Source organism: Rhinopithecus bieti, unplaced genomic scaffold (assembly GCF_001698545.2).
Source record: "Rhinopithecus bieti isolate Rb0 unplaced genomic scaffold, ASM169854v2 scaffold_1853, whole genome shotgun sequence".
NCBI lineage: Eukaryota > Metazoa > Chordata > Mammalia > Primates > Cercopithecidae > Rhinopithecus > Rhinopithecus bieti.
In genome coordinates, this window is record NW_016804151.1 from 4,235,169 (window position 1) to 4,306,879 (window position 71,711).

At 45.1% G+C, this 71,711-nt stretch overlaps 2 protein-coding genes across 3 annotated transcripts in view; one reads left to right on the plus strand and one right to left on the minus strand.

Annotated features, from left to right (window-relative positions):
- The window catches only part of TNN (tenascin N), a 117,001-nt gene extending 101,929 nt beyond the window's left edge, over window positions 1-15,072 (plus strand). The window contains exons 18-21 of the mRNA XM_017866961.1: window positions 3,060-3,156; window positions 4,034-4,201; window positions 11,604-11,767; window positions 14,200-15,072. Coding sequence (XP_017722450.1) covers window positions 3,060-3,156; window positions 4,034-4,201; window positions 11,604-11,767; window positions 14,200-14,340 — 570 coding nt within the window. The 3' untranslated portion in view covers window positions 14,341-15,072. The remainder of the gene's footprint in view (window positions 1-3,059; window positions 3,157-4,033; window positions 4,202-11,603; window positions 11,768-14,199) is intronic.
- A 9,540-nt stretch (window positions 15,073-24,612) lies between these two features.
- KIAA0040 (KIAA0040 ortholog) lies at window positions 24,613-59,319 on the minus strand. 2 transcript variants are annotated; one of them, XM_017866963.1, is made up of 3 exons: window positions 59,075-59,319; window positions 33,564-33,735; window positions 24,613-28,184 (listed from the first exon to the last, which is right to left on the minus strand). In XM_017866963.1, exon 3 carries the CDS (start codon window positions 28,049-28,051, stop codon window positions 27,755-27,757), a length of 297 nt encoding a protein of 98 aa, XP_017722452.1. In that variant the 5' UTR covers window positions 28,052-28,184; window positions 33,564-33,735; window positions 59,075-59,319; the 3' UTR covers window positions 24,613-27,754. The 2 variants fall into 2 exon arrangements, with proteins under 2 accessions (XP_017722452.1, XP_017722453.1); XM_017866964.1 differs by lacking the exon at window positions 59,075-59,319 and adding an exon at window positions 58,862-59,043.
- Between the last annotated feature and the right edge of the window lie 12,392 nt (window positions 59,320-71,711).

Below are 71,711 nucleotides of genomic sequence, written 5' to 3' on the forward strand. Positions count from 1 at the left end.
TGGATGGGTGCTTTGGAAGGAGTTAAATATAAATTCCCATGTGGAGCTTTCAGCATTGCTGCAGGGTAACCTACTCTCTCCTCCCTCCCTTTCTCTTTCCGGAGAAAAATATAAAGAATGCACAAATGTCAGGCAGTTTACCTTATAAATTCAAGATAATGTGTTTTACTTCAGGGCACATGCTGTGAAGTCTAGTGGAAAGGAGGGAGATTAGATTTTGTGTTGGGGCTTCTGCATCTGAATGAATGCAAAGAAAAATAGGCAGAGAGAGAAATGCAATTCCAGTCTTTGGTTAGTGGGAATCGTTCCTGAGGTTAGCTAGGATGGCGTTCAGCTTGGTTCTCAAGGTCATGTGGAATTACATGTGTTATCAATTTCAATAGTGTACACAGGTGTGTGTAGGTACTTTTCAGATTTACTTCCTATAAAAGAATCCAATTTACTGTGACTGGAACAGTGCCTTCCTTCTCCAAACAGAGGAATTTTTGAAAAGAAAGCAGTCCACACTTTGGTGAATGGCACCCAACTCTGCCTCCATTTTCTTGCTTCTCACTCATTCTTTGGTCCGTTTCAGTTTGGCTTCTGTCCATATCTCACACTGACACAGCCCTAGGTAAAATCACCAGTGATTTCTGTGCCACTAAATTCTAGGGATGGTTTTGACCTCCTGTTCCTTGACCTCTCATCAGTACTTTACACTACTGACCACACCTTTCTCTTTGTGGCTTTTGTGATTCCATATTTTTCTAGTTTCTTTTTCTCCACTTCTGTTGCCCCTTCTTCTCTTTCCTTGATGGATTTGTCCTTCTTCGTTATACATATTGGATGTCCTCAAGGCTTGATTCTAGGCCACTTTATCTTTTCAGTTCCCATTTTCTTCCTACGTGGTCTCATCTTTTCCCATGACTTCATTTTACCCTCCTCTGGGTCCCATGCTTCTCTGCACTAACTAGGATAGAATGGGCTATGCTGCAGTAACAAACCAACTCTAAATTCCAGCAATTGAACAAACACAATGTATTTTCCTCATGTGTGCAATGTGTTGTGCAGGTTTGGCAGCCAGTTACAAGTGTGACTCATGGATTCAGGCTGTTTCCATCTCATAGTTCTGCTGTTTCAGTGTGTGGCCTTTCCCATGGCCCTGTGGTGCATGGCAGTAGAAGAGAGAGTGTGGAGAACCCACCCACACAGAAAAGGCTCCCACCGACAGCCTTTTGGCTGCAAACAGTCACATGGCTCCAACTTGAATGCAGGGGAAGCTGTAAATGGACATCCTCCTGTGTTCCTGGGAAGAAGAAAGTGAACTGGGACTCGGTGAACTCCTAGCATTGCCTGAGACACACTCTACCTTAATAAGTCTAGCCTAGACCTCTCTTTAGAACTCCAGCCCTTACATCCAATTGCTCTGTGATATTTTCATTCACCAGCATACCTCAGAAATAACTCACACTTACCACATCCCCAAATGAGCTCATGACCCACTCATAAAACCTGTACTCGGCCGGGCACGGTGGCTCACACTTTCACTTTGGGAGGCCGAGGTGTGTGGATCATGAAGTCAGGAGTTCAAGACCAGCCTGGCCAATATGGTGAAACCCTGTCACTACTAAGAATATAAAAAGTTGCTGGGTATGATGGCATGTGCCTGTAATCCCAGCTACTCGGGAGGCTGAGGCAGGAGAGTCACTTGAACCTGGGAGGTGGAGGTTGCAGTGAGCCAAGATCATACCACTACACTCCAGCCTGGGCAGTGAAGTGAGACTCCGTCTCAAAAAACAAACAACAACAACAACAACAACAAAAACCCCAAAAGCTACAGCCTGTCCTCTCTGAATCCCCTGTCTCAGTGAATAGCTGAGGGAAGAGTCATCTGCAAGCCCAAACTATAAGAAACTTATCTTACCTTGACTTCCTCCTCTTTCAGTTCCACATTCTGTCACCAGCCCTGTCAACTTTACCTTCTATCCACTTCCGTCTATCCTCAGGGCATCCCTCATCCAAGCTACTGTCCCCCTTCATCTGCACTCTACAGTGGTCTCCTAACTAGTCATCTCACTTCCACTCTTACCCCTGACCAGTCCATTCCATACACCACAGCTAGAGATGAATCTGATCGGATCTCATTTCCTGCTTAAAACTCTGCAATAATTTCCATCGTTCTTACCTGGACCAATGTCTTCAACAATCTCTTTTAAAAGCTTACCAGGACTGACTCTTGCCATCTTCTCAGCCTCCGTTTCCATCCCTTCCTCAGCCCCCAGCAGCCCCAACATTGCTCCCCGTGCTCTTGCCTGACCACTCCTACTCATCCTGCAGCTCAGCCATGTCCTGAGGGTGGTTTCTTGGCTCCTTGGTCAGGTGCCCCCTGTTTTACGCTCTTGCAGTTCTGTTGCATCTTTCCCTCATAGCCCTTATTACAATTTTAACTGCATTTTAAAATTATTTAATTTAGTAATTGTATTTACTGAACTATTAGCTCCAGGAGGGAAAGGACCGTTTCTGATTTATTCACTTTGCACGCTATCTTGCATATTGCCTAGTGCATAGTAGATGATCAGTAAATACTTGTTGTGTGAACTTTTTTCTCCATAAGTATTAATTGCTGTGCTAAGAATCAGGCGAATTAAAAAATAATTCCTACTCTCAAACTATTTGAGAAAAGGGGAAAAAAGATGCTATAAATGTGATGTGCCCCAATTGAGTCAAATGGGTGTTGAAAGTTACATGTGAGAATTGGCTGAGGTCTGGAATGTCTTGCCCTAGGCAATCCACACTAGCAACTGAATCACACAAATAATGGAAAGAACTGAAATTTCTTGAGGGCAGGAAGCTTCTCTGCTTTTGCTCTACACGCCTTAGTACCTGACATACTACTGTACATATAAATAATGCTTATTAATATAGTGAATCTACTGACATATAAATAAAAAGCCTCTCTAAAAAGAAAGGCATGCTAGCTGGAGGAAGGCAGTGTATGAGCAAGTTCTTGGTTTTCTCTTGTCTCCCAGCACGTATATCTGTTTGGAGGGTCGGAGTGAAGTGTTCATCTCCCTTCTCAGGTCTTCCAGAGGCGGAACACTGGGCAGCTGGATTTCTTCAAGCGATGGAGGACCTATGTGGAAGGCTTTGGGGACCCCACGAAGGAGTTCTGGCTTGGTATGATCTCAGAATCCAGGAGGCTGGGGCTGTAGGGGGTGATTTCTCCCAGGACAAGCTAGCTAGGAGGCTTAGGGAAGCTCACCACCTTCACAGAGAGGCCCCAGTGGCAGGGAGACAGAGGACTGTGCCGAGCAGGGTCTTGGTGGGCGTGTTGATGGGAAGGCTCTCCTGCACTCTGAACTTGCTGAAAGGTAGGGTGGTCACAGGGGTTTTATGCTGATTTAAGCGCTGCAGGACCTGCCTGCAGCCTGAAGATCTTAGAAGGCACAGTAGTAGAAAAAAAGTTCAGGGATTGGGATGCTGGGTCATTACTGGAAGGTCACTGTAGCAGTCTCTAAAATTCTGTTGGTGTGGCCAGGCATTATGGGCAATGTTTTCCCCCTTTTCCCTCTGCTCTCCTCTGGAGCAGATGTTCACAGAGAGGGAAATAGCCAAAAGCATGAATTGGGAAATTAGGAATGAAAAAGTCATGATTCAGATACCCAGTGTCTAATAGAGTAGATGATGTTGTGGTTTGTTCAGTATAAAATCTCTTAGGGGATCTTAGGATGAGTCGTTGACCCGCCCTCCTACTTGGTGAGATAAATGGATGATAAATACAACTGCTTCTGTTTTAGAGGGATGGAGCCAATGGAGGCAGATTCCTTCTGGGGTTACCCTGACCCCTCACTGCTTCCTTCCATAGAACATGGTCTCCACACTCCTTAGCGTGACTATGAGTCCCCGAAAGAGAAAGTGCTGAGACTGCCCCTTATTAGCAGAGAAGGTAAAGACTAAAGTGACTTTAGGTCCTGAAAGCCTCAGACGCACATGTTGAGTACTCAGTCGCACACATGGGTGGATTGGGTGTTGGAATTCCGTTTTTTATTTTTAGGACTTGACAAGCTACACAACCTCACCACCGGCACTCCAACGCGGTATGAGGTGAGAGTGGATTTACAGACTGCCAATGAATCCGCCTATGCTATATATGATTTCTTCCAAGTGGCCTCCAGCAAGGAGCGGTATAAGCTGACAGTTGGGAAATACAGAGGCACAGCAGGTGAGAAAAAATGTTTTCTTACTGCAAAGGTCTCTTGCTGTCTGTTGTATAAGGGTTGGTTTGCTGTATGCCACTGATCTGGGGGGTGGAATATTATTCTGTGGAGGTGAATTGTTCTCATTGACAGTGGAGGCCCTACTCTCTGCAGGGGGTCAGGAGTGAGCAAGCAGTTAAAGCAATCCTTGACCACCATAAAATTGGAAATTGTGTATGTTATATGTCACAACCCCCTCCCCCCCCGCCCAATAAAAACCCTCCTCTTGTGCTCCTCTTATTCAGGCTGTTGTACATTAGCTGATGAGCCCATATTCTGAACAATTTATTGATGCTTGTCAGTCTTTCATTCAGCTTTAGCAGTGTGGCTGTCATCTTTGCACAGTAGTGTGTGTGTGTGTGTGTGTGTGTGTGTGTGTGTGATTATTTGAGCCTTTGGTGGCACTTTGCTATAAAAACAGAACAATGAAAGTGATGATTCAAATAATAAGTATGGGTCTCATTAACTTAATTCAATTGTGACAACACAGAAATGAGCAGTTCAGTGGAAAGTAGGGGAACTTTTATCCTCTAGTAGCTGCTCACTGGGGCTAAGCCAGTTGCTGGTGTGTTTGGTTGTGAAGAAAAAGAACAAAATTAAGCAACATGACTGAAATGCTGGAATGATACCAGTAAATTAAATATTTTGTGTAAGAGGGGGAGGTGTGGTTATTGTTTTAATACTAATATTTTAAAAGCTGTATTTATGGTTTTTAAACCCTAACAAGTAAGCCTGTGTTTTGACATTTGCATGTTTTTGACTTTGGTGTATTTATAGAGGAATGTGTTACCAGCCAGATTGACTGACTGTATAAGACATGGCGGTCTCTCTCCTTAGACTTAAATGTATATAGGTGAAAACAAAAGAAAGTAACTTTTGCAGACAGTCACATAAGGGTTAAGAAACATAAAGAGCTACAGGAGTGTGGAGAAGGTGGGCACACGGAGGATGAAACAACTGGAGGGAGTTGGATCTGCAAAACGGGGGTAACTTGAGTGGGAGGAAAGAGAGGGCTCTCCAGGCCTGGGGGCTTCGGGGTGAGTGGGAACTGAGTGGAGGAAAGAATGCTGGAGTTTATCTCACAGCCTTGCTGGACTTCTCAAGATTGTCTACTCAAGGAGCCCTGATGGCAGAAGACCGTGAACAGAACTTCTGAGTGTCTGGGGCCATGATCTGGGGTGGCCAACTGTGAATGCAAACCTTTCTTTGAGATCTTATAATTTCATTTAAACAATAGTCAAATGAATTTTGCATTTGTTCTTACTTCCCAGGGCCTATCTCAGAGCCTGGTACAGAGTAGGAGAGTTAAAAAATGAAATTGCTAGCAGGACTTTTCTATATACATAATCTTACGGATGTTTAGTATCTTACATAATAGTCCCTGAGACCCAAATAGGTTCCATAGGGGTGAATGAAAGTGTGAGTTTGGTGACATGGTGACATGGGAGGAGACAAAGAGGGAGGGGTAGGCACCTACCAGAGTATGAGGCATTTTGGCTACAGACATGAGGAAACTGTTCCAGGATTCTGAGTAGGGGTTGGGTGAGAAAAAGCATGCAAAGAATTATTTCAGGGAAAAGACAATCCTTGAAAAACAAGCATTGCAGCTAGAAGATCCCTGCTGCCTTTGGATACTGTCACTTCTTTCCTCAGTAGTCCTAGGTCTCCATGGGCTGGAGACAGGCTGTGCTACATGCACTTGAAGCATAACATAGTCATGTGTTGCTTAACGATAGGGATACATTCTGAGAACTGCATTGATAGGCATTTCATCATTGTGCAAACATGGAATTCACTTACACAGACCTAGATGGCAGAGCCTGCTATAGCCCTAGGTATATGGTGTAGCCTATTGCTACTAGGCTACAAACCTGTATGGCTTGTTACTAAATATTGTAGGCAATTGTAACACCATGGTAAATACTTATGGATCTAAATATATGTAAACATAGAAAAGGCACAGTGAGAATATGGTATAAAAGATAAAAAATGGTCAGTCTGTACAGAGTACTTACCATGAATGGAGCTTGCAGGACTGGAAGCTGCTCTGGGTGAGTCAGTGAGTGGTGAGCGAATGTGAAGGCCCAGGACATGACTGTACACTCCTGTAGAATTTAGAAACAGTGCCCATAGGCTACACTAAATGTATTTAAAAATATTCTTTCTTCGTTAGTAAAAACTAACCTTAGCTTATTGTAACTGTTTTACTTTATAAACTTTAACATGTTTTCAATTTTTTGACTCTTTTGGAGTAACACTTCGCTTAAAACACAAGCACATTGTACAGCTGTACAAAAATATTTTATTTCTTTATGTTCGTATTCTGTAAGTTTTTTTTCTATTTAAACATTTTTTATTTTATATTTTACTTTTAAACCTTTGTGTTAAAAACTAAAACACAAACACACACATTAGCCTAGGCCTGCACAGGGTCAGGATCATCAATATCACTGTTTTCCACCTCCACATCTTGTCCCACTGGAAGGTCTTCAGGGGCAATAGCACACATGGAGCTGTCATCTCCTGTGATAACAATGCCTTCTTCTGGAATACGTCCCAAAGGACCTGTCTGAGGCTGTTTTACAGGATTTTTTTTTTTGATAAGTAGTCATACACTCTAAAATAACAATAAAAAGTGTAGTATTATTCACATAAACCAGTAACATAATTGTTTTATCATTATCAAGTATTATTTACTGTACATAATTATATGTGCAAGACTTTTGTATGACTGGTAGGTTTGTTTACACCAACATCACCACAAACACATGAGTGATGCATTGGTCTGTGACCTTACGACAGCTGTGATGTCACTGGGTAATTTTCAGGTTTATTGCGATCTTATGGGACCACTGTCGTATATGCAGCCCCTTGTTAACTGAAATGTTCTTATGCAGGGCATGACTGTATAAAACATGAAAGTCAGGTATAGAAAAAGACAGTTATAATACAATTGGGAAACATAGATGGACATTCATATGATTATGAGGATATTAACTGAATGAGAGGGGATTTAAAGATGCTCTTTTGTATGACTAAGCACACTGCCCATATCCTCCCACCCCATCTCTAAATGAGATCAGACTATGTTCCTGACAGCTTATTCCAGGTTCTTCCAACCCTCTGGTATAACAGAGTATACACATTCCAGTCTGTCCCAGAACCCTTGGGCCTCTTCAGTCAGCATGGAGTCCATCTGATCATTTCTTTGGTTTCCAGTACCCTGTTGTCTGCCCTTCATCATGGCCATCAGTTAGCCTCAGCTTTTCCTTCTCAGGTTAAAGAAGTCTACATAAGCTCCGAGTGTGGGACCCTCCCTGTACAAAATATGAAGTTGGGTGTTTTTCTTTGGCCCCTGTGCTCCACATCTCTCCCTGAAACCCAGTGCCCTCCCTGGCCTCCTGGTCATGAGCCTCACTCAGGCCTGTCCTCCAGGCTGCACATTTCCTTTCCCTTGGCCATTACCATTTGCTTTTTCTGAAGCCTGTGCTAAAATGATCCAGCAAATGAACTGATGGCAATGGGAAAGAGACTGAAAGGGAGTCAACATGTTTGGGAATTGTTTTAATTCTCCTCCCAGGTAATCTGTTTGCATGTTACCTGCAGTGAGGGGATAATTCCTGTTCTAAGGTTGTTCAGGCCAACAGTGCCAGCCAGTAGAGGATGTATTTTTTAATAGAATTTATTTTTTAATAGGAGACTTTCACACAGCATTTAGGCAGCGATCTAATCTTCCCATGTGTACTGTCATTCCCGCTTTTAAATTCTGAATTACAATGGTAGCATTAGTGAAGTCTTAACATTCCTTATGTACGCTGATCGTCTGTGAGGAGGGTTTCAGAATTTAGAAAGCTCCTGGCTACTCATGTCTTGAGTGCTGAGGCACTGTTTAGAGGACATGGCGTTCAAATGGAAGGTGAACATTTTGATACCTCCCTGCACGCACCAGCTCTCCCCAGCCTCTATCATCATTTTAGCTCTGATTAGAACTGACATGCATGCAGCCTGGCAGGAATGTGTGGCTTAAGGCTGAGACTGTCCAGGTGGGCCCTCAACTTTTGACTTCCACTCAAGTCTTATCAGAAAGCCCATTTTCCCTTCATGAAGCAAATTCCAGCAAGGTAATGATGTGTAAATTTAGTTCCTGATTCTGAGTCTTTGAGTGGGGGCGGGGAGCATCTTATGAGCTCCACCTTTAAGATGCTATTCATCTATTTAGAAATCATAATGAAAACATAAAGAGCTAGGCATTCAGAATGGTGCAGAATGAATTCTAGGGCTAACCAATTATTTACAGCTGATTTCAAGTCCCACCTGCATGGGCCACAGTGGGAGCACAACCAGGGATGGGTCCCACCCTGGGGGCACTTGGAAATGTGACTGGGGAGCTCTGGAAACATTTAGTGGGTTGGGGCCAGGGATGGATTTTTAAATGCTGGCACTTGAAAAATAATAATAAAAAAAATGGGTACATGGACAAAAGGGAAAGCTAGAAATGGCACAAATCATTTGTAATCATCCTTTCTTAATCCTGAAATAAAAGACATTCAAGGTTCAGACACACAGTACTGTGTCTGTGTGTGACTGACAGAGGATGTGATGTTAATGGCTTCTTCTGATCTTTGAAGATGCAGCTGCCTGGGCCATCTTTCCCATCCTGGTGAATCCTAGAGGGGGAGAGTGGGTCTCAGAGGGACATCTTGATGAGATGGATGGTGACCAGCTTGATCCCCTCTGAGTTTGGGTGCAGACCCTTCATGGGCCTGCCACGAACCCCTCCAGTCCTCGTTCTCACTCTCTACACTCTGAACATTAGGATGGCTTCAGTTTCTAAAAGGTAGAAAATCCTTCTGCAGAAAAAGATCTCCCACATTTGGGTGAACACTTGCTTTACATTTCTTTATCCCAGTGCCCAGATTTAGATAATCACAAACATGTCTTTAAGAGAGCCTCCGCACAGATTCTTAGAAAGCGGCCCTGGGAACCTTCTATGTAAATTGGGTAAGCTGTGCTCATTTAAAGAAGGTTACTAAGGGAGACACTGCACATTATTTCAAGCTGTGGGTAACTTTCTGTAGGAAGTCTGGAGGGAGGAGGAAATGTGTATGACTAGCATGACAATATAACTTTCTTGGACTGGAGAAAACTACTGGAGACAGACCCATCTGCTGTGTCTGCGTGGAAGTGGCCTCTGTGGCCTGGGAATTCTCATGCTTTTTCTGGGTGAGGTATAAGTGAGCTGCTGGTGAGATTGCAGACTTGGAGGGGCAAATTAGGACCTTCCCTTTTAACATATACTACCAACTCTGCATATTCACCCAACTCACTGCAAAAACGTTTTTGAGAGCAAGGACCTCCTCATTTTTGTGTTCACAGAGCCAAGCATGTGCTGCTCCATAGCAGGTGTTCAGAAAATGTTCCCTAAAATCAAATGAGTGAAGTTGTAGAACAGAGGTTCTCACACTGTACTGCGTCAGATCATCTGAAGGGCTTATCAAGGTATAGATTGCCAGGGCCCACCCTGTAGTTTCCTGTTCTGTAGGTCTGGGCTGGGGCCAAATAATTTGCATTTTTCTTTTCTTTTCTCCTTTTTTTTTTTTTTTTTCTTTTTTTGAGATGGAGTCTCGCTCTGTCACCCAGGCCAGAGTGTGGTGGCATGGTCTCGGCTCACTGCAACCTCCACCTCCCGGGTTCAAGTGATTCTTCTGCCTCAGCCTCCAGAGTAGCTGGGACTACAGGCGTGCACCACCACACCCGGCTAATTTTTGTATTTTTAGTAGAGACAGCGTTTCACCATATTGGCCAGGCTGGTCTCCAACTCCTGACCTTGGGATGGGCCTGCCTCGGCCTTGCAGGGATTACAAAGTGCTGGGATTACAGGTGTGAGTCACTGTGCCTGGCCAATTTGCATTTCTAACAAGTTCCCAGGGGATGTGGACGCTGCTGGTCTGGGAACCCCACTTGAACAACCGTTGATAGATGAAGCCCCCCAATGAAACAAGGAAGCCATAGGTGGATTGGTGTGTCAGAAAGAACCCTGGACATGGAATCTCAGGACAGAGATTTGAGTCCCAGCTCTGCTGTTTGTGGACTGTGGGACCTTAATAAGTTCCTAGAGTCAAACCTTTTTGAATTTGTTTCCTCATGGGACCAAGAGCTGCCCTGCCCACCTCACGGGTTTGCTGTGAGAGTGAAATGAGAATGCACATGTGAAGAAGACTGCGAAACTCAGAGCTGAGATACAAATATAAGAATCCTTATTGCAGGAACAAAGCTTGATGAAGCTTGTGATTGATGTGGGCCCTTATTGCCTTTTATGAGCAGGAAAAGGAAGTTTATAAAAGGATGACAGATATGATAGGGAAACAGGAGACACACAAGCAAAATAATTAAAGCAGTTTTCCGGATGGGATGTAATGAAGGACTGAATTGTACATGTGTCTCCAGAAGGGCTCTGGAAGTTCAGGGATGTTTGTGTGTAGGGGTGTGTGTGTGTGTGTGCGTGTGTTTGTGTGTGTGTTAGGAGGGTGCATGGGAGGACCAACAAGGAGAATCTTCCTTACAAGTGGGCCTGAGCTAGGCTTTGAAGGATGGTTAGGATTTGGACAGATGAGGGCAGAGAGAAATCCCCTGGAAGGTGGGCTGGTCCATACTGGAGGGTGCGTGGTGGAGACTGTGGGATGCAAGATTGTGCACAGGGCACAGCCAACCTACAGGCCTGCAAGGCACGGAAGAGGAATTCACCTCCTTGTGGTACGAAGTAGACTGTTAGGCCTGAGGTGATGAAAATGGACGTCTAAACTCCAGAGGGGCTGGCAGGCAAGAAGCCAGAGAGAAGGCTGTTTTGTTAACACAGACCCAGGATGAGAGAAGGCCGAGGGTGGGTGTCATGGGAGCAGAGACGTAGGGGTGTATGTGAGTGATCTGCAGGAGGGAGGGCTTGAGAAAGGGTATGAAGGGATTGTCAAACATGGCTCCAGGTTCCAGGTCTGGGTGGTGGGGAGAAGAGTGGACCCAAGGCAGAGGGGGGAGAGTGGAGAGTGGTGCTCTTGTGTGTGGCGTGGTCAGGGACTTGGGGAGAGTTGTTATGTTTGGATGTTTGATCTGACTGTGGAGCTTCCAAGTAAAAACGCTATGAGGACTGTTGGAGAAACAGGCCTGAAGTTGGGGTACAGGCCAGGAAAAAGAGCCTGTTCACATGTGTCATGTTCCCATTTGGGCTGTTTTGAGAGAGCAATGACTACCTGTGACGTGACTGGCTGCATCCTTGGCATTTTCATGCCTAGATATCTTCCTGCTGGGTCCTCTTTTGATCATCTCCTTGGTGGCTAACCCTGGGCTCTCACCTCTGTCTCTTCTCTTCTGCAGGGGATGCTCTTACTTACCACAATGGATGGAAGTTTACAACTTTTGACAGAGACAACGATATTGCACTCAGCAACTGTGCCCTGACACATCATGGTGGCTGGTGGTATAAGAACTGCCACTTGGCCAACCCCAATGGCAGATATGGGGAGACCAAGCACAGTGAGGTAGGTGACAGGTGAATGTCTTTTCTGTCCCAGGGTGTGCCCACATTCAGCTTCCAAAGGGACACCCTCCAGGCCAGTCTGGCAGCCCCTCTCCTTCTGAAGCTTCCAGTCAAAGCAGTAGAGCTTCTCCTCCAGGCTCCATGGCCTTGAGGTTGTGGCCTCCCCTTCCTGATGGCCACGGCCCTCTTGTTTTGCATTCCCAGTGCTGCACACTTGCCTAGGGGCAGGTGCAGAGAAAGCTTGGGCTGCCCACTGCCATGTAATGACAGATGATGTGCTCCACACACTGTCTCATTTCACTAGTTCACACATGGACACTGTCAGCTCCGGCTGCTCTAGCAAAATACCACAGACCAGGTGGCTTCAACAATAGACATTTATTTCTCACAGTTCTGGAGGCTGGGAAGTCCAAGATCAGGGTGCTGGCAGATTTGGTTCTTGTTGGTGGACCTTGCTGGCTTGTGGATGGTTGACTGTGGCTGTGCGTCCTCATATGGTGGACAGAAAGGAGCTCTGATCTCTGCTTCATATAGGGGCATGTGTACCATCATGGGGGCTCCACCTCATGGTCTCATGTAAACCTTATTACCTCCCAGAGGCCCCCTCTACATACCATCATGTTGGTAGGGGGTGATTAGGGCTTTACTACATGAATTTTGAAGAGATGTAAACATTCAGTTTATAACAAACACTGCCTACTTTTTTCTAGTTTTTCTCCTAGTTGAACAAGAGCTATTTCTTTTGGCCGAGCACGGTGGTTCATGCCTGTAATCCCAGCACTCTGGGAGGCTAAGGTGGGCTGATTGCTTGAGCTCAGGAATTTGAGACCAGCCTGGGTATCTTCATGAAACCCCATCTCTACAAAAGGTATAGAAATTAGCTGGGCATCATGGTGTGCACTTGTAGTCCCAGCTTCTAGGGAGGCTGAGATGGGAAGATCACTTGAGCCTGGGAGGTTGAGACTGCAGTGAGACATGATGAAGCCACTGCACTCCAGCCCAGGTGGCAGAACAAGACCCTGTCTCAAAAAAAAAAAAAAAAAAAACTGTTTGTCTCAAGTTTATCACCACGTGTTTATCACCACGAAAACAGTATTTTGTGCCTTAGGTCAGACCTACTCTTGGGTTCACTTCACCCAAAGCCTGCCCAGAACATTGAGCTAGACCAGTCTCTCCACATTGGAAGTGTATACCCAGGGCCCAGGGGTCCAGGAGGGGTCCTCTCCCCACATTGCTCTGAAACTGTCCCACCTGCTATTTCTCAAGCCTCCTCTGCTCCAGTGCATCATCCTGACTCTTTGACAGCTGCGGGGCACTTCCTGCCTGCTCCCTCACAGTTTCTTGAAAATTGCATCTTTGTCTCTGCTCATCATTAATCCTCTCCCCTCCACAAACCCTGAGTCCCCATCCTAGGTTTCTAATTTCCCATCCACAGCCCTGATCCTAAGCCTCCAGGAAGCCACCTCTTCAGAACTCACCTTGTACCAATATTACTGTAAATATTAGCACATCCAAAGTCCAGGTACATTTTGATTACTTTGGCTCTGACCAGGCTGCAGGGACTTCCAATCTTTATGTGATTTTTCAAAGGGAAGAAGAAATTTGCCCCCAGGGAAGCTGGGGAAGGTTGGCCCATGAATCATGGTGGCAGCGTGTGGGCTGACTCAGGGAAGCCTGGGATAGGAGATCAAATATTGGAAATGAGCAACCAGGATGCCCTGAACCATCCCATATTTGCTAATAAAAGACATTCATCTGGTTAATGCGCTTTTCACAGTCTGCAAGGCATTTAGCTTCTTGTTTATTATTTACCTCACAAATTAAAATACATAAAATTGGTCACTTGGGCTTTTTATTGGCCAGGTTGCAAGGTTATTAAGTGAATTAAATATTATTGCACTCACCAGTCAAAAGACGTAAAATGAAATTTAGTGTTCAGCAGGCTATTTGTTACTCCAGAGCTAGTATCTAAACAGCCTAAATTGAAAATGATTTTACACAATTGGCCAATTAATATGTTTATTTTTGCCTTTAATTTTTTGGAAAGGAAAAGGGAGAAGCAAAGATAATTTGCCCGTTGCCGGCCCGGTTGACCCCTGTGTTGTCTCTGTGGCTGCTCTGGCCTCACCCACCTCCTGGGCTCACACCCCCTTGCTCCCACCGTAGAGACCGCCAGCTTCCAAATCGTCCAAGTCCTCAGCCAGTCTAACCCCAGCTGCCCAGCAGAGGGCGCATGTGTTTGGCTCCTGCCCTCCCTTCCCTTATCATCCCTGTCTCTTTCCCCTGAGCAGAGAGGGAGTGGTTTCACTGGTAAATAATTAATTCCTTTGTACCATAACCCACCCTGCCCTCCTCCCAAGAGCCTCTTCTTGATGTGGCTTTATTTATTTATTTATTTATTTATTTACTTATTTATTTATTTATTTTATGTAGGGGGTGAACTGGGAACCTTGGAAAGGACATGAATTCTCCATTCCTTACGTGGAGTTGAAAATCCGCCCTCATGGCTACAGCAAGGAGCCTGTCCTGGGCAGAAAGAAGCGGACGCTGGGAGGAAGTCTGCGAACGTTCTGATGGCCCATGTGAGCAGTCCTCGCCGGAGACACCACCAGCTATGGGAGCTTGGGACGGGGTGGGTAGTCGTGACTGGAGTCTGGGAGTGCTCAGAGCCTCTGGGTTCTGGGATCGCCCGATAACCCAGAGAACAAATCATGTCACCAAGCTTCAAGCCATGGAGGTTCCTTCCCTCTCACCTGCACTTTTGCCCGTCTTTATGAGGGTCTTGAAAATCAAAACAGTAGTTACACAGTATGCGTAGGAAAGACAGTACTGGAACGGCAAGGTTTCTCAGCTTATCTTCGGCAACAAATATACTGGATTAGGGCAAGAGAAGGAATCACCCAGCACTTCACCAATTGGAAATCTCTGGAAATTTACATCTATGTATTTAAAGCTCTGCTAATGCAAATCTTTTCCCTGGAAAGAAGCATAGAGGAGGGGTTCTCATGACCCAGGGGTTGGGGCTGAGGCAACCGGACGTTTGTCAACTCCTTTCCCACTGGGTTTTTAGGAAAACAGTGTGAACCTCCCCCTTTTAATTTCTGGTGTTATGAGGAAGAATAAAGGGAATAAAAGGGGCTAAGATGGGCTCACGTTTAGCTAAGTTCTGACTAGTATCCAGCATGCTGGAGACCAAAGCTGCCGCCTTACTGCTATTTTTAAACGCCCTCTTTTCAGTCATTTGCATAATTGCACCCATCGAACTGCATATGTTGTGAATAAATTCTCACTCATTTCAACTTTGAATAATTTGACTCTCTTGATAATTGGTTCCTCCCAAAGACTCTTCTGCAACTCCCGTTCATGCCTACCAGGCTTCAGACTCTCTCTTTTCCCCGCCCCACACTATTGGAGCCCTGGGTTTTCTGGGAGTGCTCAGCACCGTGAGTCTTACTGTTTGATCAAGCAGTTGGCAAGATCAGATCCTTTTTGCTTATTTTCTATCATTTTGGAGGGTTTTCTGTAGCAAAGTAAGTGATCAATGAAGTAACTTAAATTCCTATTGAAGAAAAAAATAATAAACCCCTTGATTAAAAAAAAAAATTGCCTTGTGTTATTTCCCCCCACATAAGTGCCCTTGAATTCTAAATTGAACCTAAGTGCAAGTGAAGGTACAATTTGTGCATTGTAATGGAATTTGGTTGCCTGTGGACTCTGATTTGCATGATGGGAAATAATGGTATTTAGAATACAGAAGTGAGTGAATGGGAAGGAAGGCAATGCCCTGAAAGCTGCCATACCCCTCCAGGACAAGGGTGTAGTCTATTGCCTAGGTGTCTCCACGTTTTAACCTCTGGGTAAGTGTCAAACCATACTCCTGAAACCGTGTCTGTCAACCTTTAAAGTCTTCAGCACCCACTCTGTTGCCTTCCTCCCCCAGACACACACATTGAGCAGTGCCATGGTGACTGCTTGCTCTGACAATGAGTGGTCTCAGTGAAATACAGTTTTAGTGTTGATGCTGACAATGAAAAAATGTACCTGCATGTTATTAATTGATTCAACAAGAGTTTATTAAGTGTTTGTCTGCTTTGTATCAGGCAGTGTGCCTGGGGAAACAGAGGTGAGCAAGATAGACACTATCCTTGTATTAATGGAGCTTGTGTGCTGTCATTCATTCATTTGTTTACATTCACTCATTCAACAAATAGAGATGAAGCCCTATTATGTGCCAAGTTCCATTCTAAGCATTGGTGTTAATCAAGGACATAACATCATAATCCCGTCCTTGTGCTAATATTCTCGTGGTGGAGGCTGACATTAAACAACAAATAAATGTGTCGTTACGGCTGGGCGTGGTGGCTCATGCCTGTAATCCCAGCACTTTGGGATGCCTCGGTGGGTGGATCACCTGAGGTTGGCAGTTTGAGACCAGCCTGACCAACATGGAGAAACCCCATCTCTACTAAAAATACAAAATTAGCCGGGCGTGGTGGCACATGCCTGTAATCCCAGCTACTAGGGAGGCTGAAGCAGGAGAATCACTTGAACTTGGGAGGCAGAGGTTGTGGTGAGCCGAGATCGCGCCATTGCACTCCAGCCTGGGCAACAAGAGTGAAACTCCATCCAAAAAGGAAAAAAAATGTGTAGTTACAAGGAGTAGGAAGTGTCATGAAAGAAAAAGTAGGATGAGAAGATGAGGGTGTTGCATGGTGTTGGACTATGAAGCCTCTCTGAGGAGGAGATGTTTACAGAGATTGACCAGATTTCTCCTAGTCTTGATCTAGCATTGTCAGGGCCTAAGCCTGAGCTAATTTCCTTGTCTGTCTTTTTTTGTTTTTGAATGGGGTCTCCCTCTGTCATGCAGGCTGCTGTGTGTAGTCACATGACCAAGACTCACTGCAAGCTTTGAACTCCTGGGATCCAGCAATCCTTCCGCCTCAGCCTCCTGAGTAGCTGGGACTACAGGCACATGCTACTGTGCCCAGTTAATTTTTTAACTTTTTTGTAGAGCTGGAGTCTTGCTGTCTTACCCAGGCTGGTCTCCTCATCTGTCTTAAAGGTCTGTCTGCACAACTTGCCAGTTCCAAGTCTTCTCCTCAAATTCTCTTCTTTTAAAAACATTTTTTTAGTTTTTTATGGTTTTATTTAATAGAAATGGAGTCTCACTGTCACCCAGGCTGTGTGAGGAAAGCAGTGTAAATCTCTCCCTTTTAATTTCTGGTGTTGTAAGGAAGAATAAAGGGAATTTTAAAAAAGGCGAGTGGTCATAGCTCATTGTAACCTTGAATTCCTGGAATCAAGCAATCCTCCCACCTCAGCCTCCCAAGTAGCTGGGACTGCAGGTGAGTGCCACCATGCCCAACTATACGTCTATATCTATATCTATATCTATATCTATATCTATATCTATATCTATATCTGTCTCTATAGATATATAGCAGCTCTCGCTATGTTGCCCAGGCTGGTCTTGAACTCCTGGCTTCAAATGATCCTCCAGCTTCGACTCGGGAAGTAGCTGGGACTTTAGGTGCTAGCCGCCACACCTGGCTGGAATTCCCTTCTGCTGTTCCATGATCCTGTTTGCATGTAGGGTACTCAACTTCGTGATTCCGAAGCTTTGGGCTCATCACAGTGGTCCAGGCTTTTTAGAAAACTGCCTCCTTTGCAAAATGGATCAAATCCCAGAGATCAACTTTGCGCCAAGGATGGTGGTTGTTGGCAATCCTTCTCAACTTTGAACATGCTTGTTAACACAGGGATTACGGGGTCCCTTCCCCAGACATTCTAGTTAAGTGGGTCTGGGCTGAGGGCTGCTGCTGGAGTGGTGTCCACTCTGAGTAGCTCTGGCGTGAGGGAGCTGCTGGTGGTCTTTTTGCTTTGGAGGAGTCTGTGATGGTAGCAAATTACAAAATGCACACCCCTGTGTTCATTGACCCCAGGGTTTCTCCACCACTGGCCAAGAGGAGGACTTTTGGGAAACAGGAGCTATTTCTTACATTCTTTTGCCTGTAGGACCCATGGTGCACAAAGGAGCGGGTGACGAAAACCTCAGCTGACCTTTCAAAGGTTCTGCTGGGGACCAGGAAGGAAGTTGGGAGAAACTCATTTTCAAGGGGACTTTGTCTGACTGGGGAGAACATTCCAACTGGAAACTTCCATGCCTAACCTCATTTTGACGTGACCAGTGCTCACAACTTCCCATCTGGTAGCTGAATATGGGCCCGTGGAATGAGTTTCTGGATAGACCTGCTTTTTAGAGAGAGTCCATTTTCTTAGAACCAGGTGAAACCTTATGAGCCATCAAGGTTTTGAAGCTTAATAGGAATGATTTCTACCCTTTAGGACAAACTAAAGCAAACAAAAGCTCTCATAGAAGGGACAGGCTGCAAGCCAGGCACTAGGGTAGATGCAAAGACAGAAGTCTTGGTAAAGTTTCCAAAGTGTTGCCTTTTATGCAGGACACGAGCAAGACAGTGATGAACAGAACACGAATGCAGCCCTCCAGCAGCTCTTGGAGTGGTGGCAGAGGCAGCCGTGGAAACAAACTGGGGAGAGTGAGTCCACAGGGAGGTGGACTGAACACTGTGGGCAGAGTCAGGGTGACTCATCGTGCCAGGGGTGCCAAGGGAGAGAGCTTCACGGGGATGTGATGTCGGCTTTAAGTCTGGAAGGATGAGTTCCGGGGGGCGGAAACCAGAGGCCCAAGGGGGTGGGGCCCATCGGGTACAGGAAACTTGGCAACAAGGAAGAGAAAGTGTGGAGTGTGGCGTGTCTGAGGGGGGCAAAGTGGTTTCTTACTGGGGTGAGGAGAGCTTGGTGGGGAGACAGGCTGGTGAGATGGGTGGGGATTCTTCCTTTGCCAGGCCAGTACTGTGGTTCTCAGTGCCCACTGCCTGTCAGTGGGGGGGCCTCCATGGGTACAGAAGCTCGCCTCCCCTCCACAGGCTCTGCTCCAGTGGGTCTCAGGTGAGTTCTGTGCACCTGAGCTTCCTAAAGTGCCCCCAAGGATTCCAACATAGACCACGGTTGAGAGCCACTGCTCAGACGAAAGCATGTGGAGAGTGGGGAACACACAGGTTTTTAAACCTCAGAGTGACAAGGTCAGATGCATATTTTGGAAATATCAGTCTGGTGATAGGATAGAGAACAGGGCTGGGGGTGTTGAGGGAAGTTTTGGAGGAAGGATAAGGACGCACAGGCAAGTTGAGTGCTACTGTGATAGTTCAGACAAGTGGTCATAACTTCCTTGGCCTGTGGCAGAAGTGGTGAGAAGGGGAGGAGGGCCTAGGTTGGTGAGATATCCAGGAAGAAGGAATGGGGGGCTTGGAGGAGGATGGGTGGTACAGGCAAGAGATGGGTCTTTTCATGTCAGAGCTTAGAACTGGTTGTTCCTGACAGTGGCTTCCTCTGGGAATAGGGCCCCAGAGTTTAATGTTTGTCAAATGAGATCAAAAGCTCTGCGTTCAAAATTTGAATTCTCAGGGATTTCAAGATGATTAAAGCCAGGAAATGCTGAACGAGCTGAGGAGAAAGATAGAAAATGCCTCCAGAAATTGTGATCACGGAAGGAAAAAGGCCAGGTGTGGTGTGTGAAGAGATGTGGACAGGGAACATGCAGATGAAGGGATGGCGTGGCAGAAGGAAAAACAAGTATAACAGCGAGAAACTCTTGGTGAAATTTAGCCAGCTGATGGAAAAGGCCCTCCACTAATCCCAGCTACTGGGGAGGCTGATGCGGGAGAAGGCTTGAACCCAGGAGGCAGAGGTTGCAGTGAGCTGAGATTGAGCCATTGCACTCCAGTCTGGGCAACCAGAGCGAAACTCCGTCTCAAAAAAAAAAATAAAAATTATAAGTCATTACCTCAAGCTCATCGCTAGGGTGGTGGAGGGGATCAGGAGAGAGTTCATGTCAATACGGAGCTGATCAATACCGTTGGGACGGTATTGTGCAGCTTAGCGCAAGAGGCTTGCTATATTCAGCATGGCCAGGAGATGGCAGTGTTGTGCTGTCGGGAGCCTCTCATTTCAGCGCCACTTCTCTCCTATAAAGAGGAGGTCTGGGGGCTAGGTCCCCACTTTTCTCTTTTCCTGGGTGATGCTATCTGGAGAGTCAATCGGTGAGGTACAGCTTAGCATTGGGCCTGCACTTGGTGGTTTCTAGGCAGGGTTCTTGCTGGACTAATGCGCAAAAAATAACTGCCAACAACCTTGAGGAGATTGCCTGGTGAGATTGGACTATCCCCAGACCCGGCGTAGTGGGCTGCTGGGGAGGAAAGGCGGATGGAGGTTGTCGGCCTGATGAAAGGTGAAGGGGAGCACCCCTGGGAGGGATTTCAGGCAGCTCCTAATTTGCAAATGAATTCACTTCTCCAATTCCTTCTGTAAGTTGGCTGTTTCTGTGGGTGAAATGATTTGAGTTCCAATTCTAATACTATATAAAGAAGGTAGGTTCTCAGGTTAGCCCATAAAACTCTGTTTACTCTACAACATAGATGAGTTGCTGTGTATATATAATGAAAAATAGAAAAGAATAGTATTGCGGTACTGTAATTTAAATAAAAGAAAGAAACAAAATGGAATGGAAACAGTTCTTTATTTTGGTGAGTGAAGAAAGTTAGGTTTAATTAGAGAAGGAGAAAGAGGCAGATGAGGCTTGCTGTGTGACATATAAAGGAGACATTTGGGCACTTTCAAGGCTTATGGGCAGGCCCTTGATTGTGTCTGTAAGTTTCCAACGCAAGGGAGATGCGTCTACAAGTTCAACAGTCTTTTAAGAGCCAGGATCAGATTGACCTGGATCTCGATGCCTGATATGCAGAAGGAACACTGGGGTAGGAGTCTGAAGGTGTGGGTTTCTATTCCAGTTTTGGGTAAACTGGCTTACCTTCTCTGAGCCTTGTTTTCTTCACTTATAAAGCGAGAATCAGGTGAAATAATTAAAGTGGTTTTTATGTATGAAGGCACTCTGGAATGGTAGAATAGTGGGCTCGGATTTTCAGTCTTCATATTTTCATTTAAATCTTTTTCTCTTTTTTCCTTTTGATGGAGATGTCTCTTTAGCAGCTCTAAAGCATATTTGCTATGAACAGTCACCAACAGGATTATTATGGGTTGCAAATGGAAGAAAGAGAAAGAGAAGAGTAAAAGAGAAAGGTTCATAAAGGTTAGTGAAAATCTGTGTACATTGCAGAAAGAGTTTCCTCTGGAGATGACATTGACTGAGGCTGTAGTGGAAGTCCGGAGCAGAGGATGCCGGAGGAGCACTAGCCCTCCAAGGAAGTCGAGAGCAGAGGACGCGTGGAGTGCGCACCAGCCCTCCGTGGTAGACAGGAGCAGAGGATGCATGGAGTGGGCACTAGCCCTCCATGGAAGACGGGAGCAGAGGACGCGTGGAGTGCGCACCAGCCCTCCATGGTAGACAGGAGCAGATGACCTGGAGTGGGCACTAGCCCTCCATGGTAGACAGGAGCAGAAAATGCCTGGAGTGGGCACTAGCCCTCCGTGGCACCATTTCCCAAATGGTGCCCCCTGGAACCTTTGTTCCTCCAGATGTGCTAAAAAAAAAAAAAAAAAAAAAAAAGGCTTATGGTTAAATAAATTTGGGGAAATTTTAAGTGGAGTTAAACCAAATTATTATATCACCTGCTAGAAACTTTAATGTGATAAATGCATTGCAGATCCCAAGGGCGTGAAGTCGGAAAGTTATACTATGCAGTACTTGCAAACTTATTTGACCGTATACGTTTCTTTTGTTGTTTTGAATATCTAGATAGTATTTCTCAAGGTGTGGTTCAGGGACCACCTGCATTGACCTAGCGTTTATTAGAGCAGGTTGTCTAGCATCACCCTAGACTTAATAATCAGCCAGAAGGGCAGGAGAAACAGGGAGTTTGCATTTTTAAGAAACACCTCAGTGTTTATTTTCCCCCAATCAACACATTTATTTAGCATATAGTATGTACCAGGCTCCATGCGAGGTGTTGAAGATATAATAGTGAATAAGACAGTTATAATCTCATAAAGGCTATTTCTAATGGGGGTCAAAATAGGGGTGAGGTGCTGGGAATAGAAGAAACACACAATTATAATGTGGTCTGGTCTTACTGCAATGGGCAAGACGTGTGTGGTTAGGGAGCTTTACTGTAGTGAGGCTATATAGGGAACACTTCACCAAAATATGTTTGTAACGACAATTGAGACCTATGATTTTTGGAAATCCCCCATATGTCACATGAGCACGGCATTCCAGACCCTGACAGATTTGTGAATTTCACATAAAGCCCCGTGACTCTTTTGCACATTTAATTTGAGAACAAGTGAACTAGCTAGATGGATGTAGGAAACACTTCTAAGGTGAATAAGATGTTGACTCACTCTTTCTCCTGATCTGGCCACCAGATGGCACTGTCACGCTAGGGCGACTTGGTTGTGGGCAGAGGCGGGACAGATAATTAGGCAGCCTCGCCTGTCACTGCAAATCTGGAGACCTTAATCCATGCAGTATTGGTAATCCTGTAGATAGTGCAGTATGTGGTGAAATTAGGGAACACATCACAGCATGGGGAATAGAAAATGCAAATTATTTTCGATCCCTATCTCATTCGATTTACTGCGTCATTTGACTCGATGGACTGTTGCTTTCTTCTTGGAAATTTCTTTTCCTTTGACTCCTAGGACACAGCTGTCTCATGATTTTCCTTCAATCCTTAATAATAATAAGTAACATTTATTGGGCACTTAATATAAGCCAGGTCCTGTGCTAAATGCTTTATACACACGATCATGTAATGCTCTCTATGAGGTAGTTACTCTCATTAGCTTTATTTAGCAGGTAAGTCTTACAGAGAGATTAAGCCATGGGTCCCAATTACATAACTAGTGAGAATTGGAGTTAGCATCAGGGTTGGGACAACCCTAGTCCTGAGTCCTAGCCCACTGCACCTATGGCCTCCAGAGAGCCCCGATGGCTTCTGAAGGGTCCCCCTGTCTGCCTGCATCACTACTCCAGGGTGCACTTGCACTTTGTAGACTGTGCACCTGGGGCCCTCCTTTCTCAGTTTCTTCCTGTGCAAGTCTCTAGACACCTCCTTGGCGATCTCCCCTGGCCTGTCCTGAAGCCAGCCTGGGAGCTTCCCTCTAAGGAAGGAATGACCACAGTCTTGTAATGGTCTGTTTGCTTGTCTGTGCCCCCCTACCAGGTTCTGAGCCCCTCTAGGACAACTTAGTATCACTGGCACCTAGTGTGCTTGGCATATAGTAAACAGTCAGAAATGTTAATCGGATGAACAGCCTCATGGAGGTACACAGTCACAGCCATTCCTGAATAAATATAGTGTGGCATTGCACACACAGGTGTTTGAAAACACCCCTTTGAGTGTCTGTTTCTATGACAGACAGAAAGCAGGTTGAAGGGATTTTTTTTTTCAGTCTTGTAAACCTGTGGCTTTGAATTAGGAAATACTACTAAGGTCAAAGGGCAAGGGGCCAGCGCAGAGTGCTGTGGAGTTGAGAATGCTAATGGCGTGATGGCATTGTCCAAATCCATATTATACCCCAAGGCCAGGATGGAGCCAGGGCGGGTGGGGCTGCGGGCATTGAGCACCGGCATCCCCTCAGGTGTGCAGCAGCTGCTCCCCTCTCAGATGGTTTCTGAGCATCAGTTCCTCCTCTGCACTGAAAAGTTTAGCAATGTTCTGGGTGGATGAACAGGGAGCTGAATGAGGAGTCTCTGTTCTCTGGTTGTCATGACTGTGTGGTGATGGGGAAGAGCCCAGCAATGAACTCATCTGGAACTACAGACATAATCTGCCTTGGGGGAGATAAGGCAAAGAGTCCACCTGTGCTCTAGGCCTTCCTTCCTAAGCCCTCCTTGAAATCCAGTCAGCATGGGTGTTTTACCCAGGTGTTTGACCCTGCCCCCAACAAGATCATAGACCTATGCTGTTCAGGATGGCAGCCGCTAGCCACGTGTGGCTACTGAGCACTTGAGTTGTAGCTGGCATGGCCAAGCGCAGTTGCCCATGCCTATAATCCCAGTACTTTGGGAGGCTGAGGCAGGTGGATCGCTTGAGGCCAGGAGTTCAAGACCAGCCTGGCCAGTATGGTGAAACCCCATCTCTACTAAAATAAAAAAAAAATTAGCTAGACATGGTGTCACATGCCTGTCATCCCAGCTACTCAGGTAGCTGAGACATGAGTATTCCTTGAACTCAGGAGGTGGAAGTTGCAGTGAGCTGAGATCATACCACTGTATTCCAGCCTGGGTGACAGAGCAAGACTCCATCTCAGGAAAAAAAAAAAATATGGCAGACGTAGCTGAGCTAGTGTACCTTTATTTCATTTCAATGAATTTAAATAGTCACATGTGGCTAGTGGTACCATATTGAACCATATTGGACAGTGTACACACACATACACACACATGTTTTGCCCTAGTGGCTACTATAGAGGTTTTTGATCCCTTCCTTCCCAACACTGGATTTAACTCAAAGATCCATTTTTCCTCAGGTTTCTGCTATTTCCCCCCCTTTTCCTTTAAGAAGCCATTGATGGACCTCATTGACGGAAAGTTCTCTAAGTGTTGCCAAGGAACATCAGTGTATTTTTCCTGTAGCTGGCACCTCTGAGGGAGTCTGGTCTCCAAGGCCATCTGTTTTGCAAGCAAGGGTGAGACAGCCACATTCCTGGTCCTCAGACCTATGACTCTACCATGGTGAAGGCAGTGACCAGGGAGGGCTGGGACATTTATGTCACAGAGAGTCCCTGCATCGATCATTTCTGAGTGATGTCTGAGTGGGGGTAATACCTAATGTTGAGAAAGTAACCATCTGACTCCATCAAGACTTTTCATTTTCAAAGTGTTTTATTTAAATAAATTTTTCTTTTGTGTGTGTTTGAATTTTACAGAAAAAAAATACTGACAAATACTATACAGCTTGGACCATTTATATTTTTCTTGGAAAGTTGACTGCCATTTTCCTACCTTTCTCCCTCCCTGCTCCCCTGAGAAATAAAACATGGAATCCATTGAGCAATGGGGAAAGGCCTCCTCTGGCCGCCGGCCGGAGAAGTCCAGGCCTAGGGGATCTCTCGAGCCTGTGCTGGTCTAGGAAGCCTCTTCTTTAGGAACCCTTTTTTTGTCCCCCATGAACTTAACCTTCCCAGATGAGTCAAACAGTCTCTGGTTCTGAGGTCCCGTGGGTTGCCAGTGGCAGTTCAGGGACAGAGGCTGGAAGGAGTGAAAATGGAGAGGAATAAAGGGCTGGGGCTGGCCTGGTGCAGGCAGAAGAGGGAATCAGAGAAGCATAAAAGATGGAGAAAAAGATGAGAAGGAAGTGGAAAGAAGAGAGTGGACACCACAAATGGCCTTAGGCTCCTTTCATGCACCTGCTTATTTAACAAAACCTTTAAGGCCGATCCTGCGCTGGGACTCCTCTAGTTACACCACGAAATGTCGTCAGGGGAGGCTGTGGTGAGGAAAAGAGAGGCCCCATTCTGGGTTTGGCTCTTCTGAGTCACAGGCTGTGGAAGTGACTGAGAAGTGAGGTCCTGGGTGTTTCATGCCTGGGGTGACAGCAAGTCCATTGGATTAGAAGATAGCAGGGACACTGTGCCTGGAGATAGAGGCCTTGTCATGGCAATGACAACTGACTGCTGTCTTAATTCAAAGGAGCAAGCAGTTGCCATGGAAACCATGTTACTTGTATGGTCCCGGATCCCGGTGATCCGCCCTCCTAGATCATATCTGACACCATGTCTCAGCTGTCAGCCTCCACGTCTCCCCAGCCATCCATTTTAGGGGGACTGAGAGGTGGAGACAGGAAGGGCAGCTTGTCCTGGTGAGCAGTGGGAGATGTGGGGAGACATCTCCCACATCCCTGGGATTGGTGCAGGCAGATGGCAAGTCATTCTGTTATGTGAAGGGCACAGCCAGAGGCTCCATGAAAACCTCTCTATATGACAAGGGGATAGAGAACCAGAGTGCTTCTCTCTGTGGTCAAAGGGGTTGATGAGTGGGAGGCCTGAGCGCTCAGGCAGTTTACAGCCATATATGGTGAGAGGGTAAATGCGACTGGCTGTAAAATATATGCAGGTTTGAATGATGATTCACAGGGTCATCTGTTAGAAAACCCTGGTGCAAGGGTCACCACTAAATGCCCACCCTCCACGGGCCTAAAGTACACCTGGAGTGCAGGTGAGTACCAGGCAGCCCAAGTGAGCAAATAGAATATATCTTTCCTTTAATGCAATCTTATAGAATTTAGTTTTTTGCTACTATAAATATCATAGTGTAGCTACATTATTAATTAGATAGCAATTTTGCCACTGTGTAGAATAGCTTCCTTGGGAAAATACTTCAAGAGAGCTTCCCAGCATATTTGCAAATAAACTTCTAGAGCACAACTTGCTCCCAAGGAGTGAATTGTCCATCCTTGCAATACAGTCACAATACAATCAAAATACCAACCAGTTCATCCTATAAGCGGATTAACTCTGCTTCCCAGCCTCTCTCTGGTGGGCAAAGCCCTCCTCAGCTCACTGTGGATCTAATTTACATGTCCTCACATACCTCAGGGCACACGTGTCACCTACATGTACCCTCCTGCAGCATTAAACACCCAATTTCATTCATTGCAGCAATTAGTGGGCTCACTTAGAAGAGAAGATCACTTGGGGAGAATTGGTGAGGTATTACAAGCTTACCCTTAACAACATCACATATCCAACAGTAACCACAGACAGTTATAAGTACCTACTGTGTGCAAGGCACTTGCCTGAGCTTCAAGATAAATATAAATAAGCCTCTTTATAGCTTCATCCTACTTTCATTTAAACTCCATTACCTCTGCATCCCACCTGTGCCATACCATGCACGCATTACAACCTTATGACATCACTTCCAGTGTTGCCTTCTGTGAGACTGACCTGATGATTGTCTAGTTCCTTCCCTGCTGGAAACTTTGGTTATATAGGAGATACCTAGCTCAGGTGTAGCATCTCCTTACCCTTTCCATCTGTAAAACATACATTGCACAGGTACACAATTGCAGTCCACTGACATAAATGAGTGGGCTTCCATAGCTTTCTAGTAGTCACTACCAAGAGCTGTTTGTTCTTGCTTGGAGAAAGGCACTTTGCTGAGTGGTTTCGGGGGGTCATGTTTCAAAGAGAGGTCTTGGACCACATTAAACACCTCTCAGTGACAATGAGGACGGACCTTGTCATGAGTTACAAGAAAAGAGCTTTCAATGAATTTTGAACCATCACACTTTAAACATCTTGGCACAAGTGAGGGGTCAGAGGCACATAAACTTGGTGTGTCTGTATCAAGACATACAGGGGTGGGGACTGTAGCAGGTTGCTGGAATGTCCAATTATGAGTACTTCTAGTAAAAGTTTATGTGTAGAGACAGAAATAGGAAAGCATGCATATCTAACCTGAGTGGTTTATGGAATAGATGGTGTATGGGGGCCTTGCTGGTTATGAATTTGTATACATGTGTCTGAATCTGGCAAGGCTTTCCCGTGAGACATTTTTGTGATTATAGATAATGTACTTCCCTGAACAAAGTACATAGCCAATGACCATTTGATGAGCAGAATATACTTGCCCATGTACCTGTTGCCTGAATTTGTGTGTGTGTGTTATGTGCATGTGCACACACTTGGAAACCATATCAAGATGTATAGATAAATGTTCTTTGTGCTTTTGCATATGGGGTATGCCAGAGACAGGTGGGAGGCATGCCTGGGTCTGCAGTAAGGAGCACTGCTATTGGACACATAGCTGCCAAGACAGTATCCAAGAATTGTCCATGTGGTCCCTGGGACTGCCCTCCACTGGGACACTTAGTCTGAGGTTTGTTCCTTGGTTGAGTAGTTACTCTGTGGACAAAGTGCATCATTTCAGGGGTTCCTGAAATGTCTGTGTGTGGTCAGAAGGAGGCTTAGCCCCAGAAAGGAAACACCTCTGCTTCCTGCCTAACTAAACAGGCAGTGATGGTCTCTTCTCCATCTGGAGAAGCTTGGGTTGAGCAGAGATCCAGAGGTCTTCTTCATCCTTCTTCTTCTTCTTCTTTTTCTTCTTGTTCTTCTCTGGCTGCTGGCCCCTCTTGCCTGGTGGGCTCCAGCAGCAATGGCAACACATGAAGAGGAGTGTGATGATCACCAAGAGTGGCAGGCCCAGGAGGACTCCCAGGCAGATGGTGTTGTAGATGCCTTCTTGGTGTTTGGTCAAGATGGTGTCCCAGACAGAGCTGAAGAAGGCGCTGATTCTCTCCATGGTGCTTGGCTAGATTAGGGCCAGAGAACCCTCTCGGCTTACTAGCACGTCCTGGGCTCAAAAGGATGCAACCTTGACCACTTGTAATTTATTCCTCTTCCAGCTTTGGGTTTGGGCATGCCACTGACAGCACCTGAAGGATTAAAACAGACAACTGAAGAGAAATGCAGAGAGACTGGCCTACAATTTTAATAGTTTCATAGATTTTAGGCTTAGGAAAGGAGAAGGAATTGAAGATTTCCAGGGTTCAGTAAACTTGTACTGAGACTCAATAAACAAGATAAATGCATGCATGTAATCAATAAGCATCAACTAATTCTTGCTATGTACACACATTATATTGGGCTTAGGATATAAAAATGAATAGTATATCAGGTCTGGCACGTAGGAAGTTCTCAGCAGTTGTTGAATAAATGAATCAATGTGTGTGTTCAGTGTTCTGACGTGGGGTTGCTTCCCTGAACCCTTCTGCAACAGCAGTTCTCAATCTTTTTTCCACTGCAGCTCAACTGACAGATGTTGAACACACACTCCCCATGGGACAGATCTGTATGTAACCTGTTATTAACATCACTTGCCATTTTCAAAGCTTATTGAAGCTTAAGCACGAGGTGAGATGTCTATGTCTTGCTGTTTGTAGTAGCGGACTTGGGTCTCCTCTGGTCTAAGAGGTCATCACTCCTCATCCTGCCCCATGCCTGCTTTCTTTGCTGTCCCCTCATGATCTCTTCCCTGCTCCATGTCTCCTCCCCTCCTTACATCCCATTCCTGTGCCTGAAAAGTCCTCTTCTTCCAAGGCTGAGAGAACCAGAGGTGACCGTTTGCTGCCTTTCCACTTTCCACCTTCCTCTCCCTCATTACCCTTGTCTCTGTTTTCTATTCCTCGACCAAATACTCCAAAGTCTCCTGCTCTCTTTCTTCTCCATGGGAAAGGAGTCCTTGCAGGCTGCTTAGTGATGGTGCTTAGAAACCAGGGTGAGGTTCCTGGGTGCCTCCCTGCTCCTGTTCTGAACTCAGCATATAGCTGGGGCCATTCTCCTGGTTGCTTGTACAGAGCTGCCCCTCTTCCCTGGTCACCCCTCCACATATATCTTAAAGCTCAGCTCTCAAGCATAAGGTCTTAGAGGCTGCCTTCAGTTCTGGAATTACAGGTTCTTATGTACAAATAAGACTTCAAGGATAGGCATGATTCAAGGAAATTTAAGAGGCCTGTTGGTGTAAGACATTCCCCAGGACCCAAATATTAAGGAGTGGTTGATTTTCAGGATGGACACTCTAGAAATCATCACAACCAACTCTTTCACTTAAGTATGAAGAATCTGAGGTCCAGAGCAGTGAGGTGACATGTCTGAGGCCACGGAGACCCACCCAGGCCAGACAGGCCCACCCAGACCCACCCAGACCTCGACAATGGGTTCAGCACTCTCCCCAGGCTGCCAGGCGAGCAGAGAAACTAAGGATGATAATGATGTCACTTTATACTTGCATTTCACTTGATACTTTTCTAATCATTTCCATTTGCATTTAATCTTCTGTGTGAGAAACAGGATGGTGCCGTGCCTAGGGATGGGAACACTGGGGACCTGGGCCTGGAATTCAAGATCAGCTCAGGCTTCGTTGCATACATGTGCAGCCCTCCTGGGTGATGTTTTCTACCTGATGCCCCAGCAATTGTCCTCAGAGTTCTAATTCCTTGGATAGCATGCTCTATCAATGTCTCATGATCCCAGTGCCCATGTGCCCATCTAAGCCCCAGCTGACCTCAGTCCTGGTCTGCTGGCATGTAATCCCACCCTCTCATGGCATTATTTACATAGTTTTTACAAGTGTAGAAATTGGCACCTACTACTGAGCCATTTGGTCCATGGAGCCTGAAGAAATGCTATAGGATGACAATAATAACTTTAGCCAACTTTTAGTTAGCACTAATTATATACCAGGCACTGTTCTAGGCACTCTATTAACTCATTCATCTTCATGACACCCTTATGAAGTAGGTACTGTGATTCCCCTATCCTGCAGCTGAAGAGATGGAGGCTCAGGCCACATAGTGAGTGAGTGCCAGAGCCGGTCTCCCTCATTCTGGAGAGTTTGGCTCCAGATCCCCAAGGAGTGAGCTGTTCACAGGCGTTGCTCTGTGGCCTTCTATTCCTTTGTGTGGAATTAACCCATTTTTGGCAAGCAGCCCGGGATTTACAGAATCTTACAATATTTGGCTATTCCCCAGATTGACTTAAATGCTTATCCCAGTCTATTATAGGAAAGACTGCAAAAAGATTTATTTCTCATTGTTAAATATTTCCCAAATGCATGAAGATACATAAAATAAAAACCAAGTCCTGCCCAAGTGCAGGTTTATAGAAAGCATATGGCTGCCCGAACTTAAACTTAACACGCAACAAAGAAAAGTATCCTGAGGAGTCATGTCCTCTCATCCAAGGCTCTGCTCAAGCCCCTCTGAGGCCTGGGAACAGCCCATGCCATGGATCTGCCCACACACCATCCAGCTGCCAGGTTCTCTGTAGAGAAAAGCAGCCCTTAGCATGCTTCTAAGCCCTGGTGACACTGTATCTCAGGCCACTCATCTCTCTTCTGGATTTTCCTTCTCCCTTTGCCATGACCTTTGCTTTTACCTCAGTCTTGGGTGGGTTTTTGACCCTGTCTGTTGGGATCTTTCTGCTCTGTTGTGGAAAGGCTTTGGGTGCTTTTCTCTAATTTGATCCTACTCACAGCTTTCCTATTCATGTTAGATAACACCACCACCACAAATGTTCACCAACTGTTCTGTGCCAGGGGTCGTGCTGTTCCTGCAGGGAGCAGACAGGTATCGGGGCCCCTCTGCGTTCAGCCAGTGAGGAAGGAGGGCAAGCCCATGGAGAACATCAGGACAGTTTTCATGAAGGTGGAGCCACTTGGGGAAGACCTTGAAGATGCGTAGTATTTTGACAGAAAAATATAAGTGAAAAAGATGTTCAAACATTCCAGGCAGAGAAACTTCTAGAACATGAGCAGGAGAACAGGGTGTCTTCTGGTGAGCCTGGAGTTCAGAGTGGGGGAAGAGAGGATGAGAAGGGAGAAGAGAGGAGGTAGGCATGGCCAGGGTAGAGAGGCTGTCATAGCGTTTGCGCTTATTTGGGGGTTTTATAACAGGAGAATGTTGTGATCAGAGCTGCCTTTCAGGAAAAGATAACAAGATCTGAAGAACTCTGGAAAATGTGTTAAGAAAGTTCTTTAAAACTCCTTATCTGTTTATCAAACACTCACTGAGCACCTAATATGTTGCATGCACTGTTGGGTGTTAAGGATTCAATAGTGAATGACAAAGATATGGTTTCGGACATTGGGGAGCCTCGACCATTCCAGGGGAGTTATTACTATTGATAGATCAAGTCAGAAAAGCCAAGTATAATAAGAAAATTCCAAACTAGATTGCTTAGTTGGCTGAAGTAGAAGCATGTATTTGAATTATATGTTTATCTAAATGTCTCGGGCCCTCCCACCCCTCCCAACTTTTGCCTTAAACTCATCCATCCCTTGGCACCTAAAATGGCCTTTGAATAAATAGATTTCTTTTCAAGCTAAAGCTAAGTCAATACTTCACTTCTGGATTCCTAAGGGACTTATCTGAGGCTGCTCTCCATACAGCCAAAGAGTATTCATTAACATTTGGGAAGCCAGTCTGGGGAAAATTCGATTAAAAGGTATTCTTTATATTTTTTAATCTAAGAATTCTTTTCTAGGCACCCCCTAGGTTACTTGCTGAGCTCTGCTAATCTATAGCGTTTCATTAGTATTTATGAGTCTTGCATTATTAGCATTTCCAGAAAACAATCAAATATCTCCTCAGTGGCATGAATTAAAAGTGAGAACTTCCATGGAATGCAAAAGAAGACACACTTCGGCCCCTGGAAGTACACTCTAGCCTTTTGTTGGCTTTTGAATAGCACTGACACTGTTTGAAAAGTAATTCATCTGTTTTTGTAAGACCAACAATAGGTGCCAACCAACCTCATCTGTCTGATTGTGACTGTGGGGGTGGGTGAGAGGAGAGAGAAGAGGGGAAAAGTTACTTTAAATTTCTTTGAAACCAAATATTATTTACCTCTATATCCTCTGTCACAAGCTTCTATCCACCCACGTATGAGGTGTCAATGGGAAACAGTGATCCCAGAGCCAGAAAGTCTGGTTTTGTGCCTTGGGTCAACCTGCAAGACCTCGGCGAGTTACCAGACCTCAGCTACAAAATGAAGCTAATGAGCTTCCCTTGTAATGAGACATTGTGGGGATCAAAAGGGTTCAATATATTTAATGCATTCTGTAAACTGTAAAATATTTAAACAAATATAATCCATAAAAAGTGAGTTATCTTGAAATAATAATGGACTAATTCTAGCGCAGGGCTTTTCTTCCTCCTTCCTCACCTCCAAGCCAATCCCTATTGCCAAAGAATCATGGGCCCCCACATCACTGAAATGAAAAGGTCTTCACAAGTAATCTCCCTGATATGGCTGGTCTGTAGGTCTGCGGCTGTTGCTCTAGACTCTGGCATCCAGAAATAGGATGGAGAGCGGTCGCTTGGGGAACACTTGAAGGTGCCTGGAGGATTGCTGAGTTCATAGGTGAGGTGGAGGAGAACAGCTGGCCATCTACAGGCCCCAGCCTCCCTCCCAGGCTTTGGGACCCTTGGAAGTGTTACAGGGGTGGGTCATTCCACAGGGAGGTCTGCTTCAATCTCTGAGAGCCAAAAGCTACTGCAGGCTATGTTCAGGGCTGGCCCTGACACTACTGTTCTTTCCCGTGCTCTCCAAGAAGGGAGCAGGACATTCTATTCTGCATCAGCCTCTCACTGTTCTTGTTTGTTAGATAAAATAATACATGTAAAGCTCTAGAACAGTGTCTGTGAGACAGTAAATACTTTCTGGAAAGGTTAATAATAAGGATCACATTGGCACCCAATTAGAATCCCTGAGACCAACTCCAGAGTGACCTCCAAATGGTACAAATTGTCACCCTTCTTGTAGGGGGAGGTGGGAGGTTCAGTTCTCTATGAGAACCTTAAGAGGCCTCTCTTCTGCGGCTGCTGACTCCTGGATTTGTGTGGGGGGCCATTTTATAACTGACAGTTGGGAGCAAAGACCTCCCCTTGGGCCTTTGCTCAAATGGCTCCATTGAGCTTTCTGCCTTGGGTTGCGCTGATCACTGTGCTTGCTTTAGCTCCTCTGCCCAGGATCCCAGGTGACAGCAGGATGGACTGTTGGCTACGAAGAGTCATTTAAGCAGTTAAAAATACAGATTCCTGCATCCTGCTCCTGGAGACCCTGATTCAGTCGGGTCTAGGATGGGCCCAGAAATTTATGTTTGTAGCAAGCAGCCCGAGTGTTTCTGGACAATTGGCAGGTTTGAGACCCATTGCATAAGCAAGTTGAGCAGCCGACCTTCATTTATGAGCACAGGAGCCATGTGCTAAATGAGGGAATGAATCATGGGTGAGGAGAGGGGGGAAGAAGTTTACCTCCACACACAGCAGCACAATGGCCAGCTTGGGGAGCCTCCTTCCACGTTACTTCTTCTTCTGTGTTGTCAGGGGATCTCAGCCAGAACTGCTTTTCTGGAGGTCATGTTCAACGTAGTAAACAATTGCTGAACACCAGCCCTGTGCATTCAGATCCTGATCACTGCCCAGTCTAGCAAGGGGGAGAAACAAAAACAGAAGTATAGTGTGATGAGTTCTGTGGTCAAGTTCTGTGTAGGGGGGACATGGGAGCAGCATGGCAGAAGCAGCCAGCAGTGCTGCCTGGAGAGGGTTGAGGGAAGGTGATGAAAAGAAATGACCATCAGGATGGGTGTCTGAGCAGGCATCACGCACTATCTAATTACTGAGCACCTACTCCAGCTGGGAACTGTGTATCCAGAACAAGCAAACCAGATCCCTGTCCTTTCTGTGCTCCAAGTCTAGTGTGGGAACCAAACCAAACATTCATCAAAGAACCATACAGGCAGGTGTGAAAGTGTAATTATGGTGAGTGCCACGAACGAGACCCCATGATGCTACGAAAGGGGTAACAGGGATGTTAGGAAGGCTCTGATGAGGGATGACTGAGCTAAGATCTGAATGACAAAAACAGCAAACACACGGCTAGGGTGTCTGAAAAATCTTGAAACACAAAATAAACTTATTTTGAAGCATTTCCAAGTAATATGCTTGATAGGCTTTTCTTCAATCCTCCAGTACCTTTTCAGGTGAAGTTCTCTACATTTAAAGAAATGAGTTCAATTGTTAATACACCGTAAAGTGTCCCCCCAAAGTCTAGAAACATAGGCAAATAATATGTGTATTGTGCTTTTTATTAGATGAACAAATTAGACCCATTGCTGTCCCTCAAAAGGACCCGAAGGGACAGTGTAGCTGACAGCAGCAGTAGTGGGGTGAGCGTGGATGGCAGGGCCCATGAATGGCAGCCCCGCACCACAGGACCTTGTAAGCCACGTGGAGGGCTAGAGTTTGCTGTGAGAGCCACAGGGTTTAAAGCAAGGAGGGGACATAATTGACGTGTATTTAATAAAGAACACTCTCTCTGAGGTGTGAGAGGACAGATGGGAGAGGGTGTAGGGGGAGGAAATGATCACAGTTGTCCAGGGAAAGTGACCGCTGGGCCGAGGGTGATGGTGGCCGGAAAGGGTGGGATGATGGTGTAGCTCAGGTGTTTTCCAGCAGACGTGGGTGGGAGAACTCTCAGGCAGAGGGACACGAGAGGAGGTGTCCCTGGGTGGGCCCAACTTTCCTTCTTCTAACCCTAGTCTCCTATGAGGGCTCTGAGTCTGGACTGTATATGGATATTCTTTTTTTTTTTCTTTCCAAAACAGGAAAACCATCAGTCTCTACCTGACTCCTCACCATCTTTCCTGGGAGTTTAAAACATCTTATTCAACCCCAGGCCTCTCCACCCTGCCTGTTCAAACCTTGCCCCAGCCCTCAAACCATACTGCCTTGCAAAATTCCTGTGGTTACGATAATATCACACACTTCAGAAACCAAGGATCTCTGGCAGCGAGGGCACAAAGTGGAACCTCAGTCAGTAGTTATTAACTCGGCTGTTCTGGATATATATTTGCTTGATGGTTCTCACCTTCCTAACCCGGCATGCTCAGGTGCCCTCTAATAGATGTAAGTACTGTTTTGTACAAAAATGGTCTGATCACGGTAAATGATCTGCTTGTAGAACATTACATTTACTACTTAGACCCAGCTCTAAGCATTCTGAAACAGGTATCTACATTTTCCCCAATTTAATGAATTGCTTCAAATAACTAGTCCTAATACAAAGTCGGAAGCTTTTTTTTCCCACCAGAGTATATATGATGCGTAACTAGATATTGAGTATTAAAGGAAAATAGATAGAATTTTCCCTCAGAATTGATGTTACAACTATGGTTGCAATTTTGAACAAAAGCACAAATAGAGCATCAATAGAAAAATGATTAAGGCACCATGGTTATTTAATAAAATGATGCTTTACTGTGTAAACATTCTGGATTAGAAGGCTCCTGAAATGGGCCATCTGGTTGATTACTTTACTTTACTGATGGGAAATCTGGGACCAAAGAGACTGCATCTTGCGGGAGATTACCCAGCTAGTGGCTGGTAGAGCCAGGGCCAGAACCAATGTCTTCTGAGGCCCAGGTTACCTTCCTGCCAGTTCTCTTCTACAAACATCCTTAAAAATAAGCGTTGACACAGTGCTTTGCAAGATGCCCACCATATTCTCTTTCTGAGCACAAGTGTGACCATACTTCTCAGCCCCTTACATCTCTGTGGGGCCATGTGACTGAGTTCCAGCCAAGGAAACATGGCTCCCGAAATCTTCTCATGGGACCTCCCTGTTCTCTCTCTGCTTGCTCACTGGCTGGCCAGATGCAGAGCATCCAGGGGAGGACTCCAAGAGCCCCGGGGATGGCAGAGATGGGAGGTGTTCCTGAATGACTGCGTGGAGCAGAGCACCCCTGCTGACCACAGTGAAAAATGAAATGGGTTAGAATAAACTTTTGTTGGGTGAAGCCACTGAGATTTGGGGATTTTCTGCTATAGCAGTTAGCCTATCCTGCCTAATACAAGTGACAAAAAAGCTAATGTTGGTAATGATTAATTACCATTGCATATATAATCCCTAGAATGATTTGCTTATAACAAATGTGCAATGTGTTCAACAATTCTTCTATAGGGCAGCTTTTGCCCAAGAGGGGTTTACCTTAGTGCTTTTGAGCAGTGGTTCGGGGACCAGATATCCTGGGTCCAAATTCTGGCTCTCCCACTCACTAGCTGTATCACATTGGGCAAGTTAACCTCTCTCTCTGGGGTTCTGTTTTCTCATTTGTAGAATGGCATTGACAATAATAGGATGTTGTGAGAATGAAACGAGTCAGTAGAAGTAGAGTGCCTCAGAGCCTTGCCTGGCAATAAAAGTTAGTCCTGATTGTTTGATCCCAAACAAATAGGCTGGCCAAAGTAAACATCCCTTGACTCCTTAGCTAATGATGGTTTTGTTTGTCTTTTTCAAATGTGAGATAGTTCTGGAGTCATGACTTTGATTATGTAGGTCTCCTTTATAAGATATTTTCTCTTTTCTCTAGTTTTCCTGCGGTAGACTAAATTAGTTCATTCGTCATTCTCTTTCAAGGCGACCATTTCAGAATGAAAATATGGATAAGCATCACTCAGGAGCTGAATTATAAGGGTTTAGATACAGTTCCTTCCCCTCTCGGCAGGGCTCTCCCAAGACTGTGTGGAGTAGGACACAGAAACCTCCTTCCTTACCCCCACACCAAACTGCCCTTTTGTCTTTTTCCTACTTTCCCTTCTTTCCTTCCCCCAATGTATTTAATGAGCTCCTAGGATGTGTCAGTTCTTGTCCTGGTACCGTGGGTATAGTCATGCATAAGACAGACATTTTGCTTGTGCACTTCTTATTATCTCTCTTCTCCAGGTAGAAAGTATACATGTTAGTGCAATAAAGGAAATAATTGGAGTGGCCTCTGCAGAGGTGACTCTGAACTGAGATCTCAGGGTGCCGAGGACCAAGTGTCCATAGCGCTAAGGGCAGGACCATGGGTAGCAGGAACATTAAGGGTGAGGGCTCTGAAGTGGGAAAGAGCATGGCACATCCGTGAGAGAGGGCAGCCAGTGCGGCGGAACCATGGTGAGCATCGTAAGTAAAGCAGGGCTTCAGTGAGGGGGACTTGGGCCCTGTGGGTATGGAAAGGCACAGAAAGGTGCCTTCCGCTTTATCCCCATTGTTACCTCATTTGTCCAGGCCTTCAAATGACCTCTAGTTTTTCCTTCTTTCAATTCGCCTTTCTAAAATCTGGATGTAATGTGCACTCCCTGCGCACCCCTCGCTTGGCTGCTCACCACTTGTATGATAATCACACCTCCTTAGCAAGGAAGACTCGCTGATGATCCGACTCTCCTATTACCCCAGCCTCGCCTTCCTCCACCACCCCCACCACCCTAGCTGTTTATCACATCATAGGTGCTAATCAACATGGGACAAATAAATGAATTCCTTCAACACTTGGACTAAGTTTCTCTCCTGGGCTTTACTTCCCCACCCCTATCTCATCAGCTGGTCCTACCTGCTCTCTCTCTGTGTCCTGACTCCATTCACTTCTCACCATTTCCATGGTGAGGCCATTGCTACCTCTCACCTGGGTTACTGCAGCAGCTTCTAACCAATCTCTCTGGTTCTGCTCCTCCCTCCCTGTGGCCTGTTCTCCCCACTAGAGCCAGATCATATCACCCCCAGGCCCTGCTCACGCCTCATGGCTTCCTGTCACTAGAAGGATGACATCTAAACTCTTTCTCATATCCCCAGGCCCTGCCATCATCTGGCCCCTGCCCCCTCTGGACCTCATCTGGTATTCTCTTCTCTCCCATTCACTGTGGGCTAGACGCACCTACTCCTGGACTGTCAGCTCGCTCAGGACCCTATTTGTCCCTTTGCCTGGTATGGTTTACCTCAGATCTTGGTGTGATTGCTTCACAACAATTGTGTCAGCTCAAATACATTTTCATACAAATTTCCTCCCGCGTTACCTCATCAGGAGGCCTTTTCTAATGGAGTATGGTAATCTAATGTCGCCCAACCCCCAGCCAACCCCATCTCACCATCCTGCCCTACTGCCTTGGTGATAGTCCTCACTTTGAAATTTCTCTGTCACTTACAATGCTGCTGTCATGCTGGTTTCCACGTTTACTGCCTGTCTTCCTCCATTAGAATATTAGCTCCATGAGAGCAGGGCCCTGCCTGTCCTGTTGTGTTTGGATGCCCAGAGTCTGACATGTAGCTGAATGAATGAATGAATGAATGAATGAGTGAAGTTTATTCAAGGGTTCCAAAAAAATAAGATCTTGAATAATCATCTGTCAGGCAAACCAGGTCACTGGGGAGAAAGAGTAGAAGCACCAAAGGGCATAGAAAAGTGACCATCAGTCACACTGTGCCTGGACTCTGATGATAATTACCCACCCGCAGATTGTGCTGTCCAGCCAGATCTTTCAGCCACAAAAACTCACTGGAGGGAGAAATAATGATCAAGAAAATCTCCTACCACTGAGAGCAATAGAAAGTGGGGGCAGGGGTGAGTGTTTTATCAGCTCCTAAATAATCACCTACCTTCTTTTTGCTCAGTTACAAAGAGCCCATTGTAGCTGGGACTTTCTGATAACAAGGGATTCTTTCCTAATTACTATACGCTCTATTTCAGGTTCAGCAGAAAAGAAAATTAAAAAGCTCCATTTCACTTTGGGTTCAAATGAGTCAATCTTTCAGTCAATCAAGTATTAATTAAGACATGCTAGGAAATACGGGGGAGGTAAAAGACATCCTCTCTTGTCTCCAGGATGATACCAGGGAAATAATTAGAGAATGATTTAAGAACAATGAAAAGAATTTTAAAAAGGCTTCATGTGGACTTTCTTTGATTTTCTATTATGGAAGGTCTAGAATCTCCAGTTCCTTTATACTTCTTTACTCTTTTCCCTTTCCTCTTTCCTTCCTTTTCTCTCTTTTCATCCCTAATTATCTTTCTCCAAAGGGTCCAGAGTATATACTCTAAGAATAGTTAGTTCTCCTCATGTTACCCTTAGGATTAATCATGTGAAATTATGTCTGATTCCCTGAAAATTCCAGCTGTACTAAATGTGAGTAAATATAGTTTCTCCAGTCTGTTAGCAAGTCAACTTCCTCATATTTACCTCCTCAAGATCAAGGAAATTTCCTAAATTTTCTTCTCATATGCCAGATAACTTGTAGTCAAGAATTTTACCAGCCTGGGCAACATAGCAAGAACCTATCTCTACAAAAATTAAAATTAAAAAAATTAGCCAAGTGTGGTAGCACATGCCTATAGTTCCAGTTACTCAGGAGGCTGAGGCAGGAGGATCACTTGAGCCCGGGAGTTTGAGGTTACAGTGATTGCACCACTGCACTCCAGCCCAGGTGACAGAGTGAGACTTTGTCTCTAAAATAAAAAACAAACCAAAAAAAAAACCTGTCTCCACCACTAACATGGTGTAGGGTCTGGGGAACATTCACTTAAGTGTTTTTTCCATTTACTCTTCTGTAAACAAAGATATTACCATCTTTCTCAGAGGGCTAGGTGTTTTATTCACTGTGTTACATCATTTTACTCTCAGTATCTGGCACAGGGCCTGGTAGAAAGTGGACTGGCAGTAAGTACTCGCTGAATGGATGACTGAATTAATGCATTGCTGGGCAGAGTAAATGAGATAATGTGTGTGAAGCATGTTGTGTAAGTATATTTCACACAGTGGGTGCCTTAAAATTGCCTTGACAACTGCAAAACACTATATTTATTATTATACTATTCACATTGTGTGAAAGGTGAAAACACCATTTGTGAAAGAATTATTTTGCTCTAATTAGAGTTTGATCAGCTTTTCACTGAATTGGCGTAGAGAATGAGTTAATCAGCCCCTAGTCAATCAGGGCAGCCACCTTTGCCTCTCCCCTGCTTTCCTGCTAACTTTATTTCCATTCACTCCTAGTTGCTTCTCCCTCTCTCAGCCCTCCTGACCTCCAGGATCGCACTTCTCAGGCAGCCTTGTGTTGTCCATCACTATCAGTTTTCTCCTCTTCATTTCAGCTAGAATGCTCATTTGTTTTCTTTTGATAGTCCTCTTTTGACTTAAATACTTCAGGAGGCCAAAATCTCAAAACAGAGGGTTGACAAAAGTCTTATCACCTTTCACAGGAACGGAAAATGATCTGTTGAATCAAAACGCCACCATTTGCTGAGTTCTTACTAAGTGTGCAACTCTGTGTGTGGAATCAAGGGTTTACAGACATGGTCTCATTCAACAACTCAAGAGGTAGGCTTTTCCTATGCCCATTCTACAGATGAGGAAACTGAGGCTGAGAGAGATTAAGTGATTCGCCCAAAGACATGGAACTACTCAAGCACAGAAAGAGGTTTGACTCTAGTCCTCTCTGAGTCCAAAGATCCTGCTGTAACCACCATTCTCAGAATGCTGAGGACTTTAATTTCTGGATCTTCTAAGATGATGGGGTGTTCATCCAACTATTCATCCATCAACATGTAAAAGCCTGCCACGTGCTTCACACCCTGTGGGTGCACTCTTGATTACGATGCCTTCTGTGACCTCAAGGAGCTCATGTTTTAATAGGACCAAACATGTTGAATAGAAGTGCAATACAACATCCCACATAACATGTACCACCCCATATATGCTGGAGCCCCAAGGCATGAAACTCCACTAAATAGGCGTAGCACTCACTGGCAGTCTGGGAGCTATATCCAACCCACAGGCACTTTTACTTTGTATTATTTTTCTGCTTCCTTTGGTTTCATACCAAATTCTCAATCTTCAGCTTGTCCTAAGATTTGGCCACATTAACCTCCCACATGGCCACAATCTGCTGGAGCTTTAAAAGGGCCTGTGTTCTCTCCATTCCCCAACCCCACACCCCAGTCCCCATCCTGCCTGCTTCACCCAGTCCTGTTCACCCACCTGGTCCCTGGAAGCATTTTAAGCTCACCTCCCCTGGATTTAACTCACTCAGGAGTAGGGACTATGGTACATGTTCTCTGTGCTGTCATCTGTGTAGAGAAGAGCCATGCAGGGGGCTTAAAAAATATAAATGAGGACAAAAGGCAAGCCTCACATAGCAGATTTAACCTCTGGTTTGATAGACTGATCCTGATCTGTGGTTAATCAGACAAATGATAAGGATGAGGGATATGTGCAAGAGGAATTAATGCATATCAAAACGCCCCTGGGCACAATACAAACAGTTGGCCCAAGGGTGCAATTAAGCGAGGAGTCAGAGGACCCTCTCCTAGTCCCAGTTCAGTTGTCCTCCAGGCCTTTGACCTTGGGCAAAATCAGTTAAGCTTTCCGAGCCCTTTCCTCATCTGAGAAATGAGGTTATCACTCAACCTGGATATCTCTCAAGATTATTGTGAAGAACAGACAAGACATGTGGAAGAACACTGAGCAGGGAAAATTGCAACCTCAATGCAGGGTAGTGGTATTACAGGGGATTATATTAAAAGGCTGAATTAAAGTTCAAAGTAGAAAACTGAACTTCTCTTACTGATGCAGTCCTCCACCCTCCTATCCCCTCTCTTCCCCCCAGTCTGTAGTTATTAGAAGCTACATTTCCAATGTAGAATTCATAGGGGAACTCTAATACCACTCACACTTCTGTTCGTCATCTGTGTATATATATATATATATATATATATATATATATATACACACACACACACACACACACACACACACATACAAACACACATGATCTGACCACATCCTGGTATTAGTGCTAATAAAACCTGTAGCCATGGTTACAGTGAACTATCTTGGCTATACAGTTCTCATTTTCATTTTTCAAAATAGTTTGGTAAAGGATTTTGGAGCCAATGTTTGTGGGTGTGGTAAAGTGTCTAGGTGAAGTTTTGTTTTTGGAGAGCCAGAAGCCGAGGCTCTGAGGTCATTTGTGAGTTAGAAGCGGTTTAGCTGGGCGTTGCCTTTTCTGTTCCACAAATAAAGGGAAACCTCTGCTTCTGGCCGACTCCAATAACTGATGCTTAAGTGTTCAAATGTCATATCCTCTTGGAAGGAAAAGGTGTTTTTTGAAAAAGCATGAGAACAACCAAACACTTGTGTCATTCAGGGTCTCCCACACAGGTGGTAATTAAAAGTTGCATAATTCTCTTTAATACTAGAGACGGGAACTTAAGAGTTCTGCAAACTTTGTGGCAATAACAGAATGACTGACATATTTCTTTTCGTTAGTGGTGGTGGGGGAGACATTTACAGGCTGGAATAGCTGAAAACTAATGGAGTGGCAAAAATATACAATTATGCAACTCAAAAGCGATACAGATATGGTTCTATTTTCCTTTCCATTTTGTCCCTTTGTTTAATGTTAACAAAATTTCTGGGCAATTAAAAGCCAAAAGCTACCTTACTGCAATATTAAGTCTTAAAATGCAAAGATCAAATCATAGAGGGAGTGAGCATAAATATTCTCATTACAAATAACTCACCTCTGTGGAATGTTCAGTGTGGTGGATTTCAGATTTGCCAGGCTTTGGGGTGCAGCTTCCGCCCCAGAGGGTGGGCTGTGCAGAGGAGTTCATGTGTCTGAGGAGAAATCTTTATTTCCTCTCTGCAAGGGCTTAAATCTGCATTCCTAACGTTGCAAGGAGTGTTCTTTTTTAATGGTTTTGATAAATAATGGTTGATGAATGCAGAGAATATATATAAGTGAGCTAAAATACTTGTTGAATACCCATCCAGTATCAGGTTAAGTAGCGTACTTTTTTTTTTTTTTTTTTTTTTGCTTCAGCGCCTTCTTTCTTTGATACAGATGACATATGCTTAGTCTCATCACGTGCAGCTTTAGTTGCCTGCGTGCAGATATTTTTGTCCCTGAGAACAGCCGTCACCTCTTCCCTGATGCCCTCAGCATGCCCAAACGTTTTCCTCTCCATCCTTGAAATGCCCTTCCCAAAGGAGATGGCAGGTACTGCAAATTCTTGAATTGGGAGTATGTATGGAAGAAACTGCTTAAGCTGGGGATTGCAGGGGGGTGTCCCATATTCCCCACTCTCGACACAGGGTTCCCTCAGCTTCATCCCCTCATTCCTTCCCGTCCACCACCTCTGCTCCATCCATGCCTGGAGACCTCAAGGCTTTGTGGGAGAACCTCTGGAAAGCACTTAAGGCCACTGGAAGTTGGTGGGGATGGTCAGAGAGGCCAGGGAACTCAGCCCTTGTCTCTGAGCTCTCCATGGTGTGGCCTCAGGGCTGAGCTATCTGCAGGCTGCCCACCAGACTTTAGGCTTTATCTCCCCTTAGCAGCCCAGACATATGTTTTATCAGACCAACCCTCAAAGTATCAGGGTCTTGAATAAGTAACACGTTAGGTGGGAATGCTTTGATAGAGCAAGATATTCTGAATGTTAGACTCTACCCATGACAGTTAGAAGGCAGAAGATGCCCTAGGGATGGCAGTTGGCCTAGAGCAGCCAGAGAAGAAAGTGAATGTCCTTGTAGTGCCTCATAGGGGTAGGCAGTTATGCTTCTCAATGGAGAATCTGTGGGGCCTAGGCCCCCTGTTCTGGCTTTGACTTTTATCTGATTTTACTTATTCACATTCTCGTAACTTGCCCTAGGAGCCAAATTCTTGGCTCAAGGGTAGTTTGAGTGCACAGGAAGCTAATGGATTGAGGAATGAGAAGCAGTTATGACTCACTCAGTGTGTGTCCTTGGGAAGGTCACTCAGCTGCTTTGAGTCTCAGTTTCTTCACCTCCAAAATGGGGAAAAATCTAGACGAATACACAAGAAAATGATAGCATCTACTGCCCCTTTGGAGGGAAATTGGGGGCAGCCCTGGAAGGGAGACTGGCTTTTTCTCTCATTCCTTTGGTACCATTCCGAATGTCTGATCACATGCATACACTTTCTAAATTAAACCAACAACTGGAAGTGAGTACCTGCTCACAGGGTCCTTAGGTAAAAGCACATAGTACATGTAATGCGTGTCTGGGCTGTTAGGAACTGTACAAATATTTAGAGTCATAATTGGTATTATTCCCAGCAGTTGCAGGGGTATGGCAAAAAAAAAAAAAAAAAAAAAAAGTCACTCCTCAATTCCGCCAGGTAGTCAAAGTGGCCTGAAATTCTTGGGAAATTTGGTCCAATGTTGGGAGGTCTTCCTGCCTCCAACCCAGAATGGTTGGATGGAGACCACTCCTAAACCCCCTCCACAACCAGGCCAGCCCCTTCACCTACTTGTGTAGTGGAGCTGAGGCCGTTGCTGGGTAACTTGTATCCTCCATGTGTACAAATGACCCCAGATTTCCAAGGGCTAGTCAGCATGTCCACTCTGCTGAGCAAGTTCAGACAAGCACATTCCATCCACTGCCAGGAGGCAGGGGGCAGCACCTTCAGTGTGAGCAGAGGGAATGGTACTTACATTTGTGGCTGCCTTTTGCTTGGCCTCTGAGGCTGGGGAGAGCTTTGTATAAAATGTGTGTGAGTCTCCCTTAGGTTGTTTACTGAGTCCCTATAATAAAAATAATGCTGCAAGCATATTGTTCTTTATACATGAAGAGGCTAATAGCACTAATAACAACTGTTTGCATCAATAAAATATGCCATTTGAATGATGCTTCCTGTAGTTGCATGTGGATTTCATGGTCAAGAAGTATTAGTTAAGTATTTACTAGTTAACTGACATAGTGCTGGAGGGGGAAAAAGAACTGTACCAACTGGTTCTTATCCTAAAAGAGTTTCTTCATGAACCTTAGAGCACTGAAGTTCTGCTCTGCTTAGCCAAGTGCTAGGGCAAGTCACAGAGCTTCATGAGCCTCAGGCTCCTGGTCTCTAAGACGGGAAGACAATGATGATAACATCAATTGCCCTCACTATTCAGTGTGGTTGTGAAAGTCAAATGATAACATATATGAGAGCTCTTTGTAAACTGAAAACGTCCTGCAAAGTTGAATTTTCAAAAATAATAGTAATTAAATACTAAACTAAATATCAGAAAGTGACAAAATGCAGATACCGTTAGAAAGGAGAGAGATCAATGCTGGCTTAGGTTTTATCAGAGCAGGGGACAGGGGGCAGGGGACATCATGGAGGAGAGGGAGGCTGTGCCAACTCCTGGGCTGTGTGATTACATGGAGGGCTGGACATTCTGGTGGGGAAAAGGGTGAGTTGAGGTGAGCTACATAGGTTGGAAAAGCCAGAACAGAGGTACAGAGGCCAACAGGTACAGAGTTCGAGATGGGGATGGCAGCGAAGAAGCCTTCTAAGGAAGGGTGAGAACTGAGGTGGCACAGGCAAGCTTGGTGAGATCACAGGGGGCTTTGAAAGCCTAACATGGGGCTGGTGCAACAGCCTCAAGGAGGCCCTGAAAGTTGTGAGCAGAGGAGACTTAACAGCCTCACTGTTTCAGTGGCCACATTCTCTTACCTGATCTTGCTTGTGATGGAAAGTACACCCTACCAGAGCTCGGGATTATGCAGGATTAAGCTCCTAGTCATGGGCTCACTGGCAATCTGCCCTAACTAGTCAGGCAGGGTAATCACAGATACCACAATTAAAAAAAACTTTTATTAATAGCATCCGTTCTCCCTTAGACAAAAATCTAATTACAAACTGAAATGAAATATCACGAAACCAATCAGAAGGAAATGGCTATTTATCTCTTGATCCCTTGGGAATAGGGGGCGAGGGATTAAAAACAGGATGCAATCAGTTCTCCCTCCTTCAAACTGGCACCCAGATGGGCTTGGGTTTATTTATGATTGGTGAAAGTCCGATCAATATCCTACACTGATAACTTAGTTTAGTTTTTTGAAGGCTCCTGAAAACATTGCTTCCTTCAATCTACTGTAATTTGTAGAGGGGAGGGATCTCTTGCCCTATTTCACAGATGAATAGTCTTTTCACAGTAAAAGTTTGTTCCAAATTTGTTCAAAATTGTAAAGCTGGTTAGTAGCCAATGGCACACAGGGCTCTAGTTTTCCACTTCCCCAGTGAGATGCTTTCTGCACTAAAGTAACTCCTAAAATGCAACAACTAGGGCAGCAAGCAGTGGCAACCAATCCCCTTCACAGTTTACAAAGCCTCCCATTTCTCAAACTCTGTGAGATATGGGGTTCCCCTTTAGCTTTGGATCCTTATGCAACCGTAGCTGTCTCTCGCCCCACCCCATCCACTGCCCCTACCCCATCTCCTGGCCTCTATTCAACATTGTTTCCCTGGGGAAACCTTCCTTGACCTCATTACAGGTCAGAGCCCCTGCTCTGTGCCCTTCGCCATATCTATATTGTTGCTACCACCCATAATCTGTGGTAGGATAATTGTTTAATCATTGTTCTTCCTTTCTAGATGGAATCTATTCCCATCATGGCATCCTCTGCATCTGCGACATATTTTGCCCTTGGGAAATATGTGCTGCATTAACAAATGAACATGTTTATAGATGAAGAAGCTCTGAGGTTCACTGAAATTAAATGACTCGTCTAAGGTCTCATACCTAAGAAAAGATCATGTGCCAATTCCTCTACCTCTAAATAGCCAGTTTTCCTTCTGCTCTGCCACACTAGTTTCTAGGTTCACACAGATCATGCTGGTCAGTTAGAAGGAGATACCCAGGAAAATAAAGTCTGCCAGTTGAAATGTCAATATTTTGGGTTTGGAGAGCTCTTTCAGCCTGGGCAGTATGCTCAAATACCAGGTATTCTTGGGTGCTCCTGAGTCTCAGATCTCTTTCCGAGACTGGCTACTTTTTAATCTCCAGTGAGGCTGTCAGGACTAAGAAACAGATGAGAGCAGCTGAGGCTCGACTTCCAGAGAACATTGGTCTCAAATGGACATCAAGCTTTGTTTTCATGGGGTGCCATGTTGAATATCAAGATTACATCACTTGGAAGTGAGACTACCCCCATGTTGTTAGAAAGCCCTGACTGGCTGTGTTTCTGACTTCTTGGTGTTCTTAATTTTTTACTTTTTAAAAAGATACAGGGTCTCACTCTGTTACCCAGGCTAGTATGCAGTGGCACGATCACTGTAACTTTGAATTCCTGGGCTCAGGCAATCCTCCTGCCTCAGCCTCCCAAGTAGCTGGGACTACAGGCATGCACCACCACACCTGGCTAATGTATTATTATTATTATTATTTTGGTAGAGACAGGGTCTTCCTATGTTGCCCAGGCTGGTCTTGAACTCCTGGCCTTAAGTTATCCTCCTGCTTCAGCCTCCCAAAGTGCTGGGAGTACCGGCGTGAGACACTGTGCTTGGCCTCTGTGTGTTCTTCAATTGATATGATTTCATTTGGTAATTTCTGGCTGCAAAGTCAACTGAGTAGAGTATGTGTATACGTAGGGGGGCTCACTACCTCCCTGTTATTACTGTAAAAAGACCTCCCTGCTTTTTCCTGGAGGGAGGAACTTCCTTTGCTGGCTTTTTCTTCCTTCACTGATTCTGGGTTATTGACACCATTGTGGCCGAGGAAGCCAAAAACTTCCATTTCCATTCTCTGCTGTATAGCAGCAAATTATTCAACTCAACTCACATTTGTTGAGTACCTACTATGTGCATTCCCAGATAATGCTGCCTAGTGAGAAGTAAAAAACTTGCCAGCTATCTGCGTAAGGAAATCAAAATTGAACTTTTCTTGTTTTGATAGAGACTTTAGGAATAAAGTCAAGGAATTTAGTTTTTTTGTTGGGGAACTGGGCAAGCACATGCAAAGTACCATAAGGCATGACTGGTTCAGTGTCCCAAGGGAAATTCAAACAAATGCTTATGGAAGCAGCAAGGAGGGAGCCGTTAATTCCAATGAGGAATCCAGGGCAGATTTCGATGAGAGTGTGATTTGAGTTGGCACCTGCAAGGTGCATAGATGGGAAAGAAAGGTGATTCCAGGCTGCTCAAGAAACTGAGCTGGCTCAGGGAAAGAATCCAGTCAAAGTGGCCCATGTTCCAACTCAGCTCTAGAGGCCTCCAACCTCCCGATGTTATGGCCGCAACACTAAAACAGCTCGCTCCACCTGACCCCCTCTACCAGGGTCTTCTCGCAGCCACTGCTTTAATTGCCATGGCATTCCAGGGACCAGCCCAGCACCTGAAGGGGATTCTTCAAGGTTCTGGCCCTACGAGGAGGCTGCTTCTGATGTTCTCTCCCTCCATACCTCATAACATGTTATGACTTGAGTGTCCGGGGATAGGGCCGTGGACAGGAGTGACTGATGACATACTGGGCTTAAGGACATTCAGGGCTACAATTTCAAATTGTTTTCACATTTGACTATGAAGGCAGATTACTGTGTTAAGGAAACTTGAGTGTATAGTGAGTTTTTTGCCTCCTCCCTGTCCCTCACCCTCACCCCAACCACATTTTATCTCTTCATACAGCATATCCTTACATTTGATGATAATTCTGACTTCAAATCGGGTGTCACAAGGCCCTGGGTAACCAAAGCCAGTTCCACTTGGCTCACATTCAAAGGGATCCCTCTTTCCCTGCCTCCTCCCCCACACTCAGCCTGCCAACATTTAGCACAAAGTTTGTGGAAACCAAATGACATTTTGCCCTAAGAGTCAAGCCTAGATCGGCCCATGGTCAGAGGTTGTACAATGGAAGCCCAGGAGGCAGCTCCCACCAGAGAGCGGATTGTGTTTGATCTGCAGCTCTCAGTCTATGCTCTCACCCAGCTTGTGTGACCCTCTCAGATGGACTAGCCTGGGTCAAAGCCTGGTCCTACCACACACTGGCTTCTGAACATGGAAAGCCCCTTTCCCTCTCTGTGCCTTAGTTTCCTCAACTATAAAAGGGGGATAAGAATAGACCCTCTCTCGTAGGATTGTTGTGGGAATCAGAGGAGTTAAATACTCTGTGTGACGTGGACGTGGTTGAAACAGTGCCTGGCACAGAGCACATCTTCAGTGCATGTTGGCTTTACCTGTCAGGCACCCTGTAGGCATCTGAGCTTGTGACCTCTGCTGGGACCCAAAGCTGAGGAGCTTGTGTATGCAAAAGGGATGACAGTGATGAATCCTGTGTGCATCATGGAAAGACACCACTGTTTCAATATTTCAGAGCGAGTGAGGAATGCTCAGGCCTGTAAAACTGAGACAAAGCACCCTCTAAATAGGCGAGAAAAAGGAGGATTTGTTAGCCCCGGGGCCATTTTCTGGAATCATGTGTAGCGCAGAGATATCATAGTTGAAAATTTCTTTCCTTTTCTACCACCTCACCTCCCTGACAATGCTTGCTCACTGATAGTACAGAGGCTGCTTCTGTCTGCTTTCCCACTCGACATTAAGCTATTACAGAGCTTTCTCCTTTGGGTATCCCCAGGGTCTGGTTCAGTGTTGGCACATATTAGATGTACAATAAATGCTTTTTGATTAAGTAACTGACTGACTGGTTATGGTCTGGGGGGATGAGAAAGAACCAGAGTGAAGAGTATCTCTATGACGGCTATGCTATCTCCATGGGCCAGAAAGCCCACATTCACTTCTGGCACCCCAAGCTCTCATACCTATGCAAGCTTCTTGTAGGCCCCTGCAGAGTCAGGTGATGGGGTGGGATAGCAGGGTAGGCCTCCAGCAGGGTAAGGGGGCCAGGACTCGGGCCTGGGCAGAGCAGGAAGATCTTGCAATGGGCTGAACTTTCACAGTTGGGGTTGCAGCTCACAGCAGCAGCTTATGGCTCAGGTAAGTTGGTCGGACATCTGGGGAGCCAGCTGAACAAGGGTGAAGCAGGACTCAGGGATTCCAGAATGGCACAGCCACAGCCTGAGCAGTGGGTGAAGAGATGGCCGCACTAGCGAGCAGAGATCCCAGGATAGACTAATCCCAGGAACGGGCTTTTCTCACAGCTCTCCATGAGAGGGGCATGGCTTGCAGCAAGGTGCTTGCAGGCTCCTGGGTGGTAGGTGGCAGGTCCTTGAGGGTGGAATCTGTGCCTGCATTTTGTTTTGTTTTTTAAAAATTCTCCACAGCCTCTAGTATAGTGTCAGGTACACACAGAAGAGCTTGGGAACTGTGTATGGGAAAAAAATGGAAGCAGCCAGAGTCATGTCCGGGCAGCTTCTGCCATGTAAAGTAAAGCTACCAGGCCTCTTAGGAGTCCTTGAAATTCTCTTTATGCAAAGAGGAGTTGCAGATGACTGACCAAAAGTAAGTGATACACCCTGACAGTGCCTGGGAGAGAGGAGTGAGAATTACCAACTGGACAGAGTCTAGACCTTCCCATGAAGTTACTGCTTCTTGTACCTGCCAGCTGAGATGAATTGGCAAATATATGTATAGCCATACACTACGAATCTTTGAGGCAATAATAAACCTTGAATTGAAAAGGAGAAATTAGAGTTTAGGGAAGAGGTTTCCCAGTTCATTTCTTCTCTGGGACTTCATGTCACATTACAGGGTCTCCTCCCCTGGGCATGGGCCGACCTCACACAGTGCCACTGGAAGGCCTCCTGCCCCGCTCCCTACCCTTCTTCTCTCTCTTCCCTTGTCTTATTCTCATGCACACAGTGTCTGTTCAGAGATAAAGGACAGCCAAAGCCATTGGAGGCCTTTTCTCGTCTCCTTTCCCCATCCCAGGACACATCTGTTTTGAGAAAGCCTATGAGTTTTGAATTATAGGACCCAGGCATAGGAGTTCCATGACAGTGTGACAGGGCTGGGAGTTCCTTTTACAGAAGCACACATGTTTATGAACCTATGTTTAATAAGTGGCAACTGTGTACCAGACACTGTGCACTGGCAATGCAATGATGGAGTAATGAAGTCAAAGGGCGCCTGGGGAGGGTCAAACATTACCTAGGGTCCCACGGGGTTATCAAGAAAATAAGAGACTTAGATTTCATCTCCTTTGAAAATTCTACAGCTTAGGGCCAGCATAAGTGCTCTACCTCTGTGTCCCTGTCATGATGCCTATCATAGCTTTTGTAACACTGCGTTATAACTGCCTCTTGACCTATCTGTCTGCCAAAATGACTGCAATCCCCTGAGAAACAGAATGGCTTCTTATTCATCAGTGGTGGCAGCTGCAGAGTTCCCTTGTAGGAGCTGGGGAAGAGCACTTAGCTCTTGGTGGAGACCTCAATTTCTTCTTCTATAAAATAGGGACGTTATAGGTTGAACATCCCTAATCTGAAAATCCAAAACCCCAAATGCTCCAAAATCTAAAAGTTTTTGAGTGCTGATAGGACACTGAAATGCACATTGGACTTTGAATAGGGATGCTGAACTGGTAATTCCAGTAAAATAAAAATATTCTAAAATCTGAAATCCAAAACATGTATAGTCCCAAGCATTTTGGATAAGAAATACTCAACCTGTAGTAGTACCTATTTTGTTGAGTTGACGTGAGGGTTAAATAAGGGAAAATAGGTAAAGCACTTAATGTTATCCCCAGCACAGATAAAGTACCCCATAAATATTGCTGTTGCTAGCTGTTGCTTCCTACTCAGTTATACCAAGAAGGGGCTTTAGTTTACCCCCAAATATTTTCTGGGGCTTTAGTTTACCCCCAAATATTTTCTATCTTGAACATCCAAATACTCCCAAATCTCTAGGGCAATGAGAGGCAGTATTTAATATCTTTTATTAAAGCATAAGGTCAAATGCATCAAATAAGAGACCAGACAGGAAAAGATATGCCACTTAATATGTGTATTATCTTCAAGAAAGGAAAATGAATTTATAAGTATGTTGATAAAAATGTGGGGGAAAGGAAAGCAGTTTCGCAACTCTTCAAAAAAGGTAAAGGTAAGAATTACCATATGATCCACCAATTCCATTCCTAGGTTTATGCCCAAAAGAACTGAAAATAGGTATTCAAACAAATCCTTGTTCACAGCACACTATTCACAATAGCCACAAGGTGGAAACAACTCAGATGTTGGTCAACAAATAAATAGATAAACTATTATGGTATATGCACACAATGGAATATGATTCAGCCATAAAAAGGAATGAAGTACCAATACATGCTACAACATACATCAACCCTGAAAACATGTTAAGTGGAAAAGGCCAGTAGCAAAAGGTCACATATTGTATAATTCTATTAATATTAAATATCTAGAATAAGCAACTCCATAGAGGTAGGATGCAGACTGGTGGTTGCTTGGGGCTGGGAAAAGGGAGCAATAGGAAGAAATTGCTTAATGAGGATGGGGTTTTATTCTGGGGTGATGAAAATGTTTGGAAACTAGATGGAGGGGCGATTGCACAACATTCTGAATGTACTAAATGCCACTAAGCTATTCACTTTAAAATGGTTAATTTTATGTAACATAAATTTCACCTCAATTAAAAAAATGCAAGAGGAAATAACAAAATTTCTGGAAAACTAATAGATGTCACATGGGAAAGAATGGCAGAGTTTCCCTTATTAATTGTTTGAGAAATATAAAATGTTGTCTGTGATCTCTTCAGTGTGTATTTATTCATCAATTCCAATGCCAAGTGTTGAATGACCACATGCCCAGTGGTTTAAGTACTTTTCCCCTTACCCTCAGGCCCTACCTTGAAGGAATAATATTTTATAAACCACCAAAATCTTATTCCTGGAAAATGTCAGTCAGGAGCATCTGACCTTCTTCCCCTGTGACACATGCTTTGTGACTGTGTCTCCTCCCTTGTTCCAGACAGTGTGGAGGACTGCAGTGCTTCTGTCTGGAAATGAGGTGTTCTTTCCATGGCCAGCTTTGGGAAGTTGTGCTATCCACCCACTGAAAATAGTCAAAACCCAGCTCTTTCCTCAAAGGGGTCAATGATGTCCTTATGCAAAACCAAGAGAAGCACAGTCTTTGGAAATCAGCAAGGCACCCGGTAACGCATTGCTTTCTTCCTGTACTCGTGAAAGCTTTGGTCCAAGTATCTTGCAGGGCAAGATCTGAGTTTCTAATTTGGAAACTAGGAAAGCTCTGAGCAGGATGCACCTGGTGGGGTGGTATGCAAGTGTGTTCCCTTTTCCCAGTGGAGGTTTCATTATGGGACGGTGTGGGTCACCCATGTAATGAGCTGGGAGGCTTTTATCTAGGCCACTGTTGTGCTGTGCTGGCAACTGCTACTCAGCAGACTGTGCGCCTTGGGCAGGAGGGAAGTTTCAGGTCAGGAGTGGAAGGTGGGGAAAGAGAAGGGAGGGTGGAAGCCATCAGTCATTTACAAGAAAGGGGTTTCATAGATAAGCTAAGTCTGCAGGACTGGCCTTAAGAGTAACTTACTCTCTTTTGTTATTGACACATTTCCCTAACATAATGTTGAAAAAACTACATATGTTTCTGGTGGGGGCGGGCAGGAATGTATGCCTTACATTCTTAGCACCACCAGTTAACAAGTGGTTACTGAGAGCCTAGCATGCACACTGAAAATTTGTGGGAGCCAAGAAAGTTTGGATGGACATTTGTTTACTCTGGGTTCCAAATCACTGGGAAGGGCACTTTGACCCCAGCGTTAGTTCCTGGGTGGTTTCAGGCCAGTGTGCGTGAGTGGCTGACTGGAGCGTGAAGGCTACAGCAAGGGTTTTGGTACATGATGATCACATGCAGAGGGGCTTTTGAAAGCTGGCACTTTGGCCCATGGGGCTGCAGAGGAATCACAGGTTAGAAACCATGAACAGATGGATGCACACTCAGTATCTTACTTGGGTTGGGGAGGAACAAGAAGCTCTTGACTCAGAGTGCAGCGTTCTTTTCTCTTGTTTATGGTGGCCACTGTCACATGTCATTCAGGTTAATACACAGCATATCCACTGTACTATTCTGTTTCCATAATACTAAGCTCATGGGACTTCCCTGTTCCCACTGCCTCCTTCCCTGACCCTGCCCCTCTTTCCCTGCCCCTACACCACCTCTGAACCTGTGGCCCACAGCTCTTTTCCCTGTCAGGACAATTTGAAGACTAAACACACTATCACATGCAACTATCCTTATTGTTATATTTGTATATTATTTTCCTCTCTTCTGCCAATTTTCTTTTTATGACTTGCCTGGGAAACTAAAAAAAAATGCTGCAGGGCTTTTCTGAAGACGATCCAGCTTGAAATTAGGGTTGTATTTGAGGAAAGTAAAACGTAACTGAAAAACATCCCACTGGGAGGAAGCTATAGTCAAGAGCAAGGGCATGTCTGCAGTGGCTTCAAAATACGATCATCTCTTCAGTTTTGACGAAGAACTACAGCAATGGTTAGGTTTTGTTTTATTTCTTAGTGACAAACTCCATGGAGCAGCTTGCTCACAATCGTGGGAGAAAGTCTCTTCCCAGGGATGGGGATTGGGTTTGGATGCCACCATGTCCCTTGGGAGTTGCCCCTGAGAAAGAAATCTTGTGTTTGTGTGAGGTTCATTTGGGAACTTAGTTGCCCTTTCCTGGTCTCCACTAAATGTCCACTCATGTCCCCAGATGATGCTCTGTTCAGATGGCTCGGACTGATGTGGGGGAAAAGCCAGAAACCTGGCCTGGGCTCTGGCCTTCGGGATTGTCTTTCAAAGAATTTGCACTCAATTTTCCTTTTGCTGTCCAGGGAGGGAAAAAGTCTATCATGCCACTGTCTTTATCTCCCTTACTGTGCCTGTGACGAGTCTCCTGAATGCCTATTATTTACCTGGAACCCTTCTTACTGAATGGTAAATGACATATCAATATTGGATGTGTAATTCCGACTCATCCACTGGTCTCTAGCTCATTCTTATCTCTGAGGCAAACACTCTTCCTGACAAGTTTGAGGAAACGCTGAAAGGATTTTAGTTAATTAAGGCACCCGGTGTTGTTTATCTTCTTGAGGGGTCTTTGGGAACTCCTGAGAAAACTTTAAGGATTGAAACTGAGGAAACAGAAGAGACAAGGGTGGTTCAGAGGTTGCCTTAAAAGTGGAAAACTACCTGCATCCCTTGAGGGTCTGCTCCTAGTTCGCCCCGGAGGCCACTGGGGGAGGATTCGAACTTCAGGTACAATCCTTTCATTTTACCTTTCCGCAGGCATTTGAATGCCTAGCTGTGTCCTTGTGTGCGAGATACAAAAGGGAATAGAGACCCAGGATGGTATTGGGTATTCCTGGGCAGAGGCAGATAGAATTCTGGTCCCTCCATTAACCAGCTGTGTGACTGGGCTCACACTTCCCCTCCCTGAACTGTAGTTTGCACATCTGTGAAGTGAAGGGGTGGGGCTGGCTCCTCTCACAAGTGTTTTTCCATTTGAAGTCTCTGAATCTGTGGTTACTTCCTTTTTTCATCAACAGTTTAGCCTCTATTAGAACTCTGTTTACTTGAAGGTTTTTGATGTTGGCATATCATTCCAACTTCACGGGGTTGGAATAAGTCAGGCTTCCCTGGTCGGGACAGGGAAAAATCACAAATATATCCAAACCATTAACTGATGCTCAGATTCAGGGCCATTGGATTAAATGGGCTAAACCAGCACCTTGGTGAGAATTAGAACAAAGCATTCGCTCCATGTGGACTCAACTGCAAGTGGGGTGGGTCTAAGGTCTAGCAGGTGGAATACTGGTGCTTTCAGCTTCATAGACTCCCAGGAGTCCTTGTGCAGTACACAACCTGCATAAGCAATAGCAGAGCATTGACTTCTTTGGGCTCTGACCACTTTAGCTAAGGAGGACAAAAGAGGCCAGAGTAGATGCATGTCATTGATATGATGGAAGGAGACTTATAATTACTGCTTTAAAATATGTCATACAATAAGAAAACTGCAATTTTGAGATGAAGATGCTGCCCAGAGCCTATACCTACACAGTCTATCTAATTTTGGTAGTTTCAAGAGGCAAGATTAGAAATAATAATAAAACTCCTCACATTTTTATAGAGTCTTATAATTTATGCAGAACATTAAATGCACTTTCTTTTTCAATTTGATTCTGATTCTAACCATTGCCCTGGTGAGTAATAATTATCCTCATTTTAAATATAAGGGAAATGAAGTTGAGAGATTCAAGAACTTATTCAAGGTCAGCTAATAAGTGGTTAAGCCAGGACCTGAACCCATGAATGTCTAGCTCCAAGCTCAAGGTTTTTTCTTCCATGCAGGTCACACAAGATCGTGAGCTGAGCATTGGCAGCCAGACCTACTCTGTAACGGTCTGAAATTAGTCAAAGCAGGTCATCCTTCTTGTTTTTATGAAGTCAGGACTCTCCCACACAGGGGTAGGTAACTAAAGACTTGGAATGTGAGTTCTGGAAAGGTCTTCACAGATCTTACAACTGAACTAAGCATTAATTTTTCACATGGGGGAGTGATAATTAAATGCATCTTTACTGTCTATGTGCCATGAACCCAGAATTCTCTCCTTCATTTTAGGAATTATCCTCGAAGGTATCCTGAGAAAGCCTTGAGCATTTGGAGAAAGTAATCTGGAAGTCACCATATGATATGCAAATAATATCTATAGGCCACTACTGACAAATACAAGACTCTTCAGCACCAATGTGGTGCTACCACAGGCCTCTTTAGCTGCCTTCCACCTCCACCTACGTTCCAGACCTGTATACCCAACTGCTTATCTCCATCTGGACATTTCCTGGGCATATTCAACTTTAATATGTCTAAATGTTCATCACTGCCTTCTCCACAATCTGCTTCCCAAGTCCACTCCTTCTCTACCTTACATGATTTTTATTAATGGCTCCACCAGGTACCTTCTCCTGCCTATCCCACTCAACACCTTATAATCACCCTCTGTTCAACTCATTCCTCCTTTACCACATTCACTTGGTCACCAGGTACTTTAGATTCTACTTCCTAAAATCCATTCCTTTTCCTCAGTTCCCACTGCTGTTGTCTTAGCTGAGATCTTAATTATCTCTGCTTCCCATCTCTCTAAGCCAGCCCCCACCTGGCCAATGATTCTTTCTCCAAACACAAATCTGACGGGATCCTTCCTCTGCTTAAAAACTAAAATTGCTTCCCATAGGAGGGAGTTCACCCTTCTCAGTCTAGCAGTGTAATTCCTATTACATGCTGTTCCTACCTGCCATTGACTTTGCATACCCTCTTTCCTTTGTTCAAAACACCTTTTCCCTGGGAACTCCTAGTCATTTTCAGGACCTGCTCATCCACCACTTCTGTGGTGTGGACTTCACAGATAATTCTGGGGAAGAATCTCCTGTCCTCTCCCCTGGATTAGTCAGTGCCCTGTAGCTACTGCTATTATAATGTATATTATCCTGAACTGTAGTTTATTTCTGTATCTGTCTCACTTACCAGACCGAAGCTCCTCAAAAGCAGAAACCATCTCATTATCTTTGGACTCCAAGGACCTGGTATACTGGCCAGCACACAGTAGGTTTGGTAAATGTTGAATGAATGTATGGAATGGATGTACCTTCCTCTTTGGTGAAATCAATAACTTAGCTTGTTGAGTGTTTATTATTCTCTTGGGTTTAGTCTCAGGGAAGAGGATAGAAGTCATCCTCATTCCACAGGCTAAATATTGACAATGTATGGAGGCCAAAGAAACATTTGTTTTACAATACATCTCTTTCCTAAAATTGTATCTGGGGTGGGGACACAGAGGCAGAATTTCAGACAAAAGGAAAGACTTGGTCAGATTTTCCTGTACAGCTGCCTCTACAACCCAGCACTGGGTGAAGGGCAGGCACATCACACTAAGTGGTTGATGCAACTGATCCAGCTTAAAGGCTGGTAAGACCCTTGCAGAAGTCTTTAGGTAGAACTTGCAAACCATTTGCAAAAGGGTTAGCAACAGGTTACATCAATGCTATTTTTAAGTCCTGCTCTTTGTAACTCAAGGCTCTCCCATTATCTAACAGAACTTCAGAATGAGGGTACCTTAAAATTCGCTTCAGGTCCTTAGGAGCTGTAGCTGAGCAAATGAAATGCAACTGCTTTAGAAGGGAGGTGCTTCCAAGATGCTCCAGTGGTCTTTTCCTTCCCTTCCTCGTACAACACAATCGGTGGCACAATCCCACTACGTAGCATGGCATGCTGGCTGCCAGTGTTCTCTGTTAAATTAGGGTGAGTGCTTGTCTGTGCTTCAGTTTCCCTTTCGGTTAGACAGGACTGGTCTTCCCACTAGCTATCATCTGTAGTTTACTTAACTCTATTATATGAAGAATCCCCGTAAAGCTCTTCATAATGTTAGGGAAACAGGTCCTAATATGTCCCCCATTCTACTTTCATGGGTGGGATGGGGGGTCTGGGAGTGGGACCATTGAGAGTCAGAGAAGTTAGAAAGTAATCTGTGTCACAGCAAGCTCCCCGGAAACTCAGAATAGCAAACAGGTTTCCTCTCCGCCCCTGGCTCCAGGCCATATTTTCGTTTTGGCTAGTTCCTTAGCCCCAGAGAAAATCTGGCTTCACCTAGAATGGTTTAGAAACACCTAAGCCCGCGATGCTTTCCAGAGGGTCTCAGGCCTTGGCCTTTCTCGGTAAAAAAACAGAATATCCATGTGTCCCCTTCAAAGCGCTCCTACCGGCAGCTGGAGTAAGGTAACTCCACCGCCGACCTCCGAGGAGCTCATGTGGGCTCAGCCCAGGCGCAGAGGGGAAGACTCCTGCGAGTCCTCAAGAAGGAGGGAAACACACCAGAACCAAAGTTGTGAAGGCGCAAGAGGCTACTTAGGAATAATTCCTTGTATCTCTGGGGCAGGTCTCATCCTTCTAAAGACAGCAGTTGAGTGGGCGTCCCCTTCCAAACAGAAGGAGCTTAAAATGTATTTTAAAAAACATAACAGAAAGTCCTGAAACTCACCTTTCGGTCCGCGGAGGGGCTTCCTGCAGGCGTGGTTGCCCAGGGAATCTCCTGGGTGCTGCCCCGTCTGACAGCGCCCCGGGCCCTGGAGGGAGGTGTGGGTTCCTTTTTGGTTGCCTCTGCACTCCCACTCCTAGCCAGGTCTGGCGTGTAGGGCCCCGGCGTCAGCCGAGGTCGTGGGAGCAGCCCGCCCCGCCCCGCCCCCGCGCGTACCTGCCGCTGCAGCCGAGGACAGCGCCCTCTGTGTTCCCTGCCCTCCTGCGGGCCGATGCCTGGCATAGTTGAGGTTTCGCTCCAACTCTGTCCTGCCCCTGATGTCACAGGCACAACTTCCTGAATCTGGTTCGCCGTTCTGCCCGCTCCAGGGGCTCGGCCCAGCTTTCCACCCCGGGCCAGCCCACCTCGGGTGCCTCTGGCCTTGGGCGCACACTCCCCAGACGCGCTGTCCCTCCCGTCTTCCCGCCAGTGGCTCCCCACTCCCCGCCCCCCGCCATTACGTGTCCTTGCCCCATCAGCCCCGGAACACGCCTCCTTCAGGGCACAGCCGCTGCGGAGCCAGCCCCAGTGTCTTTCACAGACGCACCAGTGTTCCAGGAACGGGACATGGAACTCAGGGCAAACCCGGCTTCAGGGAAAACAGCTTCCTAAATAGAGCGGCCTTCCTGGAAGGGGTGGGAGGCGTTGGAGAGGAATACCAAGCGGCAGGTTGGGTGAAGGCTCCGATGTCTTATCGGGACAAATGAGCATGACAGTCCCCTCTAACCAACACCGGTTGCTCCAAGGGGTGCAGATGACATCTCAGAAGAGTCTTTCTGAGTCATCTCAGAAGAGTCTCTGAAGAGTCTTAACGCCTGGAGGCGTTAAGGAAAACTGGGCTCCAGGAGCTGTCACAAGCAATGATGGAGAGGAAAGCTGACTTCAAAAAGTTCTCAGGGGTTCCTTCCTCTCATCCTCAGCTGCTCTCCATCTACTTTTTATTCAGATCTCTTGGCTCTAGTTCCTAGCACATGGGATGCTAGGAAATGAAAAGACCTGCGCCCGGTTGAATAGGGGACTGCAGACACAAAGCTCTGATGATTCACGGCTTGTTCAGTGCCTCCAGGGATACTGTGGGTGGGAAAAGAGGGGGATGCCAGGACCTGGCTGTGGAGCATCTCAGGGGCCTCCTCAGTGTCATCCTGGGAGGTCCTCCCTGACAAGGGCCTGAGATGCTGTTCCCTCGACTGTATTTGTCGGGTACACAGGTACCAGGTGCCAGGTGCTGAGCCGGGACTTGCCCCTAATCCACTGCGCCTGAGTATGGGGGTCCTTTGGCTTCTGTAAGTGGGCATTAAAATGCCTACGGCAACCAGCTGTCACAACTGAGATTCAAGAGATTCCTTTCTGTTTATTCAGTAGAAACCACGTGGTTCTGAGTTGAAAGGCCAAAGAGAAAACCCACCATCCAGCCTGAAATGCCAAAAATGGTTAGAAAAAGAGGAAAATTTCTTTTTTTTACCGAGGAAGCCTAGATTTGCAAGCTGGGAGAAGATCAAATCTGTAATGACACTTTGATACACAGTGTATCATTCAACCTTTCACAACACATTTATGAGATGTAGTATTATCCTCATTGTATAGGTGAGGAAATTGTGGTTGAGAAGAAGCTAAGGAAGTTCCTCAAGGTCACATAGCTAATAAATGGTAGAGCCAGGCTTGAATCCAGGTGTTTCCAACCCCCCCCCACCGCCTCCCCCCCACCCCCAGTGCATCCTTTTACCACCATATCACCTAGTAGAGGAGGAACTTGCCTTCTGTGAAGGAATTCCACACTTGAGCAGGGAGAGTGTGCAGGTCTTGAATGATGCCTATTGCGGGAAGGCCATAGAAAATACTTTCCTGGAAGTCCGGAGCAACATTACAGATTGGTTCTGGCCAGGGTGATGGGTATGTAAGATTGCTTTTAAGAGAAAAGAGGAAGAAACTAAATGAGAAAAACAGGGGCAATCGAGTTGAGCTCAGGGCTTCATGGACATGGTTGTCTGATAGTAGAAAGGAAACCAGGGGCAATCCATAAGATGGTATCTCTAGCTATCTCAATTCGTAAGGAGAAAAGTCTAGTGCTGAAAACCAGCAACTTCTGTGGCAGAGAAATCAGGGACTTATAGGTGGGCTGGATGGTGGATTTACTCACACTAGACTGCCAAGGCTGCAAAGTCTGTTGCTGTATTGATACTACTAGAAGATGTAATTATGCAGAAGAAAAGAAGTGGGCATCTGGCCAGGATGTTTTCACCCTGGATGAATGATGCGTTCCTTATGAAAAAGCAGGTTGGAGCACCCACCTACTATTTTATTCTCTTGGCAGTAAAATCCCAACTCCTATGAACTCAAGAGCTTAGTGGGCACTAAATGGGGTGGAATAAAATATTAACTTTTTTTTTTTTTTTTTTTTTAAAAAGAAGCCAAAATAAGCAGATCTGTGCACTGAGACTGGAAATTGGAAACCCCTTTTGACCACTGCTCACTAGCTTTAGCACCTTCTGATCTCTGGTTTCACATCAATATGTTGCAGAAAACAGGTGTTGCCTCCCTCTCAGATACTGTGAAAATCAGTGGAGTGCTAAGTATTGAACTTAGTCTGCTTTGAAGCTAAGACTGACTACACTTGGATTTCTTTCTTGGCAATCCCCTATTTCAGACAGGTTAACTTGCAGTATTGGCCAGTACTGATCCACCTGTGCTGCCTGGAGACAGTTACCTGTGAGTTAGCAAACTCAGAGTCTAGAAACTATGTCTTTTATAATGTGGTTGCACCCAGGACAGTGCTGCACAAAATTGGACACATTCTTCAGGTGTGGGAAATTTTAAGTTGGGAACATTATTTTACTCTTACCAATAGCTGTGGTGTGTTCTTGCCTGCAACACTGTGAGAGGGTCTAGAAGGTTAAAACGGGGATAGGGAAAGTCCCCAGACAGCAACCTGGATGCTCTGAGGAACTGAGTAGAAGTCACAGGGCTGCTGACAAGGAGAAGGCTGTTAGGAGGAAATGATCAGACTATAAATGGTGTGGATATGATGAGCACAGACTTGTTCATCAGATCCTGAAATGTAGCAGTGCTTTGGAACCACAAGTGGGGCAAGTTCAGGACAAGTCAGCGGAAATACTACTTCATGTAGCAGGTAATAAATGTATGGAATGAATTATCTCTCAGAGGTGGTACAAACTGGCAACATAAATGGATTCCAGAAGGGTGAATGGCAGAGGCATAAAGAAAGCTGCAGGAAGCAGAGATATACTCCATGTGGTGGGGAGTTCAGGGTGACCCAATGGGGCCTTACACAGTGTGTACCTGGGGGTCTTTGTGGTCAAAAGAGTCCTGGCCTCCACAGGGCTTGGATTGGAGCTGATGGGCGGCACAAACACTACCTCCCTAATTCTTCAGCCTCTGTGGCTTTTGCCTTAAGGCAGCAAAGCCATGTTCTTTTTACCTGAGTCTTACAGCCCATTTAAAATGCTTTGCTTCTTTATTTTGACTTTCAACTTCTAAACAGATTTGAGTGTCTGCTTCCACTGGTTATCATATTTAGCTCTTACAATTAGATTTCTGTCCAGGTCTTCCTCCTAAATTATCTAATTCTGACATAAGTTACTCTAATTATGAAACCTTAAAAAAAAAAAAAACAAAAAAAACCCGGAGTTAACAATATACTTTCCTTGGGAGCTTGTTTTTTTAATGCGGCATCCAAAATGTCTTCAATGCTACATCCAGGATGCCTGGCAAAGTGTTACTTTTCAGCTGTAGCTCCAAATCTTGGCACTGGAGGAATTTTAGGAAGCTCTTGAATGTCTCCTCTAATAATCTACCTGTCTTCCTCCACACACATGCCCCACTGCTCCGTGCACTCTGTGCTTTCTTGAGCACTCCTATAAGTTCTAGAGATAGTGCACCATGCTCCACCTCTTCCAGTATGGGCGTCAGGGTGGGCTGGTGGCTTAGAAAACCCTTTGTTTATACTTCTGGGGCACGAAAGGGCTCAGTTTCCATTTTCTGTTTCTGGCTCACAGCCACCCGCCCCAAGTTGTGTCTTTAAAGCTATTTTTATAGCACTATCACTGGCAGTCATAAACTGGCCAGGGCTACTCTTCAGGACCCTTTGTTGGGATTCACCATCGGCTTTGTTCAGATGTAAACAACAGGCCTCTGGATTCCATTTTGTGGCTGGGGTCTCGGGCCAGGGGGAGAGCCTCACAGAGTTCTCATTTTGCCTCTCTTTGTGGTTTCCCTTGTCATCTGCCTTTCCCTTGGGGATGGGTTTACATATCAACTTGTTGAGCGAGCCCATCATGTGGGTTTCATGTAGTAGCATTTACATGGTCTGGGTAGAACACTTCTTGTCACTTTGTCAAACAGATTCCTGGGAAACCCCAGCTTGCCCTGCCCAGTGCATTCATTCTGGCAGAAGTTTCTGTGAAGGCTGAAATTGTTCATTCCTCTTGCCCTGAGGGCCCACAAAGTAATATGGCTTTGAAATTTACTTCCTTAACTAGTTCAGTGACTCAGAACATCAAAGTTGCCACAAACAAACTTCCTCTTCCAAGGCTGGCTTGTTCATAACAGCTCAAAGGAAGGACTGACAAAAACATCACAGAACAATGGGATAGCCTTCATTTATCAAGTTGCAAAAGTACACTCACTCTCTGTGTTTTAATTACTATTGACTTTCTCTGTGCCAGGCACTGAGCTAAACTGCTTATACATATTGCCTTTAAATTTCTAACAACACTGTGAGGTACTGTTATAATACCAATCTAATAGGTGTGGAAACTGAGATTTGGAAAATTTAAAAATTTGTTAAAGATCAGTAAGTGGCAGACAGAGATTTCAATAAATAGTAGTGAGAAATACTTTTATTCAGCACAGATATGTTCCCAGTACTATGCAAAATATTAGATTTGCAAAAATGAATGGGACTCTGGTCTAGTGAAACTAAAGTTTCAACTCAGAATTTTCTGAATTCAGAGCCTGATTGCTACTCACCTTAATCAGCTGGATGGGTGTGGGATGTCCATGGGGCAGAATTAAATTACTGATTCTGGGATGATAATAATAATAATGACATTATGATGACAATCATAATACCTGGAGCTTTGTAAGTTTTCAGAGATGTTTCACGTAGATTATTTACTTTGATCCAACCTTTGTTAAGGGAGCAAGGTCAGTGAGGAGCTGGGGCCTGGAGAGGCTGCTGCCCATGGTAGTTGCATGACCGGACTAAAACCAGGGGGTCTGGTTTCTAATCCAAAAATCTCTACTTGCAGAATGCAGGAATGTATCTGGAGAGACACATTCCAGGAATATCTCTTGGTAGTATACTGAAATGGTCATCAGAAAGTAACTGGAATCAAAGCTCAGACTGTTGAACTCATGCAGAGTATGGACATTAGCCTTGGAGGGAATTCTTCCACTTGGGAAAGCTATAAAATGGCTATAAAAGTGCTTCAAATTCCACACTGAAGTATCCCTAAAAGATAGGAAATTGTTGCTTTAGGAAGACATTATTTGATATCTTGTGGCTTCACATACACTTGACACACATTTTCATACACCTCTGGGGATGTGTGCACCACAGTGTGAGAAGCATAGTATCAGATGACCTATGAAACTGCATTAGAACTGTGCCCTAACCAACTGAACTAATAAATACAGCCATAGAATTTCATCCATCCATCCATCCATCCATCCATCCATCCATCCACTGAAAAATATTTATGAAGAACCTGCCACGACCTCTGCACTGTGCTGGGTAGGCACTATGATACGATATGATAGGATATAGAAGCTCCTGAGGAATTTACAATCTAATGTGGAACTGACCATTGAAATGATTAGCAGTAGTAGAAACTGCTTATAATGAAGTGCTAAACTGTGTCATTTGGATTTGAGTGCAGTGAGGGCTGGAGCATTCATGGAAACCTTCCTGGTGGAGGTGAGTTGACCAGAATGTGGGAGGTGCGGAAGAATTTGAAGATAGGGAAAGATAGAATAGTTTCTAGTTGACCACAGCCTGAACAAAGGTGTGGAGAAGGAATAAACATGGTAGGACTCTTTTGGTAAGTAATGTTAATTATTTGATGATTCATTCTCTCTCTCTCTCCTCTTCTCTTCACCCACCTCTTTCTTGTCTATGCAGAAAACTAGGGAAAAACTCAAAACAATGGAGAAAAGCAAAACATCCATAATTCTGGTAACTAAAATGTAGCATTTTGGTATGGGCTATTTTTGTCTTTTAGAAATAGATCAGAATTTGTACGTAGGTAATTTTGACCACTGCAAAGTTTGAATAGTGGGCTGAGCAGTCTCAAAGACAGTTCATCTGGTAGCCTTTTGCAGGATTTATTAGAGTAGGGAGCGACTGGGAGACTGAAGTCAGAAACTTCAACCTAGTAAAAGGCCACCATATACTCTAGCTCCTGCCTTTAAAACTAACTAGCTAACTCACTAGTTGCCTTGATCAATGATGAGTTCTCCATCACTGAAGCAATTCACACGGAGATTGGATGACCGCCTGGAGGGGTGCTGTGGAGGGGACTGCCGTACCTGGAGAGAGGATTCAGTAGTCCATATGACCTCTTTCAATCCCAAGATTCCAGGGCTTATATTGTTAGCTGTGGAAATTTCATATTCAAATAAATTATGAGTTCTCTCTTCTTTCTTATGATTTGACAGCAATTGCTTTGCTTAGTACATATTATTGGGTAACATAGTAAATGTTGTTGGGCACTAGAAATCAACTAACTTTGAGGGGCTTGGGTTAAGCTCATATGGATTTTAGCACTGCTGAGTTATTATTTGGGAGCTGCCCTTACATGGGAAACATTTAAGGAGAAGTTCTCACCTCTACCCAGTCTCTACCTGCCTGAGTCCCAGCTCAGCCACCACCTCCTTGACTTCCCAAGACGGAGGTAGAAGCCTCTTCTTTGTATTCCCACAGGACTCTGTGCTGATCCAGCATGAAGCCTGCCCCACAGTAATGAAATTGCCTGTTTCTCTGTCTCCCACACTGCACTGTGAGCTCTTGTGAGCAGGGAGTGTCCGGCAGATGGTAAGCTGTTGGTCAACATTTGTTAGTGAATGAAGACTCTTGGCCACAAGGCCAGATCTGGGAGCTTTAGAAGCTTTCTCTGAGCAGGGATGAGCATGGTGCTCTTCTTTGTGCACTTACCTCCTTGTGAGGGCCCAAAGCATTGAGTTCTTTCCTTCCTCAGTATGGCTCTGGGGTCTGCAGTTCTGTGTCCTCATGAAAGATGGAAATTATAACTGGAATTATGCATGAAAAAAAATCATGAGAGGGAAAAGTACATAATTAAAGGTGACATGGGCTCAGAGTATGGCAAGGGCAAGGCTAAGAGGCACTTCTGAAACCAGATCAGGTGCACACTTTTCCTAAAGCCTCTGTGCCAATTCTAGGAAAGAACCTCTCTGCTGCTTCTTTGCCTTGGAACTCCCTTCTTGAAACATCCAATCCTGTTTCAGACAAACAGAAAGAAGACACTGCAGCTGCTATTATTCCCCACTTCCAGCATTGCAGTGTTCTGTCTTGGGCTCCTGATGTTGCCAGCTGTTGGCAAGGGTTGGGCAGGGAATAATTGCTGCAGGCTCATCAGGAATTCTGGACACAGAGTGTAAGTCTGAAAATGCTGGATCTGAGTTCCTGTGAGAATCACACAGGTTCCAACTAGAGCCTAAGTGAAGAGGGGAAAAAATCTACAAGCTTATCTTCCACCACTCCAACAGAGTCATTAGGCAACAGTTTTCAGTGGTTCTAAAAACCATGCGGGCAAAATATTATTTATTTCTATATATGGCCAGAAAATAGCCCAGTCACAGGGGCTGGCTTCCTGGTTGACGCTCTCCAGTTTTTCCAGATCTGCAGACTCCAGAGACTTCCAGGCTGGACATTGGTTTCTGTGGCCTGCATGTAACTAGTTCGGCAACAGAAAATGTGGCTCCCAGCGTGACTGCCCCTACTTTTCCTCATCCCCCAACCCCTCAACCCTTGCCTCCCTTAGAATGCTGCAGCTAAAGAGCAAAGAATGAAGCTCTCCCAGCTGCGGCCCTGCTAAAAATAGAAAAGTTTATTTATTTTATGTTCATGAAGCCCTTTTCCTGCTGTTGCTGTTGTTATGAGTGTAATCCCAGGCAGGAAGGGGATTGACTGCACTGGTCACCGGCCAAGTGCATTCTATCTTATGTCGAGGGATCTAATTGAGTCATTAGGGGCCAGAGGATTTGGTGATCTGTTTTCTTTTTTGAGCCTCTCCTCTCCTAGCTGATACCTGCTGTCCAGAAAGCAGCGTGTGTGTTTCTTGGTTTTTAGAGAATCTGCTTGGATGTACTTCCCTTTCAGATGCGGCCTTCCGCTTACTTATGATGTATTCACAGGGGAGGCAAAGCCAGAGGAGAGGGCACTGAGCTAACAGGCAAGAAGCCTCAGTTTTTCTTCCAGTTTTGTTACCTGGCTTTGTGACCTTGAGCAAGTCACAACTTCTTTCAACCTCAGTTTCCTCGTCTATAAAATAGGGATAACAACATATGCCTAGAACGCAAGTGTGATAATGGATATGAAACAACTTTGAGAAGTTCAAGGTATAAGTGGACGGATTATTGTCTACTTTCGCTAAATCTGAGTTTCTCAAGTGTGTCCAAAAGATAGATACTTCCTTTGCCCCAGAGGGCTCTTTACTCCCTCTCTCCCAAAAGGAAGAGTAGAAGGAGGAGAAGAAAATAGTACCTAGGGAAGCATATTTTGATATTTCCTATGAAATATGCTAGAAACAAACTCATGTTGAAACACCTGAGAATTGGCCGGGCGCAGTGGCTCACGCCTATAATCCCAGCACTTTGGGAGGCCAAGGCAGGTGGATCATTTGAGGTCAGGAATTCGAGACCAGTCAGGCAACATGGCAAAACCCCATCTCTACTAAAAATACAAAAATTGGCTGGGTGTGGTGGTGCACACCTGTAATCCCAGCTACTTGAGAGGCTGAGGCAGGAGAATTGCTTAAACCTAGGAGGAGGAGGTTATAGTGAGCCGAGATCAGGCCACTGCACTCCAGCCTGGGGAACAGAGTGAGACTCTGTATCTAAAAAAAAACCCCCAAAAACCAAAACCAACCAACGAACCAACCAACCAACCAAACAAACAAACAAAAAAAACAAAAAAAGCAAGCCCCTCCCCCTACCCCCCAAAATAAAAAGAAATACCTGAGAGGTGACTGAGGCCTTAATAAATGATCCTGGATTAGAGCAGGGGAAATATTCAACATTCTGTTAGCTTGCTGTGGGCTTTGGAGTAACAGTTATATTGCTATGTGTCTTATTTCCCATTTCATTGTGTACTGCCATTATTAATAGTTGATTGTCCCAGCTGGAAGGGACCTCCACTTGCTCAGCCTTCTAGATTACTTAGTTCATACCACACATGTTGTACCTATGACATGTTTTCCAGACATCGTCTTGGAGTCTGGAAACTTGGAGTCAGTGGAGTCACTGACACTTACTCTCCCCTCTAGGATCCTAACAGCTGAGGGCAGGGCTGTGTTGGCTATGTCTTTGAATCACCTGGAGCCCACTATCACTATTGTGTTTGCATGGAGAATCAGGCCATATCTAGGCTGGTCCTGGTGCCTGGTGCCCTCTATCTGACAGGGTTCTTGATTGTAAGCCAGAAAATAACAGCGTTGGATGATATAAATGGAAAAGAAATTCATTTGAATCCGGGCTCTTGCTTTTCTTGCTTAAAATGTAGGGTCTCTGTGACTTGAATGGATCCTTTTTTTCGTCTCAATAGTCTTTCACTGTTTTTAACATTTCCTTAAGTTATGAAAGTATACAACAAACCAGGTACCTGTGACTTTGTCATCTTTGGACATCATAGATATTTTCAAGTCATATTTCACTTGTTGTAGACATTTCCAATATTGTTTATGCTCATTACTACTTTTTAGTAACAGAAGTTGTTGAATCTGCCATTAGATTTCTTTAAAGCATTAATACAAAAGGCACACATGATGCTATATTTGTTTTTGTTAATTTTAAACTATATTTTAATATAACTGGTTTCCTATATATTTCATTTTGTGCATGTAAAAACATTCTTCCTAAGCTTTATAGGTTTCACCAGACTACCAAGGGCTCATGAGCATAAGAAGTTAAGAACTCCTTGACTTAAAGCATATTAGCTAGCTCATAGCAGGATTGGTTACACAATTTTCAAGATCCAAGCAAAATGGAAAGGTGAGGCTTCTTGTTAAAAGAACTGTAAGAATTGCAAGATGGCAACAGCAGAGCATTAAACCAAGCACAGGGCCCTGCTGAACCTGGGGCCCTGTGTGATGGCACAGGTTGCGTAGCTATGAAGCTGGCCCTGGCTCACAGAATTTCCAGAAAGGTCCAGGGGCCCGGCTCAGGGGCTATGAAGCCACGAACAATATGCAAATTGTCCTGGAGAACTGACCTGGTGAAAACCCAGTGCTGCTCCTGCTGGGTGCAGATACGGAAGCTTGTCCTCATGCCACACTGAGAGTAGATGCTGGAAACGAGCCTTGAATCTGCTGCCACTGATGCATCAGCAAGCTGGATGGAGTTGTTCCCATTGCCAGAGTGACTCCTGCTTTGATGTATCACTAGTTACCAATTTAAAGTCTTGGTTAGATGCATTTGATTGGTGGTGCCTAGCTCAAGGTCAGCCCTCCAGCTGCAAGGGAAAGTGGTGAAACAAGTATCTGTGATTGCTAGCCTCCATAGAGGGAGATCAGCTCTATCTAACAGGGAGAGGGACTCCCCAAACATAGGAAGGGGGTTCAGATGCCAAGTGGCCAAAAAGCATGACAAACATTCTTGACAGAACCCACGGACCCAATGGGTATCTTGACCATTTTAGAAAATGCCTGTGGGCTAGTATAGAATATGTGGCCACCATTAGGTAGATGAGACTGTCTGGGAGACCATACTTTACATGCTGAAATATTTTTAATTTTTGGGACATTTGGATTGTTTCTAGTAACAATAAGGCAGAATATTTGGAATAGAGATTATTCAAGAAAATTCACACTGCATGGAGGTAGGACAAAGAAACTTGGCACTTTCACTAAATATTCTCTATCCACAAGACCAGACAAAGCCAAGAAGAGCAGATGGGCTCTACACTGTCACAAAATGACAAGGCCTAATTAATTTAAGAGTTTCCTTGAAGCAAAGGACAGTGAGTCAATGTGGATGCACTTAACGTTTGTGCCGAGCCAAGGGGAGCAAGTGTTGTTCTGGAAATGAGCCGCTGTGTAGTACTGTAGAGAAAGTAACACTCAGTGAGCAGGGGCTGGGCCCTAGCCTCAGCTCATGGCTCATTGTTTTCCTTCTCACTTTCAACTAAAGTAAATGAGCAAGTATGTGGTAGGTTTTTCTGTCTCCCTATCTCAGCAGAGTGATGGGTGGGCTGTTCTTTAAAAAGTGGTGCAAGGACAGAGCTTCTGCCAGCAGAGTGCAAGCTGGTCCCTAGAAGTGTTATTGAGAGGCCACTACTCACTGTCAAGAGGCTAAGCCATCCAGCAGTTCCCTAGGAGGTCAGGAACACAGGGGACCCTGCCTGATGAGACAGAGGAGCAGTTGCTGCGCCCAGAGGGCCCACCTATGAGCACTGTCAATGAAGAGTCAAACTCTGTAAAACATTTGAAGAGATTTATCCCAAGCCAAATATGATTTACCAATGGCCTGTGACACAGCCCTCAGGAGATCCTGAGAGCATGCACCCAAGGTGGTCAGGCTACAACTTGGTTTTATACATTTTATGGAGACATAAGACATCCCTTGATATACATAAGATGTACATTTGATTTGATCTGGAAAGATGGGACAAGTGGAAATGGGGGTGGGGAAAGTAAGCTTCCAGATCATAGGCAGATTCAGAGATTTTCTGATTGTTAATTGGTTGAAACAGTTATTATCGGCCAAGTACGGTAGTTCATGCCTGTAATCCCAGCACTTTGGAAGGCTGAGGAGGGTGGATCATCTGAGGTCAGGAGTTCGAGACCAACCTGACCAACATGGTGAAACCTCATCTCTACTAAATAAAAAACATTAGCTGGGCATGGTGGTATATGCCCAGCTACTCAGGAGGCTGAAGCAGAAGAATCGCTTGAACCTGGGTGTTGGAGGTTGCAGCAAGCTGAGATTGCACCATTGCACTCCATCCTGGGCAACAAGAGCAAAACTCCGTCTCAAATAAAATAAAATAAAATAAAATAAATAAATAAAAAGTGTTATCAATAGAAAGGAATATCTGGGTTTAGTGATAATGGTGTTGTGGCGAGAGACCAAAGTTTGTATCATGCGCGCGCGCATGATGAAGCCTCCAGGTAGGCTAGCTCGGAGAGAAGTAAATTATAAATGTGTTCTTATCAGAATCTAAAGAGTTTGGCTCTGATCAGTAATTCCAAAAAGGAGGAGGGTTATAATGAGAGTTATGGTCGCTGGCTTCCCCTTCCCCGATTAAAGAGCGCTGAACTAGGTTTTCGAGATTACTTTTGGAATGCCCGTTGCTGACGGGGTGGAGCTCTGTTCAGACTTGACTAGGGGTAGTTGATAATTTAATTTCTGGATTTATTAAAACTTCCCCTTGCGAGAGGCTGGCAAGGAGGGTCTGTGGGTTGGCCTGAGAAGAGCAAAGGGGGAAAGGCCCTTACCTAGCCCAGATGTGTGGAGTGGGTCTAGTTCACTCGCGTCCACGAGTAGCGCTCTGGTGAGAGTTATTACTATCCCCATATTACAGAGCTGGGAGCCTCAATCCCAATTCTCTTTACGTCCGAAA

What these genes read in the sequence shown, in the direction of transcription:
- KIAA0040 (XM_017866963.1), bottom strand. Translation starts at nt 28,051, where the DNA reads ATGGAGAGAATCAGCGCCTTCTTCAGCTCTGTCTGGGACACCATCTTG.